The sequence below is a fragment of the Vigna umbellata genome, chromosome 4 (genome assembly GCF_029865625.1).
Source record: "Vigna umbellata cultivar VRB3 chromosome 4, Vumbellata_1.0, whole genome shotgun sequence".
In the NCBI taxonomy this organism is placed as follows: domain Eukaryota; kingdom Viridiplantae; phylum Streptophyta; class Magnoliopsida; order Fabales; family Fabaceae; genus Vigna; species Vigna umbellata.
In genome coordinates, this window is record NC_142168.1 from 35,347,778 (window position 1) to 35,419,866 (window position 72,089).

Below are 72,089 nucleotides of genomic sequence, written 5' to 3' on the forward strand. Positions count from 1 at the left end.
GAGCGTGAGTTTGGTCGGTTAACCGAGCGCTGTGGCGTCGAATTGCCGAATGGTTGAATTTTGGGGAATAGACTTTGGGTTGAATGACGTGGAGGCAGAACCGAATCACGCGTGGATTGCGCGATGGTTGCGGAAGACGTGGAGAATGGGTTTGACCAGAAACCCTAGTTTTATGCACCAGCTCTGTACGGCCGATGACGCGGGGGCTCAACCAAATGAATTGACCCTTGCAGCAGCAGCAATGGGTCTGCGATCAACCGAATCACGCGTGGATGGCGCGATTGTTGCGGAAGACGTGGAGAATGGGTCTGCGATCTCTGCTTGGCAATCTCTCGTGTGGGAGCCTTCCGCGCAAACGGCGAGTTTGCTGATGTGGCTGTGACCGAGTTCAATTTGGGGATTTAGGGTTTCCTGTTCTCGGTCTTGATTCTGATAATTCATACATCAATTAAATGCAGAAGGAAAACCCCAATTATTTTCTCGGCAGAACCTTTGGTGGTGGCAGGCAACGTAATGATGGTGGGGAGAGCTTGGCGGAGAGCGGCGACCCTGATCGGCGCGGTGGCTGAGTTCGCCCAAGAAGCGATTCATGGAGGAGACAACTATCCCTCTCGCGCGCAAGGAGACAGTGGCGAGTGTGCGTGACTGGGTGGGGTACCTCTGGTTAGCTGCTTTGGGAGAAAGACCTAGGTTTTTGGGTGTTGGATCTGATTGCGCGTTTTGGGTGGCTGAAGGGTGGCGCTAATGAAGGTGCTGGTGTTGCCGCTGGTGAAGGCGGCGTTTGTCTGAGTCGAGGCGGCGATGGAGGATGATTTCGCCGTGGTAGCGAGAGTCATGGTCGTAGAGAACGCCGAACCAATTGTCGCAGTAATTGGTGCTGGCCTGGGAATTGTATCCTGATAAAGACGACATCAGTGGTGGCGGAGGAAGGAGAGAAATTCGCTGGAGGCGTCACTCGATCTGGCAATGACAGTGGCTTGCTGATACAAGCCTATAGAACAGATATATTTTTGTGCTGGATTTGACCCGCAGAGGGGTGTGACTTTGCTGAGGTTCCCACTGGTGCGCTTTCGCGGAGGTGCTTACGGTGGTGTTAATGACTCACGGAGGAGATTTCTGGCGGTGATGCGGCGGCTTCATCTTGATGGAGTAGTCTTATCCTACGAAATGCTTGGTAGAGGCCGAGGCTCCTCTTGTGGTTTCCTTGGGATGGCCCTCGGCCCCACGGTGGGCGCCAAAATGTTTCGGTGTACATTTTCCTGCGTGTCTTTACTGTTCTTGGCTGTCTGGGTTGCTTGCTGATCTTCAGTTGTTCTTCATATTCGCCAAAGGAGGGGAGGTACCTGCAAAGATACTCCGACGCTCAAGTCAGATATGAATTATGGAGCTGAAGCTCTCAGGAGAATGATTATGATACTGCTCTGAAATATTATTCAGGATCTCTAGAGCATAAAGAGAACGTACCTGGACTTTGGTCCTGTCACTGTATTTATAAGCAAAATAAAAATAACCATCTTACCTAAAAATGTGGTTAGTGGCTTTAACTGTCTAAAATATCTAAGATATTTATGTTATTACATAAATATCCTTACTACATAACAGTATGTTAAAAAAACTAATTTTTTTTCCTAGAGTACATTAATAAAGAGGCGCATAAAAATTTTATTTTTCAGAATATGGTTCATCAAAACTTGTTGGATACTAATCTAACTTAATGGAAAGAAAAACAAGGTTTAATAAGATTGAATTTAAGTAGTATTTGAATAAAATTTTGTTACATACTAAATTAACTTGTTCAATAAATTAATAAATAAATAAAAACAAATTACATATTATTTGATCTTGCATGGTGTATATATATTCTTATTTTATTTAAAGTAGTAAATAAGTTAAGGATAATGATACTTTGACAACATTTTTTTGACAACATTTTAACACCATCTATGTGTTATTCTGTGATTGGTCCATGTTGGTGTTTATGATTATTATTATTGATTGTGGAGTAATTTTGAACCAATCAGAGAATGACACGTAGATGATGTTAAAATATTGTTAAAAAAATATTGTGAAAGTATCATTATCCATAAGTTAAATAAGTGTAGAAGTGACGGATCGTTGAAGGGATCTGGGTGTCCTGCCATGCCCCAAAATTTTGAATTTTTAAAAATTATATATAGCATATGGAACTTTGATTTCTTTGAATATTTCTAAATTATATGTAGTAGATGGAAATTTGATTTTTTACAAGAATATATATTAAAAATTGATGGAAATTAATTATGTATTTTTTATTTCTTTTATAAAGTATAATATTTAATGAGAATAAATAATCAAACATAAAACCAAATATATAACAAAGAATAAATTTTTTAATAAGATATTTTTATTTTCTCTCTTATTATTTTTTTTAGTTTTTCACATATTGTATTTATTTTTCACTCTTTACTTGTTTTCTTTGTTTAGAAAAAATAATAAAGTTAAACACAAATTTTTTAATTTTTTTTCTTCTTATTTCTTATCTATTATTTTTTATTTATGAAGAAAAAAAAATAATTCTCTCTTATCTCACTTTATTATGTGACTTGATTATTATATATATTTTTAATAATCACGTATCTTAATTTGTTATTATATTATGATAAATTATTTGTTTAGTTTTAAACTATTTTTTTTTTCAAACTTAGATATATTAATAAAGAATAAAAAAATAGATTTATTATTGAAAAGTGATAAAAAAGAAGCTACCCATGGAAACGAAAATAGAACAAATTTAATTTTTGATAAGAATATGAAAATCAAAGACATTCTAATTGATTTATCATTTAATTCATCTTATTCTAACTTTTTTTATTTGTGCCATTTCAATATAAATGTCATTTTTTTCGATAAAAATTATCAAAATAAGATCACAGAATAAAATAAAAGATGAATTTCTTTTTGACAATGTAATTATTTACATTAAAAAATAACTGAAATTTTAATTTTGATTTAATTATTAACAAGTTCAAGCATATGGAGAAAAAAAATCCTATGATTTATTTTATACTTACAATTATACTAAAATAATTATATTATATTAAAAACAATAATTAAATATATAAATTTTAAATATATTATTTTAAGTTCTAAAAATATAGCACAAAATGCATGAAAGAGTGATACAAGAGAGATGTAGTTAAAAATGTACGATATAAAAAAGATAGAAATACGAACCCTAAATTTGACTGCAAAAACATGGCGACCATTCCATTGAGAATTTGTTGGACAATGCACATGATGTTACATGCCCTACCTCCAACGTTTGGTGATGTTACACCCTTACTCTACAAGATTAAGTAACATGCCGTATCTAGTGATAGATACATGTGTTTCACTTGGATTCATTTACCACTTTCTTAACAATTACTAAAATAAATAAATTATTTTTTTTCTGAACCCTTTCGTTCTTCGAAATTATAATATATTAAAACTCAAGTCAAACATAATATAGATTCTAAAGTATATATGTAAGAGAAATGTTAGGAATATATGTTTATCTGGGTTTCGTTGAATACATATCTTTCATTATTTAATTTTTCTAAAATCATAAAATTTTGAGTCTCATTACTTATTTAACGATACTCTCTTCTGTTTTTTTTTTTTAGTTTTTAATTAATTTTAATCAATAAAAAATCCTGATACATTTTCTACATCTTCACTTTTTCTTCTATCCTGACTTTATGCCTTTTTATGGAAAAAGAAACAAGAAAAGGAAGACTTTCATGCCTTTTTCACAGCAACTTTCGTGTTTGTGGTAAAATAAAAATAAAGGGTTGATTTTTTTTTCATAGATGATAAAAGGTGTGATAGTTTCTTATTCATGGTTTGGAAATTAATTTTTATTTTTTATTTTGCAATTTCAATGAACTTTTTCTCTTTTATCTCTCTTTTTGTAATTCGAATTTATTAATTTTTTATTATCTGGTTATTTAAAATTAAATATCTGGTTGTCTGGTTATTAGTAACTGATTTTGTTTATAATAGTTATTTATTAAAATAATATCATTTTTTAAACTAACTTAAACAAATCCTTGAACCATTTAATCTCTCTCATTATATCTTATTTAATTTTAAGTAACTTTCACCAAATTACATAATTTTTAAAATCTTCTTTAAAATTTCACTTCATAAAATCCGTATTCTATTATTTTTTATTTTCACTACAACATTTTATACCTTATCAAATAATTTAATTATAATTAAGTATCTTCTCGTTTTCAAGACCCATATTCTTGTCCAGTAAATCAAATTTAAAATTCCTGCCATATTAAATAAACATACTCCAATAAAAATTTATGGATATTAAAGATTAAATATATATATTATAAATTTAGTTGAATAAATAAATTTGCTTATACCAGAGATGAAAAGTATTATTCTTTTTACTGGAAAAGTAGGCATTAATAATAAAAAGACAAATGTGTCAACTTACGTGTCTTTTACTTCAAGTTTCCAACTTCTACGTAATAATAGCATGGACAGAGTTAAAATACAATAAGCATTAAGCAATTATTTAATTAAAATCGACGTAATTGTATTATTGGTTATTATTGTTTTTAATAAATCTTATAAGAAATATAATTAAAAATAATATTATCTCTAAAATTTATTATAGTTATAATACAAGCACATAAAAAATGCTTAAGATTTATGATAAAAAAAGAATTAACAATTAACTCTTGTTTTTCATTAATTATGAAAAACTAGGAGTATCGAATTCTTGTCCCAACAAATCAGGTCATGTATAAAAATAAATAAATAAGAATATCATAAATTATAATGAATAATAAAAATTAAATGTCTGCCTAAATATAAGAAGATTTGGTATGTTTTTTAAATTTGTAATCTATGACACAAAATATCAAACTAAATAACTATGAACAATACTATTAGTATTTTTACTTTGATGAGTAATTGACAGTGTTTTTATTTAGGACTGTGTAACATTTTTTAAATAAATAGAACATATTAATATTTAATAAAAAAAATATGTATATTAAAAAAAATAAAAAATAAAAGATGACGTATTCACGAAACTACACAACTAAAAAGTGATTTTAAGATTTTTGTCTATCATACTCGTACATTAATTTTATATGAAACACATAATTATTAAAATATTAGTTTACAACTAATTCCAACAGTTTAAATGTATCAATCAATTCTAATCTAAGTATATTAGCGATATGGTAACATTTTCTATCGTCATTCCACAGTTTAAAAGTAAATTTATTATTTTTGAATAATCACTACTTTGTAAATAAATCAGAGCTAATATAAATTCCAGCTGTTTCACAATATGAAACATTATATGAAATTAATATTTTTTAAGAAAAAAGGATTATACTTTTATTTAACATTTTATTCTGATGCTGACACATCGACGGAGACAACGCAATCTGAAAAATATAGCTCGATTATCGAGAACCGCTGCGTTTTCTTCACCTGTATGATAATTGCTTGCAATGCATCTACTTTTTAAATAAAATAAATTATGGGGGTTGATTTTTAATTTCAAAGCTCTATAGGGTTAAAATAAATTTAAAAAAGTTAGTTTTTAAATGTTAATAAAATTATATGAAAAATCTTAAATATTAATTTTAATTATTTCTTATAATTCAGTTTCTAATATATGACAATATTAGAAATAATTTTTACACAGTGAAAAAAAAATACAGGATAATTTCATTTTCAAATTATGCTATTTTAAATATTAGTGATGTCCTAAAATACATTAATATTTTTTTTTCACATAAAAAATTATTAAAATAAAATAAAATAAAGGAATACAAAGTATAATGGATCACAAATTTATAATAAAATTTATATTTTACAAGAAATAAACAAAATATACTTACTATGAAAAAAATTTTTAAAAATACATGGAGATAAAAAATTAAATCACTTATATTGTTATATGTAAATAAAAGCTAAATTACATAGTTTATCAATACCGTGATTTCCTTCACGAAAAATATAAGAAACTCTTAATTGTATATGCATACAAAAATACAAGCATCGACGCCTCTTGCTCTAAGATTCTAAGAAACTACTTGTTGATCAAAAAAACCATGATAGACTAAAGAAGAATTACTTTCCAAGCAAAGCCTTTGAAAACCCTCCCTCCATAGATGTTCTAAAGCATAAATTACTCACATAAATAGAAGTGTGTACCCCTAAAACAATTGAAAAACTCCCCACATATTCACTCGAACTTCTTCTAAAAATACCAGCACATAAAGTCAAACCAGGAGAACCTCGTTTTAAGGCAATTAGCATATCAAGCTTACCATATTATACTCTATAAATGAAACTACCATAGTCTTCCTACTTTGAATATTGAAAATTTTCAACATAAAAAATCAGAGATAATATTACTCATATGCTTCGTAGATTTATTCTCAGTCATCACACTAAGTTCTTATTTTGAAAATTAGTAGAAGAAAATGAAATTGGATCCTGAAATCTACTATAATTTTTCATTCTCCAAATCATTCAAATAATTATAAGGAGATTTCAGAAATTGAAAAACCAAATCCAAAGAAAAAAAAAAACTACAAATCTTGAAAAACTTCTTTCAACCATTCCCACAATTGTATAAAAATAGAACAATGAACGAACAAATGAGAAAACATTTTAATATTATTACCACATAAAGAACACAGAAAATAAAAACACTTCTTTTCTTTTGAACCTCCAAATCAATAGGTAAACGATCATATAATAATTTCTAAATAACCAAAGTTTTAATTGGTGGCACCTCATCCAACCAAATCAAGTTCTCCCATTCCATACTTTCCATACCAAAAGAATAAAACGATTTTGCAATTTTGTGAGAAAGCACATATGTATCGTCTAGAGTCCAATTAGGCATATCCTCATCCTCATTAACCTTTAAAAAAGAAAAATCACATAAACTAGAAAAAAAAGGAAAGAAAGTTCTAGTGAGTACCTATCCAGACCAATCTAATAACAAAGTACAACCTTACTCTATCAAAATAAGGAATCCTAGCCAATTTAAATATACAAAATGTCAAAACACCAACTATCATTCCAAAGATTAATACAATCACTCTTACCTAGTGTTCGAAAAGTATTTTTCAGAACAACATCATATGCAACCTTAATATCATACCAAATTGATGACAATTTAAATAACATATATTTGTGACACTTAGGCTTAAGCGATTGAATACACATGAATTTAGTCTTAGTCATTTTTCCATAAGAAAACTCTCAATCTAAACCTAATATATAGGATTTATTCACCAACTAAGTATTAGTAACATGCAAACCACCATTCAACTTAAAACTACACAAGAAGGACCATTCAATAGTGACTAGTCCGTTTTTGTATATCTCTAGTCCAAATAAAATTTCGAATCCATTGTTCCACTTTAAGAAGAAGGTTAATAGGTCATTTCTAAACTTGGTAGTTATAAGACAATAAGTCAACAATTATCGAATTTATGAGCTGAATTCTTCCTATCATATTATGCAACTTCCTTTTTCAAGAAGTAAACGTATTACGAATCTTATCAACCAAAGGTTATAAAAAAAATCATGCATTGGGAGCCTCCAACAAAATTGGCACACCTAAATACATAAAAGGAATATATCCTTAATTACAAGAGAAACCTAAGAGAGAAACCTAAGAGAGAAACCTAAGAGAGAAACCTAAGAGAGAAACCTAATATGTTTAATAAAAGAAACAGAAACATTAATAATATAAAAGTGACTTTTAATAGGACTCAACCATTGACCATAGAAAATGTCATATTCATGCAAGAAATATTTCAAATGTTACAATGTTCTAGTATCTCCTCTACACAAAACTAATATATCACCAACATTGAGAGTATGGGAAGGAAATTGTACCCCTAAGGACCAACCATGGGAAACATAAGCTTCTTAAAAATAAGTTATAGAAGGCCCTTACTCAAAACCTTCTCAACAAAACAAAAAGGTAGAGGAGAGAGAGGATTCCCCTCTCTAATCCCTCTACCAAAAGCGAAGGCACCAACCAAACCACTATTAACCCAGATAAAAAGATAAGCACATTTCAAGATATGAAGAAAATTCATGCTAAAAAGCTTTTATGAAAACCTAAACAACACAACACTTGAAATAAGAAATGCCAACTAATGGTATCAAAAGTCTTGATAATATCAATATTGATGACTACATTACCACCCTTGACATTTTAGATAGAATATTAATAACTTCATAAATAATACAAATACAATATTTAACATTCCTCCCCTTAATGAAACCATTTTGAATATGGGAAGTAATCCTACCAGCAATCACCACAAGTCTATCAACTAAAATTTTTCGTAATGATTTTGAAACAAAAATTAGCAACTTCGATAGGATGAAAATCAGTTATAGGTTTTGTCGCGTTAACTTCGGGAATAAAAAAAAACAACATTCGAAGTCATATCAAGGAGAATCAAATCCTGCCAAAAGAATTGTTAGACAATTTTATAAACATCAACACCAACAATATCTTAAAAAGAATGATAAAAACATCTACTAGAGTCATCCAGACTATGAGAACTATCACCTTTAAGAGAAAAAATCACATATTTAACCTCATCAAAATCAGGGCATTTCATAAAAAGAATTATTTTCATCGTCACTAACTGAAAAAACAATATAAGGAGCAACAAAACATTACATATAATTAACAAAGACGGGTTTTTAAGATAAAAAAGACTTTTAATCTGCTTTAGTACTAATATATTTTTATTAAATTAATTATAAAATTATATACGAGAATAAAGTTCAATTAAATTATTAGGAGTGATTGTTAAATTTTATTGGTATTGATATTAAAAATGATATTTAACAATTTTTTTTAATCAATCATAATTTTATGTAGGAAAAAAATAATGATTAACTATCTTTATTTTTTTACTAACAAATTTTAATTTATATATTATTTTTTCAATAAAGTTTAATTGTATCTTTAGTCTCATTTCGTATGAAAATCTTAAATTAGTTTTTAATTTTTTTTATCTCATATTTTTGAAAATATGATACAATTTAGTTATTTATACTAATAATTCATAACTTTACTTTTTTATTTTTCTTTTATTATTTTTCAAATTATAAAATTTTTATGTGTCAAGTGAACGTTTCGTCAATATCAAATAACATAATAACATGTCAATATCAAATAATGTCATTAAAAATTATCAATTTAATCTTGATATTTATTATTTTGATTTAAGATTAAATAACTTTATCTCGTTACAAATCGAAATAAAATTTAACAACAATATGAAATTCTCAAAGCATAAGAAACATACTAATATAAATCCAAAGTAACAGTCTCATTTCAAGCCTGACTATTTTATGATATCTTCTTCTTTGGTTAGTTTACATCTCAAAATACCTTAAATATGTTTTTAATCTAATATCAATAAATTATAATTTTGATTGCTGTAAAAAAATTGTATTTAATTCACGTAAAATGGAAAATGATCACAATTCTTATATATTTTTATTTATAATACTAACTATTGTGTAGACAACTATTTCCAAAAACACACATTATTGTTAGGTTTAATGTCTCAATAGGTTCCTATTTTTGTTCAGAATTTGAAATAGGTCCCTTTATTTTTTGGCGTCTCAATTGGGTCCTTATTTTTGTTAATTTGATGCAAATAAATCCTTTCCGTCAATTTCATCAAACGGCGTTAATGAATGTGTGACGTGGCCTGAGGACAGTATTGATACGTGTAAGGCCACGTCACACATTCATTAACGCCGTTTGATGAAATTGACGGAAATGATTTATTTGCATCAAATTAACAAAAATAAGGACCCAATTGAGACGCAAAAAAATAAAAGGACCTATTTCAAATTCTGAACAAAAATAGAGACATGTTGAGACATTAAACCTTACTGTTATAATATAACGTTCAATTACATCATTTCAAAAATATTCTATAAATGTTATTAATTTATTTCAAAATGAATATCGCGAACTAAAAACAACAATTAAGAATTCTGAAGGAACGAAAATCAAAAGACAATATTTTATAAAAGGTAAAATTAAATTAACAAAATAACTAAAAAACAATAATGTCAAATTCCATAAGGGTAAAAAATATAAAAATAAAAGTTTTTATATAAAAAAATATTGAAGTTTTTTATTTAATAAAAAATTGAAGCGAAACTCGATGTGTATAGCTGTTATCCTCTTTATATAAACCAAAAATGGTGAGAAAGGAATTATAAAATAATGGGTCACACTGTCTTTCTTTTTCAGTGATCTTATTATGTATGAGCTGTCACCACACCAGCTACTTTCATTTCCGACACAACACACAAAAACAAACCAACCACATAAATAAATCATATAACCTTGTTTAGCTCAAAATAAATAACTAGAACAATAAATATTTATTAATATTACTGCTATTTAATAATCAAAATGCAACCATAATGGACTCTAGGTATTATGTAATTTATTATCATAAAATAAAATATATTATTTAGTAATTGAGAAATTAAATGATTTAATATTTTAGTTAACAATGATACTATTAATCTATAGGAAGTTTTCGATAAGATTGAATTGATTAGATTTAAACTAACAGAAAAAAAAATATAACTTAATTTGTTTAGAGTGTTGAGTTATGTTATTTAATAAATATGTTAATATTAGTATTTTGTTTTAACTATATAATTGATTGTCTCATGATGGTAATAAAATATTTATTTTTGTCCACTATTATATTGTTGTTAAATCCCTGTTTTATGCTAGCCATCATTCTAAATCAATTGATTTTTTTTACAGTCAATTATACCTCATAATAATCAATTATATTTATTAAAATAAGTTTGGTATAAAACATTTTTTTAATTTTCGAAAATAATCAATTAAACAATTACAAACATACGACTTCTAATAACTTACCAAAAAAAAACAAAAAAATAAAAATAAACTTTTGATCAGAAATCTCTTATAAAAGTTTTGAAGCATTTGGTGAAAAAATTACTCACTCAGACACTTTTTTTTTTTTTTAAAATATCAATCACTATATTTGATATATTTTCTTAATTTATTTTATAACTTTATACAATTTGGATGATTATATATTTTTGTGTGCAAAGTATGATTCTAACCAAGTATATACGATAGTGAAATCGTTTTACCAAGATTATAATAATCGAAATTGAATATAAATTCGAATAAAACATCTAGTATAAAAATATTGGGTTAAATATGTTTTTAGTCTCTAAACTATTGGCCGTTTCTGGTTTTCGTCCCTCTTTCAAAGTAAGGTACAATTTGGTCCTCATTCTTTTCGAAACGTTCGTTTTAGTCCTCGAAACTTTGGTTTTAGTCCTCATTTTGCTGTTAAATGAGGACCAAATTTTTAAACGGTGTTAGTTTTCGAGGACTAAAACGAACGTTTTCGAAAACAATGAGGACCAAATTGTACCTTACTTTGAAAGAGGGACGAAAACCAGAAACGACCAATAGTTTAGGGACTAAAAACATATTTAATCCAAAAATATTTGGGTTAATTAACTATTCTAACTTTTTCGTCTATTTTTAATTTTTTTATATCATTTTATTTTGATTGTGCTTGTATTTTCTTGTCATGCATCTCCTTTATCAAAGATTTCATCTTCTTCTTCTAAGGTAATGAACCATACAAATATTTCATTGAAATACTTCATTTTATAACATATTTAAATAGTTAAAACTTAAACATATTTTATTATTATAAGTTTCATCACATTGAATCATACAATAAAATCACGAGTCTAACTAAAGTGGTTTATTAGAATACGTGAGTAATGGTAAATTTTCTAACATAAACTAGTTTTTATGGATAAGAAATAAGAACCTCCACCTTTACTACTGAATATTATTGTTTAAAAAAAATTAAACATGCCTTTAATTTATAAAAAAAAAACTTGATTTTATTTTAAATTTTGATACATTTTATTTTTTAAAGTTAAAAAATAAAAGGATGTAATTCTTTTAATCTAACCACATAAATTCTTTTAGATAATTTTCACGTATTAACATTTAAATTAAAATATATTAAATGGTGTAAACTAAATGGTGTAAACAATTTAAATATCAGTTTGAAATACCATTTGATATAAATAAAAAAAATCAATACTATTATATTAAAAAAATTATATTAATTCATTTTTAAAATTTAAAAATAAAAATATTTTAAAGTTTAAAATTTTTAATTTAACATTATATTTAATATTCTAAATTTTTTTTAGGAAGATTAAACATGAGATTTTACAACATCAATCACTAATAATTTACTTATATATAATAAATTTATTAACTTTCCTAAATAAATGTACATATCTATCCAACTTCTATATTAAATTTTTGTCAAACTTAAATTTTCAACACAATTTTGTTTCCAAAATGACTTGGGTAAAGACTTAAACCAAATTGAATTGGGTGATGAAGAACTCTTATACTGTGTTCGCATGAACGAAAAATACTGTTCATGCTGAAATGTGAGTGATGAATTCGTTCAATTGTCATGTTCGTTTCAGCTGATAAAGATGGATGAGCGAAGACGGATTTGCGGGATTCATCCGATTTTGGTCACTCGCATGAACGAGGAGATTTGCGTGGATTCTTACGGAAATGTCATGTATGCCCTCCACTTATTAGTTAAATTCCAATCGTGTACATCATGAATAACTGATTCTGTCTGTGTATTTAAGTTGCAAACGCGTAACCGGTTACGCAATATATATTTTTCAGTTTTTTTTATAATTATTTTAATATTATAATTTAAAAAGATGTACATTTTAATAAAATTAGGTATATTATATTTTCTAATTTATTAAAAATAAGTTGATTATTTAATTTTTATAATTTTTAAACATTAATTTTATAAATCATTCATAATTTCTTTTTGGTTTAATACCCAATTTTGTCCCCAATTTGGTTGGTAAATCTCAATTTAGTCCATCGTTACAAAAGTGTTTGAAATGGGTTCTTACTTTTAAATTTTTGAGTCAAATTAGTCCCTTCCGTTAAATATAATCAAACGGAGTTAAGAGATTGATTATCTGGCAGAATGCAGTGATAACGAGTCATTTTTATATTAGTTTTATATTGTATGCGGTGACATGTTAAGTTGTTAAAGGTTGAGCTGGATATTGTTATTTTTAAATTGTCAAAAATTATATTTTCTGATACTCACCCTTCCAAATACGACATCGTTCGTCCCGCTTTCATCATACTGCAGCCACCACCCATTACCGTTTCGCCTCTTCCTCCGTTCGCCCCCGCTTACATGACGTTCACTGAATTTGTCTCGGGAAGATGGGGCAGCCAAATTTTGTCTTTGATTCACTTCCCAATTTGGGAACTCTCTTTCAGCTTCCCCTTCCAAATCCAAACCTAGAAAAATTCTGAACCTTCTCTTTCAACTTTCCCTTGCAACTTTCCCTTTCAACTTTCCCTTTCAACCCAACAACATTGACTCTCTGTTTTCTTGTATTTTGTGGCATAAAAGAAGAACCAAACCCTACCTTGTACCCGTGTTCTGTGTGTACCTGTGTGATAGTGATGGTAGCTAGCATCTTCTCTCTCTGCTCTAACCTCTTAATTTCAAAATGGTGAAAGCAAGTGAGAGCGGTGCAGTTCCTGAGCCGGTTATGGATGCAGCCAACGCCAATCTCTCCTACCTTCAACTACTCCGAACGCATTTTAACGACTTTTTGTCACTCTCCGACCCTCAAACCCTCTCCCAAATGCCCCCTCTTCAACGAGCTCACGCTCTCTTCATCCTCGCTAAAATCACCTCTACCCTTCTCGAATGTAATCCAAAAAAATGCATCTTTTTCATCATGAATGTTGCTATTTCGAGTTGATTCCACCTTGATTTTATCTTTCTTCTGTTTTCATTCTCTCTAGTGAATTTGAGATGTAGTGGGTGATTTCCCTTTCAACAAAGACAGAGACTTTCTCAAATCCACAAAATACAAGAAAACAGAGACTCAAATTTATTTCCCTTTCAACTTTCCCTTCCAACTTTCTTTAACTTCTAACACGTCACTGTGCATATAATATAAGAATAACACGTTATCATTGCATTCTGCCACATCATCATCCCATTAACTCCGTTTGGTTATATTTAACGGAAGGGACTAACTTGACTCAAAAATTTAAAAGTAAGAACCTATTTCAAACACTTTTGTAACAAGAGACTAAATTGAGATTTGCCAATCAAACTGGGGACAAAATTGGGTATTAAACTTTTTTTTTCTTTATAAACATTTTTACAATTAAATTAACATTTTATATTACTTTTATAACTAGGGGCATTTTGGTAATCTTTAATTTCTACCAATTAAACTAATTTTTAAAATCTATCACATCAATCAAATCCTACACTAATTCTCACCAACTTTACTTCCAAATCCACTCTCAATTACTCACAAATCCACTCAAAAAAATAACTAAAATATTACCCTCAAATCCACTCAAATCCATTCAAATCATCTCCCCCAAATCATTTCCCCCAAATCTACCCAAAAAACCACACAGCCTTAAGCTTTGGGTGGCCTAAGAAATTCAAAACAATTGCATTAGTTTGACTATAGTTGGTTTGTCAAACCAAGATTTCGTCAGAACTTATGTCATTAACTTTATAGGTTGTGGATTTCAGTCAAATTCTCAAAAACATCATCTGCATTGATTAGTGTTAACACACTCTCATAAGAACACTGCATTAAGATAATGCTACTTGCACAGACACAATGTTAGAGGCACGTGGGTCGAAGCTGTTTCAGTCAGTGTAACTTGCTGACAGCTATGTATTAATCATATAACCTAACCAAAATTTTTAACAATATTTCTCTGCTTTCTGCCTGTAAGATATCCTTTCTTTCATTGTATTTTCTTTGGAGGGTTTTCTGAGAAATTCATGACAGAAAAAAATTCAGATATTTTCATCACTCACACTACAAGATAACATAACATAGCATTCAATCTATAATCTTAAAATAATAAATACATGAATCTGTTCACTTGTACATTATACTTTTTTCAACTTTCACTTTTACACAGTGTTAAACCTTATTCAGAATTTGAGACAAATATTTAAAACATATTTTTTTATTAAAAAATGAATTTTAAGTGTAATTTAACCCATAAAATCAAGTAGAAAGTGAAATTTATACATATTTATATAATATAAATTTATATAATATAAATTAGTTTTATCTCAACATATTTAACAATAACAAATATTATTAGAATTAGTTCTAAGTATAATATTATATTAAGAAGTAAACTTTAAACTTAATTTAATCTCACAAATTATAACATAAAATTTTCACAGAACTCTTATAAATTAATTTTATCCTTATATTTTCGAACAAGAAAATCTATTCTAAATATACAAAATCTATTCTAAATATACACACTAATAAAATAATAATATATAATCTATTATAAAAAAATTTTAAAATAAATTATTAAAATGTACTTAGAACAAATATATATTTCAAAATTTTATTTACAACTCTCCTCAAACCAAAAACGTGTTTTTCTGCTACCGTGCCTAACTTTTTCTCTTGACCTCTATATAATACAACTAGAAGCAGTTCTTTCTTAACACTGTCCAACAAGCTCTACACTCTTCTTCCCACATTTCTGGTCTCTGCTCCAGAAATGGCTTCCAATTCCATTCTTCTTCTAGCCATTGTTCTCGTGGTTACCTCTAAGGTACACACACTCTTACTCTTTTCCATTCACTCATCATTTTCAAAGAAAGTGCACTTTTTTAAGTGTTTTTCTTCCATAAACTGTTTTTGCTTCAACATGAACAACTCACCTTCATGTTCCTGCGCAGGTTTTTTCTCATGAAGAAGATCTCAAGACAGTGGTATGCTCACTCACTCAAAATTTTCCTTTTAGTTTTGTTTGGTTTCTCTACATCCTTGTTTTTAAAAAGTTTTCTTTTTGAAATGGTTTTTGTCGTTATTGGTGTGATTTGTTTATTATCTTACATTAAGAGTGTCTAATCCAGCTACCTTATAATAAAGTTCAGATTTTGACCAATTTATTGATTTTGTTTTTCTTTTTAAAAGATTGAGTTGACAACATAATGTGATTTGTAGAGCTGTTTATACACATACCACCAAAAATGCACAATACCAAAACGCTTTATGCAAGAAAAGTATTTGTAAAGATCAATGACAAAGATGGAGAAATAGTTAAAAATGCAGCACACTATTTTTTCAATCTCTCATGACTTTCGCTTCTTTGTTAACAATGAAAATCTCTGCATTGACATAGATACAGAAGATATTTTAAACTAACCAAGAAAAGATACATTCTTTAGTAGCATAGATTACATGTGTGGTTGGAGGCTCCTTGAAGCTCTGAAAGAAGATATTTCAGTTTTTACCGTGTAAACTGAGAAGGAAATAAAGAGTTAGATCCAGCTTCAGCTGGTCTCAACAGCAATCAAAAACACTTCAACAATGTTTGATTTTCAGTCTGAGACATCCTAAACTCAGTTTAGCGAGTTACTATAGTTTTGAGACACCATAATCTTAACTGAAGTTTTGTAAAAGCAAGTCTTGATTTGTTTTTGAAAACTATGTTTCAAGCATAGTTTTGAGTCAAACTTAAGCACCAAACTTTTATTCAATTACACACTTAATCTGTGTCAACTTTTAAGGTGGATGCATCAGTGTGTACACATTAGCATGTATACATGAATTTTAATGTTTGAGAAATTTGAACATGGCATTTGGTATAGATGAACTATGTAAGTTTTAAAGTTTCTGCACCTTCACCTGCACCACCACTGCAGGTACCAACTCCTTCCCCTCCGGGGCCAGTGACCACACCAAGTCCAGCTACACCTCCTGTTAAGGTACCCCCTCCTCAGTCCCCAACAGTGAAGCCACCAGCTCCAACACCACCGCAAGTGAAGCCACCAGCTCCAACACCACCACAAGTGAAGCCACCAGCTCCAACACCACCACAAGTGAAACCACCAGCTCCAACACCCCCACTAGTGAAGCCACCAACACCAGCACCCCCAGTGGTTTACCCTCCTCCTCCATCACCAATAGTGAAGTCAATTAAGGGTATGTTTCTCAGAACTTTTTTACAGTGTCTATTGTATTGTAATTGAATGATATGATTTTTGTGACTTTTTTCAATGAGTTTTGGTCAGTGTACTTTCAACATGACATGGATTAAAATTGATTGATTATGTTTAGGAATAAACAAACAATCCACCTTATGTTTGTAATTATATATTAGTCAGAAGTACTTGTCAAATTTGGTTTTGTGGTCAATGAAAAACCTGATCTGAATGTGAGTCAATCTCACATCTCATGATGCATGTGAGAGAACCTCTGTTCATGTGACATTCTTTTTAAATGCTAACTGAGATACACTGATGTAACTACTGAAGGCTTTTTCTCTGCATTTTTTCTTTTCAGATTGCCTTCCACTGTGTGATGGTAGGTGCCAATTGCACTCAAGGAAGAAGCTGTGCATGAGGGCATGCTTGACCTGTTGTTACCGTTGCAAATGTGTTCCTCCTGGAACTTACGGCAACAGAGAAAAGTGTGGCAAATGCTACACTGATATGTTGACTCATGGCAACAAATACAAGTGCCCATAGAACCCTCTACCTATTTAGTAGCACCTAAGTTTTTTTCCTTTTCTTTCAAGTTATCAAGTTTGAATGCATGAGTATGTGGTTTGATCAAGTTGCTGGTGTACTTAATAACCGAGTGATGATCATCATAAATTATACAAGTGTTGATCATTGGTTCAACACTATTTTGTGTTGTCTATAGGATCCATGCGGTCCATGAAATATCATATGATTAATATGAGGAAGTATTTTGGTGTACCCATTTGAGAATTATAATAACCTCTTGCTATGATATCTTTAATGCAGATTTAAGAACTGCATAATTAATTTGAAGATGACCCTTTTCAAGATTTTGATTCCTTTTTGGGTACATCTTTTTGAGATGCTATGAGGTGGGTGAGACATCCTTTACTTGTCCTTTTGTTGGCATGGATTCAGCCATGGGGTCACCAATAATAAATCATTCCTATCTACCGTTCTCAGAATGCTTTGATTGAATCGCTTTGAAAAAAGCATATCATAAAAATGCCTTAGGTTAAAGCTCTAGATTTCAATTGCAGTAGCTTGAGCTATAAATGGTAACTTTCTTGGTTGTGGCATTGGAACAAACAGATTAGAAGCAAGTTACCTTGGAAGTAACGGTTGTTTATTTAAAGGAAAAGAAGTGTACAATTTTTCCCAAAAGTGAAGAGCGAGTCATGTCATGGCTGCTTATAAAATGTGGTATTTAATCGGTGAAATAAAAATGTTTATAGCAAAATATTAAATTTTAAGTATATTAGAAACTCAATAGAACAATTTTTAGAAAGTTGTTAAAATAAACGATCGATTTCAAATTTTAATTTGTCTGTTTTTCAAAAAGCTATACAATTATTGAGGATTTTTTTAAATAATTTTTTTCGTGAAGTTATAAAATATTTTTCATAACGTACCAAAAATAGAGAGAAGAAACACAGCGTTTTTAGATTGACCTTTTCTTCTTGAACCCGCATATTTTTCTTATGGACATAAAAGTACGAAAATTTTCCCTTTATCTTTAATTTTTTTTTATTCTAAAATCTAAGTTGGTTTTCACATAAAAAAAATATTTTGAATTATCCCATTCCAAGTTTGTTTTTGACTTTTAAATTCTGTAATTTGAAAGTTTAGTCTTTTAATCACTTCCATACAAGTAAGTGCACACGAAAACTATGGGGTGCAAAAAGAAATGACATTTTAGATTTTGGGCTTACTGATGTTTTCTAATAAAATGGGTCAAAATTTTCAAACCTAACTCAAAGAAGAGTGGGTGTTGCTCCGTCCACCACCACATCTTTCTCCCCCACCTCTCCAATTCTTTTTAATTCCAATTATATCTTTAGATTAAAATTTTTTACTTTTACTATTTTAATTTATTTTAAACCTAGTTCTCCTTGTCTTCTCCGTTTCATTTCTCCTCCTCCGTTTCTTTCTTCTTCATTTTCCTTACATTATTAAAATACATTAAAAATATATTCAAAAATAATAAATCAAAACATTTAAATTAAATTATTAAAATATTTCCAAAATAAAGAAGAAACTAATAAAACAAACCCTAAAATAAAAAATGTAACCTTTAAACGGAGGTTGACATCCGTTGAAGGATGTTGACATCCGTTGAAGGATGTCACCTCCGTTTAAAGGTTACGTTTTTTATTTTAGGGTTTTATTTGAAGATTTATTCGAATACGCACCTAGAGGAAGCAACACACGCAGTGCACCACGAGAGCGACACTGCACCACGAGAGGGAGACTGCTTGATAATTCTTTCCACCACCACCAACCTTTGCAACTTGTAGTATCTCACAGCGACGAAAGAAAGAGATGAAGAAATATAATGTTAAAATGAAAGAAAAGTATTTTACTCATGTACGGGGGACTAGAATAGGTTATTAGTGAAATAGGTTATGAATGAGTAAAATTAAAAAATAATAACCCTAAAAATAAAATTTTACTTAGGGGCAAAATAGTAAATGAGAGGTGGAGGGAGAAAGGTGTGGTGGTGGAGGGAGCAACACCCAAGAAGAGTTCATAAATTTTGACAAGGCCCAATTTTAATATAAAGCAGATGGGTCTCTACACTCGCCGATGGAGATTTGTGCCTACCTATCTTAATTTGGACTTTCTGGATATATTTTGGAAGAGTGATGCTGCCTCCACCACCTCATTTTCTCCCTACACTTTCTCAATTTTTTTTTTAAATTCTAAATTATCTTTTTTACTTTTTACTTTTACCAATTTTATTTTTTATTTTTTAAAACCCTAATTTCAATCCCCTCTCACTTTCACTTTCTCTTTCACTCTCAGCAGCAAGCCTCCATCTCCCACTGTCACTTTCACTTTCTCTCTTTCTCTTAATTTACACTTCGGTTAACACAAAATTTGACAAAAAGAGAAGAAGATAAACTGAACTAATTATTTTTTCTTTTATTCACTTTTTATTTTGTACTCAACAAACATACTTCTCTTTCATTGCACCATTGTAAGCACAAATATAATTTTAAGCATAGATTTTCAAGTTTGGTTATTTAAAGACAAGGAAATGGGGAAGAAACTTTTAGCAGATTATATTATGGAATCATGATACTTCAAAACTCACCAGAAGTTATAAATGTTTTAAATTTATACCATGCAGAATTTTCTTTTCCTGTCAAATTTTGTGTTAACGTGAGTGAAAATTAAGAGAAAGTGTCAATGGAGTGAAGACTTGCTGAAGGATAAATTTAGAATTTAAAAAGAATTGGGGAGGTAGAGGGAGAAGATAAGGTAGTAGAGGAAGCATCACTCATTTTGAAAACATGTTTTAAAAAAGCAAAAAAAAAGGTTAAAATTAATTTATGTATGAATTAATTTGTAAAACCTTTTTATATTATTTTTTAAAGATTACTTTTAATTCATATTTAGTTAATTTTAATTCATAAAAAAGTTAATTAAATTTTTTATATTTTTTCCTCTATATGTGATAGGTTTACATAAAGACCCTATATAACATGATATATGTTGGTATTAAAGTTTTCAAATAACATATTAATAAAAATATCTTAAATTTTAGGGGGTGATGAGAATAGTGTCTACCTACTTTTTTTTTCCTACGACACCTTCTACCATATATTTTGATATCTTAACTCATTAGAGATACATATAATAAAATAGATTTAGTATTTCCTTTATTGATTTTTTATTTTATTTTCTCTTCAACTATGATATCGTTGTTATTTTATATCATTTGAGGAATTCTCCTACAATTAGGGTTTTTCATATTGTTAAGGTTATTACTTTTTCCTTTTTTTTTAACATAGATTTTAAAATTGATCAATATTTGAATATCTGTAGTTCATGTTATTTGCATCCTAAACAAAATTTGCTACAACTTAGTTTTACCATCAACTAGTTTTGAATAATTCCTTATTTTGAGTTTGGAAGTGATGCAACCATATGGTGAGATATCATGGTATATGAGGATTTTAGGTCACAATATTCTCAATGGAATTTATTTAGGACTTTTTGTTTTTATCTTTAACAAGAATTAACATCAATCAAACAAGTTGACACTATAATAATGACTGTTTTCACTAAACTAAGAATTATATTAGATGAATTAGAAAATCACAAGCTTGACCCTCTATATATTGGTGATGATAAATGTTCTCTAATGCACTTGATTTGTGGTGCAAAGAAAAATACAAGATCAAGTAATTCATTTTCTTATATGTTTAACTTCAATAACTAAGTGTTTTCTTTTGTAGTACAATAAGAAAGACAAATTACTGGTTTCAATATTCTTGAAGATGTGATTCTGATTAAAGCTACCAATTCACATTCATGATATGGTATTTCTTCTAACTAGTTGTAAAGAATATCACACCATAAAACATTTTCTTTTTCTTTTGGCAAGAATGATTATTCTCCTAATTTTTTTATCTGATTGAGTGGGTATTTTTTTTGGAAGAAAATGTAAAAAAATTACAAAGTTTGTAAATACTATGATATTAGTGACAATTTACTATAAAAAAACAAGCTTACCTCTTTCTTATAGGCTTTATAAAGCTCAAGAAAAGGTTATTAATAATATGGTAGATGTAGGGAATGTTGTTAAAAAATTTCAACATCATTCATATTCACAAAGCAATAAAATGGACAACTTAATCTTATGATTGATAATCTTATTAACAATTTATAATTGAACAACTTAATCTTAATAATGTTTTCATAATGATCTTAAAGACAATATTTATATGCCATTACTTGTGGTACAAATCCATCCAAACTTGTTAAAGTTAGTAAACTCTAGAGATTCTTATATGGATTAAAGTAAAACAATGACACTTATATGTTTTAGAATATTCTTTTTTTTATAATTCTTTCACAACTTTAATTATCTATGTTAATGATAATATATATATATATATATATATATATATATATATATATATAAACTTGCTCAAAATAAGAATATTATATCATATTTTCAAAATTAATGACATTGATGCTTTAGTTTTTTGAAACTTGTTGGAAGATTATAAGCAATTTACACTATCTTCAACTTAAAACTTTAAGATAACGATGTTCAATTTTATCATTTTTATTTAATGTGAACTTAAATTCATACTTGAATTTTCAATTTAATGGGTATGTCGAAGGGAGAATTAAATGGGAGACACAACAACAATGAGACTTAAGCTCAACCTACATAAGGAATTGACATCATCTCTAATCCAAAATCTTAAAGACAATGCGTTTATGGACCTTCTATTTTATATGATGTTCAACTTTTTCATTTACTATACTTGTATGAATTGGTCACCAAGATTGACTATCGGCTATGATACCACTCTAATGGAAAAACAACAACAAAAGCAAAAATACTAGAGAATGCAATATATATAATTCTCCCTAACTTGTAAGAATCTATAAGGAGCAATTACCAATGAACAACAATAATAAATCACCAAAATTATAAACAAAGACATCAAGATTTTTACTGTGAACAACTCGACAAAACAAATGGTAAAAGCCACAAGTCATCCAAATCAAAGAAATAACTCTATTATGATTAACAAATAGTACAAAAAAGAGTTACACAACTACACAAAATAGTGCTAACACCCACTTAAATAACAAAGCAACAAAACTTGCAAATAGAGAACAAAGAAGATAAAAAAAAACTAAATAGATAGTTGTAGTGTGATCTAAATATCTCCTACACATATTTCGTATCAATGAACCAATAGATCAGAATGAAGAAAAGGATGTCTTAAACCTAATATCAAATTTGTAACCCGATTCAACAACGAACAAATCAATTTCGATTTTACAATCGCATATTAATGAAAAAACATAAATAATTTTTTCTCTCCTCTTTCTCAATATGTTGGTGTTCTAAATGAATTATGACTATTATTTTTTTCTATTTTTCTCTTAGAGCCTCTCTTCATCATATTAAGAAAATCAACTTCTAATTTTTTTTTCCATATAAGAAGAGAAGGTAATACTCAAGACTCAGACCTAACATTAGTTGTTCAACATTTTAAATCAATTTGTGTTTAAATTGATTTCTGCACATAAAATGTTCTAATTTGTTTTTTATTTAATTAACACTATTGAAGACTTTTAACGAATATGATTGGATTAACTAACCTTAAACCTTAAATTCTAAATATCTATTACTTGTTGTTGGATTTATTTTATTTTATCTTTAATTTTATAAAATCCAAGAAAAAAAAATAATAATGTCTCATATTCTTCAAAAGATGAATATTGAACTTTAGTTAACGCAACATGTAAACTTGAATGAGTCATCTACTTTGTGATTTTCATGTTAATTACAATCATATTGCTCTTTTATTATTTTTTTACAATATATAAACTCTGTTAATCCGATTTTTTCATGAATATACTAAGCGTATCAAAATTGATTATCACATTATATGTGAAAAAGTGCATTTTGCAACTAGCTAAAATTCTTTTCATTTATTTTACTGATAATTTTGCTGATGCTTAGACTCTACTTTATAGTACTTTTCATTTTTTGTATTACACACAGACACACATTATTAATTAAAATTTATAATTAAATATGTTTTTTATTCTTATCAAATTTCTGATTTTTAGTTTTTATTCCTAATGTATATATATCAAATTCTTTTCATCCTATTATTTTGTTTTTTTGCTTCTTAAATTTGTTTAGGCAATATTTTAAACAGTAAAACCAGTGATTTAAATAACTCGTCGGAATCTAAAATAAAAATTTAATAAACAACTGTTCTTTTTATTAGAGAAAAAAAACAAAAAAAGAATAAAAACATATTTAAAACTACAATTTATTAAAAGTTATAAATTGAAGAGAGATTCATTAAATAAGAAATGAAACTGATAAAACTTTATAATCTATAATTAAGTTTAATCTGATAATTAATAAATAATATTTTAAAGACTGTATTAAAAGTAATCATTACCAAATCTTAAAGCATTGCATAATTACAGTCTCAATCAAAAACATATAATTTCTCCTTTCTCTTTATAGTGTGTTGAATTGTATTTTCAAACTATCTAAACTGATAGTAACAAGTATTCAACTATTGAATTCAACTTCACTATAAAAAAAATGGGATTTCATTTTAATATCAAATTTGTTAAGAAAAGGTTAAAATCGAATGTGAACACACGACATATCCGAGAACATCTTTCTCAGACATAATTGTTGTATAAGGTAATGTTACGCGCTTCGTTGACCTGCTAAATTCTAGTTTTTTGCAAGCCAATGGATCTTCCACACAGTTTCCACTCTTCCCTTGTTTTAAATTTCACAATTTTCATTCATCTTTAACTCAATTCTTCTCTTCTTTACACCTCTCATACCTCCTTTCAACTCTCTCACTCACACAACCACCATGAGTCTTACTCAATCGTATGTTTAACACTTTCTACACTCAATTTGTTTGTTGGGTTTTGTTTTTGTGTTTCAAAAGTCATAAACTTGAAACACTTGAATTGATCCTATGTAACCAACATGTTTGTTTGTTTGTTTGTTTGTGTCTGATTAACTTTGTGTTGTGAACTTCTTGTGATTGCAGATTTAGCAGTGGAATTGTGCAAGCACCCTTTGTCACAAGCTCTCATCTTCTCCTAAAAACATGGGGTGTTATCTCGTCACGTGATGAAGATGTGGTTCCCCACGTGGGGAGGGGATTGGTCTGGAAAGTTTGGAAGGAATCGGAATTGACGATTGTGGTGTTTGAGGTCAAGAATGATTTTGATCCTCAGCAGAAATTGGTTTCTTCTTCTTTTCTCAAGGAGAAGAATAACTTCCACCGCTTTGAGTTTCTATGTACCAAGAAAATTCCAGAGTTATCTGTCAATGGGTCTGCAGTTTCGCTATTCATTGACAATCTTGAGAAGCTTGATGAGTTGAAGTCCGAGGTACATCTCCTCCTTTCCCTTTCATTATATTTCTGGTTTCTATTTGAAAAACTGCAATCTGAAACAGAATAGATTGATTAAGATATTAGATTTTTTGTGTTGCCTGCGTGAAAAAAATTGTGCTACAAGTCTAGAGAGGCATTTTGGTAGAGATCACGAGTAAACTCCTTCACCTGAGACAATTCTGTATGAGTCAGGTAGGATCACTGTAAATAGAGATGAATTTAGTTTTACTTAATCATGTACTAGTACAATGAACTTTTGAAGTAAGTACTACAAAATTTGACAATTGATGGTTGTAAGATAGTTCAAGTGGTGTCTGGAGTTTAAGGGGTTTTTCTTCTTGCTTTTTGGTTTTAAAAACTGGTTTCCCAATTAACAACTTTTCATCCAAAATGTATGAAGTTTTGAAATTTTGTTTCTGGGACAAGTGTGTTAAAAACCAAAAAGCTGAAGGTGAACTGTATTCTATTCTTCTGATCTGTGGTCCAAGCTCAAGAGCGAGTCATTAGGAGTGGTGCTGTACGTAGTGAGGCATGGACTTTTGTGTGAATTTCTGTTCTCATTACTTTTTTTGAAAACTAAAAATAATTTTTGAAAGTTGACATCAAACACACTTTGTTTCTTTAATTTCCTTAGAATTTATTGTTCTTCCTATGTGAGCCCTTGTAACTATGGTAATACTGATGCAGATTAATAGCTCCCATCCATTGATTGTTACTGGACATGGTGTTGGAGGAGCTATAGCTTCTCTCTTTACTGTGTTGCTTTTAGAAAGCATTGGCTCAGGAAAGAAACGCCCTCTCTGCATCACCTTTGGTTCTCCCCTTATTGGTGACAAAAAGTTGCAGGAAGCCATATCACGAAGTTCTACATGGAGTTCTTGCTTTCTACATGTTGTCTCTTGCAATGACTCACTTCCAAAGAAGTTGAATTCCCAACCAGTTGATTACATGCCTTTTGGGACATTTCTTTTTTGTTCTGATACAGGTGCTACTTGTTTTGGGAACCCGGAGTCTGTTTTGGAGCTTCTTGTGAGCTCAATCAATGATCAAAGTCAAGGTTTTGAGGTCGCAGATTATGGAAAACTTGTGAAAAATCTCAATCGTAAAGCAATTTGCAAGGACTTTAGCCTAAAGGGAATGAACTTCACACATTGTACTTCACTGAATGCAAGTATCCGTTTGCAGTTGTGTGCAGCACTAGGATTGACATCAGATATGCAGGTAGCTGAATATCTTTTAAGTTGTAAGCCGCTTGCATTTAAAGTAAGAACAGAACTTATAAGCAATACAATAAGAGCCGTTTTCTTATCAAATTGAGACTTTCAACTTGAAATATATGAAGATGACATTTAATGAAATATTTCATTACGGACTTGAATTGATTAGAGAACAATGTCTATGATTCTGCATATGTATGCTCAATTTAGTCTTGTGTGTAACTAAACCAGAATTTGGTGAGTAAATTTTTCATAATATCTTATCTAAATTTGATTTTACAGCAGCTACAACACCAGAACATTGATATAAATGCTTTGGTAACAAAGTTGGAAAAACTGGAGAATAAATTCATGTTCCAGAAGATGAAATTTGATCCATCCAAGAAATTGAATAACATGAAGATGGACATGGCAAAACTTGAATGGTACAAGAAGCATTGTAAAAGTCAAGGTAGTGGGTACTATGACTGCTTCAAAAAGGGCGTCTCAACTATTGACCAAGATGCTGTTCAGTGGCAGAAAAACCTCAGAAACTACTGGATTGACATGGTTGAAGAGGCAGAGATGAAACCTCAAACAGAAGCAGCAGCTTTTCGTACTCGCTGGCTTTTTGCTGGAACTAACTACAGGAGAATGGTTGAGCCTCTAGACATTGCTAAATACTATGAAAATGGTCTTCGTAAGGACTATGAGGCTAAAGGAAGGTCTAGACATTATGTAGTGTTGGAGAAGTGGCTGGAAGAAGATAAGAAAGAAAAAAGTGATTCAAAGGGAAAAACTAAAAAGAATGTGGAATTGATTTTAACCTTTGATTCTTGCTTTTGGGCAAAGCTTGAAGAGGCTCTCCTTTTGTGTGGACCGTTGGATAATTTGAAAGAGAATGTAGAGGCAAAAGGGAAGTTGCTTGAATTTGAGAACTATGTATATGAATCACTCAAAAAGTATGAAGTGTCACCAGAGATTTTCTTGAAGGGGAGCAGTTACATGACTTGGTGGAATAAGTATAAACTGTTTGCAGATAATCATAGACTAGAAAGCTTCATGAGCAATCGTCAGCATTTTGATCAGTATACTGAGGGAGATTATTTTTTCCCCTGAAGTACAGTGAATGCAATCTGTGGTTGGGGTTACAATAAATTATGATTTGATCATTCTACATTTCCTTTGTTGATTTAGGTAGGGATCTTGGTTTTGCCATCCCTTGTGCTGTCTTATGGGAAACTCTTGCAATTGTCTTTCCCTTGTAAGCTTTCACTCTCATTGTTCTGGAAAATTTGAATGCAATGGAAGCATTGTAACACCCTAACCTACTTTGGAGTTACAATATTACTAATCACTATCATAAAGAGATAATTGATGAGTCTCGGCTTTGTAGAGTTTTCTTAGGCTAATTTTGTCTCATTGAGATTTAGTTTGCTTTTATTTCCTGGTTTTAGTTCAGATTTTTATTTTCTTGAATAAATTGCTAATGTTCTGAAAATGTGTTAATAGAGTGGAATTAAGTAGATTTGAAAGTGTTTAGTCTTTCTGAAAAATAAAAATTCAGTTTTGAAAGTGAAGAGTGAACATTTCAGCTTGGAATTTCAGTGTAGTGTGAATTTTAAGGTTCTTGTGGAGTGAACTGTAGGAGTGCTATTTGGAGAGCTCGTTTTCAGTGCTGTGATGAAGCATGCATTGCAAAGTTCATTCCAGTTGAGGAAATTATTACTCCGCACATTAGCTTGTAGCAATCATTACTTCAAGTATGAATGCACTGCTGAACCAGAATGCAACTTGCTACTAGCAGTTTTGAAGGTTGAAAAGCTGAATCAGTGAGCAAAGTAACTGGCACCTGCCAGTGAAGATGAGTAGAGTAACCTGCATTTGCCTTTGAGTAACCTGTATAATACCTGCTTCAGAATTCATAGATACACGGTTCCAATTACATAGTTTTATTTTTAGTTTTCAGTTTTAGATAGCTGTAGAATTCTCTCTGCACAGTTCAAGTTCTTGATGTTTTACTTTCCAGATTTCAGAGTTCTTGTAGTTACTGTTTCAGATTTTGCTTCGATACAAGTTATATTGTGTTTCAATACTACTTCTTTCATTGTTTCTGCACTATTCAATTCAAGTTTCTATCATCAATTTACTGTCTTCTATCCAATTTTCTACAAAGCTTTTCATCTCTATTGTTAATTCTGAAATCGGATATTTTTCAAATCAATATATTTTTGGATTCTATTCATTCATTAGAATCCCTAAAGTTCTGTAGTTCTTCGAATAGTTTTATTCGTAGTTCTACCTACATCAGTTCTGCACTATTCGTAGTTCTCTAGGCCTAGTTGTCGGTACGCCGTGGACGCGCCGGAGCTGTTACGTTTTGCAGCTTTGCAAAGAGAAAAAGAAAAACAGAGTTGCGGTGTAGGAAGAATAAAGAAGGAAAGAGAAAGAGTAAAAAAAAGTACACTACTTTCAAAAGGTTTCTTATTTAATAATTTAATTATATTAATGATTCAATATTTTATTAAATTCTGTTTTTTCTTAAGTTTTACATATTTTTTATTTGAACATGAGATTTAATTCCAATATTTTTTAATTTAAATTTAAATCTATATATGATTTATTAGATAATTATATACTTGTTATTATGTTGTGTTTATTTTTAATTGAGACCACTTTTATATTTTCATTTATTTTACTCTTAAACTATGGAACACAAAATTACAAATTTTATACTTCGGATCTCTCTTTTTTAAATGATAAATTAAAGTTTTGTTAGATGTTAAAATTATAAAATATCAATTAAACTTTTACTTAATAAAAAAAATTAAATTATTTTTTACAATAATCATATTAAAATTAAAAATATAATATAATATCAAATAATTAATAATTTAATATTATTTTAAAAGTATATAATATATTATACTATAATTAATTTTAATTCTGACATGTTTTATTTTTTATATTTAAATAATTTAATTTCTATTATATTAATTTATTTGACAATATTTTATTTTTACATTTAATTAATTTTTTATGTTTATGGACCAATCTTTGTTTGACACGAAGTTAAAATGTTATAAAAAAGAAGAGTAAAAATATCATTATTCTTATTTAAATCAACTCAACTGATGAATCAAAATTGGATTTCTAATGCAAGTCATAATCAGTTAAAAAAATCCAAAATTTCACAAATAGGATTTCTCATAAAATAGCGAAAGATCATATTAGAACAAGTCAATTAATTAAACATAAACTAAAATGTTTTGATAGCAATTGCGGAAGCATAAACCATAACCCTCCACCAAATAAAATACTGTTTATATATATAACCCAAACTTTCCTTCCACTTTCTATGTCTTTACGTAGCAAGTTTCCTCAATTTATCAGAAAAAAATGCAAATGCTGAGTGTTGACTTGATTTACTATTGACTTCATCTTCATATCATTGATCTATTAAAATCATAAAATTCTCAAGAATTCACTGCATTACAAGTTTCTTCCTTCCTTTTGCTATTTTATATCAAAACAATTCTTCTCTTCTTTACACCTCTCATACCTCCTTTCAACTTTCTCACTCACACAACCACCATGAGCCTTACTCAATCGTATGTCACAGCTTAACACTTCCTACACTCAATTTGTTTGTTGGGTTTTGTTTTTATGTTTCAAAAGTCATAAACTTGAAACACTTGAATTGATCCTATGTAACCAACATGTTTGTTTGTTTGTGTCTGATTAACTTTCTGTTGTGAACTTCTTGTGATTGCAGATTTAGCAGTGGAATTGTACAAGCACCCTTTGTCACAAGCTCTCGTCTTCTCCGAAAAACATGGGGTGTTATCTCGTCACGTGATGAAGATGTGGTTCCCCACGTGAGGAAGGGATTGGTCTGGAAAGTTTGTGAGGAGTCGGATTTGACGGTTTTGGTGTTTGACGTGAAGAATGATTTTGATCTTCAACAGAATTTGGTTTCTTCTACCTATCTCAAGGAGAACAATAATTTCCACCGCTTTGAGTTTCTATGTACGAAGAAAATTCCAGAGTTCTCTGTTAACTGGTATGCTGTTTCGTTATTCATTGACAATCTTGAGAAGCTTGATGAGTTGAAGTCCAAGGTACATCTCCTCCTTCCCCTTTCATTATTCTGTGGTTTCTATTTGAAAAATTTACTTTTTTTGAAAACTAAGTAAATTTTAGTAAATTTTGAAAGTTGAAGTCAAACACACTTCGTTTCTTTAATTTCCTGGGAATTTATTGTTCTTCCTATGTGAGCCCTTATAACAATGGTTATATTAATGCAGATTAATAGCTCCCATCCACTGATTGTTACTGGACATGGTGTTGGAGGAGCAATAGCTTCTCTCTTTACAGTGTTGCTTTTAGAAAGCATTGGTTCAGGAAAGAAACGTCTTCTCTGCATCACCTTTGGTTCTCCCCTTATTGGTGACAAAAAGTTGCAGGAAGCCATAGCACAAAGTTCTACGTGGAGTTCTTGCTTTTTACATGTTGTCTCTTGCAAAAACTCACTTACTAAGAAGTTGATTCCCCACCCAACTGATTACATGCCTTTTGGTACATTTCTCTTCTGTTCTGATACAGGTGCTACTTGTTTTGGGAACCCCGAGTCTGTTTTGGAGCTTCTTGTGAGCTTAATCAATGATCAAAGTCAAGGTTTTGAGGTCGTAGATTATGGAAAACTTGTTGAAAATCTATATCGTAAAGCAATTTGCAAGGACTTGATCCCACAGGGGCTGTACTTGACAGATTCTACTTCACTGAATGCAAGTATCCGTTTGCAGTTGTGTGCAGCACTAGGATTGACATCTGATATGCAGGTAGCTGAATGTTTTAAGTTCTAAGCATTTAAATAAGTAATGCTATAAGTGTCGTTTTCTCATCGATTCAAGAGTTTCAACTTGATAATATGTGATGACATTTGATGAAATACTTCATCACACATGTTACCGACATGAAATTCCAAATTTGATTACAGAACACAATATCTGTGATTCTGCATATGTATGCTCTCTAAATCTTATCAGTCTTGTGTGTAACTAGACTAGAATTTAATGAGTATATATCTTCATCGTATCATCTGAATTTGATTTTACAGCAGCTACAACATCAAAACACTGATATAAACGCTTTGGCAACAAAGTTGGAAGAACTGGAGAAATTCATGTCCCAGAAGAAGGTGAAATTTGATCCATCCAAGACATTGAATATGAAGAAGATAGACATGGCAAATCTTGAATGGTACAAGAAGTATTGTAAAAGTCAAGGAATTGGGTACTATGACTGCTTCAAAAAGGACACCAAAAAGGACACCTCAAAAGTGGACACCTCATCAACAGTTTCCCAAGATGTTATTCTGCCGCAGAAAAGCCTCAGAAACTACTGGAGTGAGATGGTTGAAGAAGCAGAGAGGAAACCTCAGACAGAAGCTGCAGCCTTTCGTACTCGCTGGCTTTTTGCTGGAACTAACTACAGGAGAATGGTTGAGCCCCTATACATTGCTGAATACTATGCAAATGGTCTTCGTAACTATGAGGCTAAAGGAAGGTCTAGACATTATGTAGTGTTGGAGAAGTGGCTGGAAGAAGATAAGAAAGAAAAAGGTGATTCAAAGGGAAAAACTAAAAAGAATGTGGAATTGATTTTAACCTTTGATTCTTGCTTTTGGGCAAAGCTTGAAGAGGCTCTCCTTTTGTGTGGACAGTTGGATGATTTGAAAGAGAATGTAGAGGCAAAAGGGAAGTTGCTTGACTTTGAGAACTATGTTTATGAATCACTCAAAAAGTATGAAGTGTCACCAGAGATTTTCTTGAAGGAAAGCAGTTACATGACTTGGTGGAACAAGTATAAAGAGTCTGCAGATAATCATAGACTAGCAAGCTTCATGAGCAATCGTCAGCATTTTGATCAGTATACTGAGGGAGCCTATTCCTTCCCCTGAAGTGCAGTAAATGCAAGTGTGGTTGTACAATAAATTATGATTTAATCATTCCACATTTCCTTTGTTGATTTGGTAGGGATCCTGGTTTTGCCATCCCTTGTGCTGTGTTTGTTCTATTGGAAACTCGTATACTCCACTGTCATTGTTCTTGAAAATTTGAGTGTAATGGAAGCATGTGAAAGATGGACTTTTCAGCAGATGAGATCATTAGGTTAATTTTGAGGCTTGTCAATGTGATCATTATCCTAGATATAAACTTTACAGCAAGAGTTTAATAAAATTTAGGGTAATGGATGTGTAAAACTGTTTATGACAGCAACAAATTTATTACACATGACAGATAATTTGTGATTGAATACTGATGCAAAAGCATAGTTTGTGATTATATAATTTGTGTTTGAATAATTATATAAAAGGATTGTTTATGATTGGATCATAACATAAAAAAAATGTCCTTAGACAGCATTTTGATTAAATTCCAATTTAAAAGTGACATTTCTAATATTTTAGATAGCATTGTAAAATTAGTTTAACAATTCATAACCACTTTTGCCATCCTCCTCTATGGTGTAAAAAAAAGTATTAATTAAAATTAGTTACATTTCCTTGTAGAAGTGCAGATATAACACACTTTTTTTTTTTAATAATAACTACTTAAAAATAATCACATATAAATTATTATTTTTCATTGGTTTAGTGAAAGATAAAATCTAACCATAACCAAGATTTGTAGGAATAAATATTTATCTTTTTTTTTTCTAAATTCGTTTTAGTTGTATACAGTTTCACAAATTGTAATTTGTTTTCATAAAATTTTATTACAGATTTTACATTTCAATTTTCCAATATTAGATAATCTTGATTCAATGTTAACTTATGGGTAAACTTAAATGTTTTGTTATAATTATTGTGTTAAGAGATTGCAAAGACAAAAAGTGATTATTTGTAATAACTATGATATGAGTTCATTAATTATGTCTTGGTAGTAATTAGAAGTTGTGTTTAAGTCTAGAAGTTGAAAGATCAAGTTTAAGGGTCTATAAATAATTGTTGCATTCTTAAAGGCTTGTTATCACAAGTAATAACATTAGGGAATATATATATATATATATATATATATATATATATATATATATATATATATATATATATATATATATATAAAAGAAAAACTTGTCAACAAATTGACGTTAGTGTTAGAGAGCTTGAGTGTTTAAGCAAGCGTAAAATTTAGAGAGTTTGAATAAGATGATAACTTTGCAAACAGTATGTTTGTGTCTAAGTTAACAAAAGTTGTCAATTATGACAACTAGTCTATAGATGAAGACTCTTCTTGATTCCCAAAAAGTATGGAAAGTAGTTGAAAATGGCCATCAAGAACCAACAAGCATAAAAGGATAGTTGAATGCCTAACTTGTTGTGTTAGAGCATCGCGAGTGAAGGATAAATTAGTTTTGTACGTGCTATACCGAATTGTGGATAAGTAAGGCTTTAAGAAGATAGCAAATACTACATCTTCAAAAGAAGCGTGAGACATATTAGAAAAGACATATAAAGGGATAATCGTGTAAAGTAGATCAAACTTCAAACTCTTATACGCGAACTTGAAAGCATGAGAATGAAAGAGGCTGAAGGAGTAGTCGAATACATATCTCAAGTAGAGATCGTGGTGAATATGCTTGGAATGAATGGATAAACATTGTTCGCTAACCGAGTATTGGAGAAAATCCTGAGGTTGTTAACTCATGACTTTAAAAATTTAAAAATATGATGTACGTTATTGAGGAGTTTAAGGACTTGTCAATCTCTCAGTTAAAGAGTTTTTTGGGTCACTTGAGGCATATAAACAATAGAAAAAGAAGAAGAAGGAGAAGTCGGTGGTAGAGATAGAGGAGGATATGAAAAAGGAAACGAGCAATCCAACCAACAAAATTAGTGTGACCAAGGACGAGGTCAAATGAAAGAAGGTCAATCAAGCAACTAAGACATTGATAGGAAGATTACATTCAGATATGTATACTTCATGGGAAACATAACATTCACCTAACTTTTGAAAAAAGCCACCCATAGTAACACTATCAACATGCAAAGTCACGTTGTAGCATCTTGGGATGTATGTTATGTAATTTGACTTAGAAATCTTTTAACCAAGTTGAAGATGAAGAGAAAATGACTATGATTCGAATTGACAACAAGTTGACCATATAATTACCCAATTAATTAGAAGAGAAATAAATATATTGATGTTCAGTTTCATTTCATTTGAAAGCAAGTGAAAGAAGATAATGTGGACTTAGAGTACAAGTCGTTGTCAAAAACATTGTTAAAAATAGTAAAAAAATGATTAAAAAAAACAAAATATATTTAAGTTTACAAAAGAATTTTGTTAAATAAACGTAAATACTACATTAGGAAATTATAAAGATGAAAGGTAATTTTTTATAATAATTATGACATAAGTTCATTAATTATATCTTGCTAATATTTCTAAAAGTTAAAAGAATATTTGAGAAACACTTTTTTCTTTTCAACATTAACATATCATTTAATTCCTATATATCTGATGCTAATTTTATTCATTCACATAATATACTAATAATAAGATTTAATAATAAGCTTTAATACATATTTTTCTAACCGACATTGTAATTTTCAATCAATAATTAAATAGTATGTTAACGGTGAATTAAAATTATTTAACTTTAAAAGAAATAGAAGAACGAAATTGAGATTAAAAATTCATAGGAAAAGTTTACACTGTCACTCGTATCAGATTTAAGTTTATTTTATATCATTCTTATTTTTCTTTTCTTCTTTCTCTTCTTTTTCATTACATTCTTTTTACATGTATCATTTTTTTCCTTTCACCCATGTAGTCAATCATTTTACTTTTCATATATGCACTCAATATATAGAACCATAAATATATTTTTTCCTTTTCAAATTCTGAATATAAAAACATTATTCAAATAAATAAAAAGCTGATTTGAGATTTTCAACGTGTGAATTGTTTGTTTGTAACGCGTTTATGTACTTTTTGTCTTGCCTTGTTAGAAACGTTCAAGAACTTGCTCAGAGCTTTCTAAATTACTAAAAAGGAGAAAGAAATGTAAAGAAAAGGTGACGAGAATTGCATAAAACAAAACATAAATGTCTCGTACATGTGTTTCCTTGGACCTAGCAATTCTATGTCTACCAAGTTTCCCAGTATACGAGAAAACAATTCATAAAGCAAAGTAACATGAAGTGGTGATTCTCAGTGTAACTTATGTTGGATTTTGTGTGCTTGCAATTGCAGATTTTGCAACTTTTCTAACAAGTTCTTATGTTGCTAAAAGATTATTGGGTTTTGTTATGTAGTAAAGATATTTATGTAATAACATAAATATCTTAGATATTTTAGACAGTTAAGATATTTATCAAAGCCACTCACCACATTTTTAGGTAAGGTGGTTATTTTTATTTTGCTTATAAATACAGTGACAGGACAAAAGTCCAGGTACGTTCTCTTTATGCTCTAGAGATCCTGAATAATATTTCAGAGCAGTATCGTAATCATTCTCTTGAGAGCTTCAGTTCCATAACTCACATCTGACTTGAGCGTCGGAGTATCTTTGTAGGTACCTCCCCTCCTTTGGCGAGTATGAAGAATAACAATGATTGGAGAAAAGCACGCGTCCCAGACAACCAGCAAGCAACCCAGACAGTCAAGAGCAACAAAGACACACAGGAAAATGTACACCGAAACAGGTTTTATGTTCTCATGTTATGAAGCATGGTTTCAAATGTGCCATAGGGAAATGTCATGCATGTTAATGCACGTTAAATATAAATAAAGTCCCACGTAAAATAAATCAGAGATAGAAATTTTTATAAGATAAGAATAATATCAAAAACAAATTTATAAAGATTTAATTGAAAACGAACAATATCTTCATATCTTAATGTGAAAATATATGTATATGTAAAACCTTATATAGAACCAGATTCTTATTTGGTGATTGTAACCTCATTTTTATCCTTCCTTTTTGTATTTATAAATAGAATATTGATACTTTAACAACATTTTTTTACAATATTTTAATATTATTTACGTATTATTTTATGATTGGTCCAAAATTACTCTACAATTAATAATAATAATCATAAACACTAATATGGACCAATCACAGAATAACACGGTAATAATGTTAAAACATTGTCAAAAAAATGTTGTCAAAGTATCATTATGCTTATAAATAAACATGTTCAGCCTCACAAAAACATAATATGTATTTTGAACAATGCATCAAACACACCTTAAGCATATATAATTCATAAGGGGTAACTTGTTTTTTTTTTTAATGTTGTGTTTTTTTTCCCATCGTTCCTTATCAACAGAGATGAAAAATCATTTTGTCTGTCTCGTGAAAATTTAAATGTTTTCGTTGAATTTGTTGAAATTGATTAACATGATATCGTGCTATGGTATTATATCAATAGATGAATTAAAAATACAACAATTATTATCGTTTTGGAACAGTATGAAATATGTTTATTAAAGCAAATATTTACATATATAATAATCAAAACAAATCTCATCAATTTAAGTACATTATAATATTATTATTACGTAAGGTATCATATTATTATTATTTATTTAAGAGAAATTATTATTTTATTAATATTAATATCATGTTATTAGTCTTAATTTATTAATATTAATATCATATTATTAGTCTTAAGATGGATTTTATAAATATATTTGATATTTTTTAGGGAATATTTACTCTTATATTCATACATATTTTTTTCATTAAAAAAATTCAAATTTTTTACTGATTAATGTCCAATGGTCTTTTACATATAAATCTCTGTAATGTTTCAATCTTCAAAAATTTACGTTTAATATCTCGATAAAAAAATTTATTAATTAAAAATTCTTATCATTTTTGCTGCAAAACTCTCAAAAACCATGAGAATATCAAGATAGTTTGAACATTAACCTTTCTTTTTATTTAGGTGCTCCAAAAATTAACAAAGAATAAAAAAAATTCTAAAGCTCACAAAATTGTATAATTGGTTCAACTTGTCTCTTTCATGGCTATCAACAAACTACCTCCAACAATTGTTTCAAAATTTAAACTAAACCTGTTTTGACTTTGTAAGTGATAGCTTCGAAAGTGAAATCAACGAATGATTTCGATGTTTTATTAACTCATATCCATCACCACTCCCTTAATCTAAATGGATTTAAATATTACTTAAATTTTCATGTTTTATTAGATGTTTTCATTTTTTTTTAACTCAAAACATTAATTACATAGGCAGATCTTATAAAATAGAATTAAAGAGAGTAATATTCCTTTTAGTTTTATTTTATTTTATTCCTAAATAATAGTTATTTATAACTTTTTTCTCTACAGTATCCTTACATTTAATAAAAAGTTACCAATATATTACCACTTGAAAATTTAAAAGAAATATAATTAAAAAACTAACTTCTTTAGTAAAACTATACTAAATATTGAAAGAAGCTAATTAATAATATTTTAATTAATTAAGTATGTGTTTGGATTTCCCATAAGAAATTAATAACCTAATCACTCAATTACGCTTTAAAAACAGCAATATCCACCACTATATCTAAGAACGCGCTAATGTAAATAACACTTACTAAACATCAATAATAAATTTCTCACTTACTTTTTAATTTAACTTTTTCTAAAAAAAAAGTATCTATTATTATTATCATCATTATTATTACTTGAATTTCAATTGCCAACTAAAAAACAGTAGCCGTTGATGTCGCCAATCTATTTCTAGCAAGATGCCAGCCCACAGTGTCCCACCGCACACATCCCGTGACCATACTCCCACTCTCACACTCTCGCGTGTTTCTCACTCTTCGTCACTTCCAACAAAACCCCTTCAACTCATCACTTTACTTCACTCTCTCTGTGTGTTGTTTTGGTTTCTCAGTTTCTACAATGTCTTCGTTTTCTCTTACGTTTCTCACATTATTATCGTTCTTTTGTTTCTGCGTTAACGCGCGTCTAACGTTGGACTTCTACAAGGACACGTGTCCGCAGTTCGCGCAGATCATCCGCGACACGGTGACGGCCAAGCAGATCGCGAGTCCCACGACGGCGCCCGCCACAATCCGCCTCTTCCTCCACGACTGCCTCATCCCAAATGGCTGCGACGCCTCCATCCTCCTCTCCTCCACGGCGTTCAACAAGGCGGAGCGCGACGCCGACATCAACCTCTCCCTCCCCGGCGACGCCTTCGACCTCGTCGTCCGCGCCAAGACCGCCCTCGAACTCGCCTGCCCCAATACCGTCTCCTGCGCCGACATCCTCTCCGCCGCCACCCGCGACCTCCTGACCATGCTCGGCGGCCCCTTCTACCCCGTTTTCCTCGGGCGTCGTGACGGCCGCTTCTCCTCCGCCGCCTCCGTCCCCAACCACCTCCCCACTCCATCCATGCCCATGTCCCAAATCACGGAAATCTTCACCCGGCGCGGGTTCTCCGTGGAGGAGTTCGTCGCTCTGAGTGGGGCTCACACCGTGGGATTCTCCCACTGCTCCGAATTCGTCACCAACCTCTCGAACTCCTCTTCTTCCTACAACCCTCGTTTTTCTGAAGCTTTATCCAAAGCTTGCGCCGATTACAGAACCAACCCTACCCTTTCCGTCTTCAATGACATCATGACTCCCAACAAGTTCGACAATGTGTACTTCCAGAACCTTCCTAAGGGTTTGGGCGTGCTGAAATCCGATCACGGCTTGTACAGTGACCCTGTTACGAGACCATTTGTGGAGGGCTTCGCCAAGGATCAAGCTAGGTTCTTTAGGGTTTTTGCCTCGGCGATGCAGAAGCTGAGTCTGCTCAATGTGCAGACGGGGAGAAAGGGGGAGATCCGACGCAGGTGTGATCAGATTAATTGATTCTTTCTTCTTTCTGGAAGCTGTTGATGATTTGATGAGATAAGATCTTTTGATTTAAGATGAGAACGCTAATGAAACCTCTGTTGTGCATGAATTTGATGTTTTTGAGGTTGATTATACATACATAGATTTGGGTTGTGTGAGGTGGGGAAATGGGGGAATGGAGCAATTGTTGTTCATCTTGGATAGATGAATCTGAGTTATGGTTTTTGAATGTAATATTATAAGATTTAATTAATAAAGTTTCTTATTTTGATCTGTTTTATCAGACATGATGTAGATTTGAGATTGGTGTGGAGTGATTTAATATGGATTCTAGGTTAAATAAATTTTTAATCTTCATCTCAAAGAGGAATGATTTTTGTAATTGAGTTAGATGAACATGGAATAGAATCATAATCATTGTTCAACCAAATTGTGGGGTAAATAATGTTGCCTCTGCGACTGTCTGGTGAGTAATTTAATCTTTTTGCGTTAAGGGTTTAAGAGATGAAACAGTTAGCAATAATTTTTTTATTAATAATAATATCGAACATATAATCAATTTATAACCACTCATGTTATATGTTTGGCTATAAATAATATATTTAAAAAATTATTAAGGTGTTGTTAATAAAAGATGAATTTACAACTATTCATATTCGTGTTATCTTATTGGCTATGAATAATATAATTATAAATTATTCTTCTATCAAACATTCTTTTAAGTGATGAAAGATGGAGTGTGAAATGGTAATAGTTATCACGATATATTTTATCTTATGGAAATCTTATTTTATACCAAAATCATGTATATGATCTATTTTTAATATGAAGTAATCATAAAGACTTCAATTTAAAACTTTTTTTCTTTATATAATTGAAGTAGTACGAGATTTGACGATTTCTATTTTCTTTTAATTAAAGTCGTCATCATTGAGACTTCAATTCAAAACATTTTTGTTCTTACATAATTGAAATTGTATGAGATTTGATGTTTTTTATTTTTTTATTTATTTTAAATTAAAGTCGTTATACATATGAAGTTGGAGTTCGATTATAAGTAGATAGGAGTGTGGTTATAGAGGTTTCAGACATACTATGAGATGGAGTTGAAAATGTTAAAAAGATTAAACAAAAAAAAAGTTTCTTAGATAGTTAGATTTTAGACATTGTATAAAAGCTTGTAATCTCTACTTTTACAATTGAATAAAAACAATTTACTGAAGTTTATACTGTCATATTTCTGTGTGCATTTCTCCTGCTCCATAAGTGTGTGTTGATCTCCCGGTGAACAGTGTGTGTGTCTGGTGATCGGAGGTGGAACCCTAGCAGAGCCTCTGCCCTCAATCTCTCTTTAAGATTCTCGAACTCTCTCATCTGACTGATCTTCTCTCTCTGGGTCACATGTTTTTTCTCTTTTCACATTAGAAATATCCTAGAAGGGGGTTTTACGGTTCTGCCCCTGTCTTTACTTTCTATTATGGTATCAAGAGCTTAGGCTGTTGTTCTGGTGGGTGTATGAAGTAGGTGTTGTGTTGATAGCTAGAGGTGTGTGTACCTAGAAGTAAAAAAGAAGGGTTCTTTGACTACGTGTAGATCAAAGATTCAGGAAGATAGTTGCAAGAAAGGATGGTCGGAGTTGGAGGAGTTCATGGAACACTACCTATGTTTGATGGCAAGTAATTTGCTGACTGGCGGATCAAGATGTGGGTTGTGTTTGGTTTTCAAGATGTGTTGGAAGTCATTGAAGAGGGAGTGTCTGTGTTGAGTGAAAATGCAACCCAAGAAAAGAAGAAAGAACACAAATTACTAGAGAAACTGGATAGTAAAGCCAGATTCTTAATGTATCAGTGTGTAAGTCAAAAGATTTTCAACAAAATTTCTAGTGCAGCTACTGCAAAGGAGATTTGGGGCATCTTGGTGAAAACCTACGATGATGGAGATAGAAATGCAAAGGTGAAACTACAAGCTCTAAGGAGGCAGTTTGAAACTCTGATAATGGAGGAGGGTGAGACCGTGGCTGAGTATTTTGATAAAATGCAGGAGTTAGTAAACAAAATGAGGGCTTGTGGTGACAAGATGACAGATGAATATATTGTGGACAAAATTCTGAGGACCCTAACCCCCATATTTGACTATGTGGTGGCTGCCATTGAAGAAAATCGAAGAAAGGAGGATATTGACAGTGAAGAGTTGCTGCATTCATTGGAAGCTCATGAGTTACGCCTCAATGAAAGCATACAGTATCAGGAACAGGCCCTGCAGACCAGAACTCAGTGGAAAGGGAAAAAGGGTTTCAAGAAGGGAGAAAAAGGAGGCAAGAAAGGAAAATATTTTCTGGACCAGCAAGGAGAAGAGTCCACTGAATCTAGAAAAGAAAAGAAATCAAAGAATGCTGATGGAGAATGGAAGTTTGATAAGAGAAAGGTGAAATGTTATAATTGCCAGAAACTGGGTCATTATGCAAAGGAGTGCTGGAAAGGTGAAGGGGCTAAAAATAAACCAAATAAGAGGGCTAATCTGGCCCAGGAGGAAGAGTCTGATTCTAAAGCAGTGATTCTAATGGCACATGTTGATGAAAAACAATCAGAAAACACTGTTTGGTACCTTGATTCTAGATGTTCCACTCACATGACAGGGAGAAAGGATTGGTTTGTGAGAATGCAGGGAGTGGAGAATGGAAAAACCAGGTTTGCTTATAATAGCAGTTTGGAGGCAGAGGGTTTAGGCAGAGTGGTTTTAAGAGGTGTAGATGGCAGAGAAGTCATCATAGAAGAGGTACTGTATGTACCTGGGTTGAAGACTAATTTGCTTAGTCTTGGACAACTTTTACAGAAAAAATACAAGATGAAAATGGAGGACAATTGCCTCAGCATCTTCAATCAGAATGGGAAGGTTGTTGTGCAGGCACAACTGTCACAAAATAGAACATTCAAGGTTGTGATGGAGGTAATAAATCATCACTATTTTACTGCAACTAAGAGTGAAGAAGAATGGTTGTGGCATCTCAGGTATGGGCATTTGAATTTCCAGGATCTATCAATGCTAAGTCAGAAGAAAATGGTGATTGGCTTACCAAAGGTAGATATTCCAGGGACTGTTTGCAAAGAATGTGTTCAATGCAAGCAGACTCGTGGCAGCTTTCAGAGGTATTTACCCCAGAAATCTGCAGAGAAGCTGGGAGTGGTATATTCAGATGTGTGTGGTCCTATGCAGGTAGAAACACCTGGAGGCCGCAGGTATTTTCTATTGTTCATAGATGATTGGACCAGAAAGGGTTGGGTCTACCTATTGAAGAGGAAAAGAGAGGTACTGCAACAATTCCAGAAGTTTAAAAATATGGTTGAAAAACAGTGAGAAGAAGGTGAAAGTTTTGAGAACAGATGGAGGAGGAGAGTATATCTCCATTGATTTCAGAGAATACTGTGAAAGGGAGGGAATTATTCATGAAGTTACTCCTCCCTACACCCCTCAACATAATGGGGCAGCAGAGAGGAAAAACAGAATTGTTCTAAACATGGTCAGGTGTATGTTGAAGAGCAAGAGTCTACCAAATTTCCTATGGGGTGAAGCTGTGGTGACAGCTGTTTATGTGTTAATTTATCTCCAACAAAGAGACTAAATGGTGTCACACCAGAGGAAGCTTGGACTGGAGTAAAGCCAGATGTTAAGCATATGAAGATTTTTGGTTCTCTATGTTACAAACATGTTCCAGAACAGCTGAGAAAGAAGTTGGATGACAGGGGAGTTCCATTGATCCTAATAGGTTACCATGTTACAGGTGGGTACAAATTGTATGACCCTGTAATAGGTGCAGCTTTAATCAGCAGAGATGTGAAGATTGATGAAGCTGGAGAGTGGCAATGGGAGTCAGGAGAGAAAGGAGGACCAGCCATTGAGTTGGAAACTGAACCTGCAGCAGATTCAGAGACATGCAAGAGGGAGGAGAATGTTAGGAGATCTTCTAGAGTCACCCAGATACCAACATATTTGAGAGACTATGAACTGGCTTATGATACAACTATCTCATCTGAAGGAAATTTTGTTCATTTTGCTTAGATAGCTGAAGCTGAACCAGTTGATTTTGAGCAGGCAGTGAAGGATGAGAGGTGGTACAAGGCTATGAAGGAAAAAATTGGTTCAATTGAGAAGAACCAGACCTGGGAATTGACAGAATTGCCTCCTAACAAGAAACCCATAGCACTGAAATGGATTTACAAGTCTAAAATAAATCCACAAGGTGTAGTGATTAGATACAAGGCCAGATTGGTGGCCAAAGGGTTTTTGCAGCAGGCTGGAATTGATTATGGAGAGGTGTTTGCACTTGTGGCCAGAATGGAGACAGTGAGGCTGGTTGTCTCAGTTGTTGTGCAGAACAACTGGGTTTTACATCAATTAGATGTAAAGTCTGCTTTTCTAAATGGAGATCTAGAAGAGGAAGTTTATGTTGTCCAACCTCAAGGTTTTGAAGTCAAGAGACGTCCTGACAAGGTGCACAGGTTGAAAAAGGCTCTCTATGGACTCAAACAGGCTCCAAGGGCCTGGAATAAAAGGATAGATGGTTTTATGAGGAGCATTGGGTTTGAGAAGTGTAGTTCTGAGCATGGAGTATATGTTCAGTGTTATCAGCAGAATGGGAGAGAAGAAAAGTTGATAGTATGCCTATATGTGGATGATCTACTAGTTACAGGAAGTAGTGTTGAGAGAATTGCTGAGTTCAAAGTCCAGATGCTACAGGAGTTTGAAATGAGTGATCTGGGTCAGCTTAGTTACTTTCTTGGGATTGAATTCACCAAGACTGATGAGGGAATGTTGGTACATCAGTCCAAATATGCATTGGACATGTTAAACAAATTTAACATGCTTCATTGCAATTCTTCTAATACTCCAGTAGAAGTTGGTATAAAACTTGAGAAAGATCCTGAGGAGGAAGCTGTTGATCCTACTGAGTATAGAAGAATGGTGGGAAGCTTAAGGTACTTGTGTAATACAAGACCTGATATCAGCTATAGTGTGGGTTTAGTCAGCAGATTCATGCAGAATCCCAGAACCTCTCATTTGAATGCTATCAAAAGAATCTTGAGGTATCTAAAAGGTACCATCAAGTATGGAACTTTGTTGCCTAGAGGTGGATCAAGGGGAGAAGTGCGAGTCATGGCTTACTCAGACTCAGATTGTGTGGAGACAAGGGTGATAGGAAGAGTACAGCTGGATACGTATTTTTTCTGGAGCTCCAATTTCTTGGAGCTCTACGAAGGAACCAGTTGTAGCTTTGTCTTCATGTGAGGCAGAGTACATTGTTGCATGTGAAGCCACCTCTCAAGCAGCTTGGCTTGACTCATTTATGAAGGAACTAAGGATAGGAGTAGAAGGGAAGGTCAGACTGCTTGTTGACAACAAGTCAGCCATCGATCTGACTAAGCATCCTACATCACCTGGTAGGAGCAAACACATCGAGACACGTTTTCACTTCATCAGGGAGCAGGTTAGCAAAGGTAAGCTCGAAGTGGTATACTGCAAGTCCAAAGATCAGATTGCAGATATACTCACTAAAGCATTAAAAGGAGAACAATTTCTATCACTTAGAAAGCAGATCGGAGTAGGAAAGTTGGAGTTTGGAGCAGATCCAAAAGGAGAGGTCACAAAAACCTAAGGTTTTCGTCTCAGGGGGAAGATCAGCTCAGTTTTCACTGTTCTAATCAGTGGAAAAGTTCTTCAAAGCAAAAGAAGGAGTTTTACCGATTATTAATCGGTGAAAATGACGGAGGTTTGCCGGAGATGGTGTTTTTCACCGATCATTCAGTGAAAAGAGGGTTTTTTTCTTCAAATCGTATTCTTTTACTGTTTTTGTTTAGGAGGAGTGTTAAAAAGATTAAACAAAAAACAGTTTCTACAGAGTTAGATTTCAGACTTTGTATAAAAACTTGTAATCTCTACTTTTACAATTGAATAAAAACAATTTACTGAAGTTTATACTGTCATACCTCTGTGTGCATTTCTCCTGCTCCATAAGTGTGTGTTGATCTCCCGGTGAACGGGGTGTGTGTGTCTGGTGATCGGAGGTGGAACCCTAGCAGAGCCTCTGCCCTCAGTCTCTCTCTAAGATTCTCGAACTCTCTCATCTGACTAATCTTCTCTCTCTGGGTCACTTGTTTTTTCTCTTTTCACATCAGAAATATCCTAGAAGGGGGTTTTACGGTTCTGCCCCTGTCTTTACTTTCTATTAGAAAAGAAGTTAGGTTGAGATGAAAAAATGGTATATGTGAAAGAAATATGATGTATAGATAAAGATGAAGCAGTTATGTTGTGAATGTTGCCTATATATATGAACAATGGAGGTGATTGAAACATGCCAAATTGAGTATCATTTTACGGTTGAAATTGTTGATAATACCCAAAAGATCTAATATGATTATATCGTGGAGGAGGTTGTGGATCTTGAGGTCCCCAGTGTGTCATAATGTTAAAAATGTAATTGTTAATTTAATTTGATAGTAAGATATTAGCATTTAAAAACCTACATCGTCGTTTAATGATGCTTGTTGTGGCATTATGTAACGGATAATATGTTCTATGTATTATTGTATATATTGTGTAGTATCACACAAATTGTCATTTTTGTGGAATTCTTTTCCTTCAAAATTTCTTTCCTTTAAGATGGTTGTATAGATTATTTCACATTCCTATACATTGTTGATGATTCCTTTTGTTATTCTTCACATATTTATAGAATGAAAGTTATCAAAGTTTAATAGCTTAGGTGGAATAGATTGTCCAAATCCAAATTTGCATATTATATGATTCATATGATGAAACTTTACTATAACAAAACATATCAAAAGAATAATTGCACGACTCATTGAGGAGATATCAATAGTTATCAAGGGAGCATGAACTTTGTTTGAAAGAGAACATGTTTGTTACCGTTGTTCGTTACCAATTATTATTCTTGTTAAAACAATATTTGAAAGAACTAATTCTTGATTCAATGAAAGGAGAGTAAGGACACCATACATGTTTCGGGCAGGACATAAATATTCCGAATATGTCACAATATTACTCAAGAAAAATGAACAAAGATCGGTCATGTGTCTTGTCCATTAATATGATCGATAATGTTATGTGTTTGATATTCAGAAGATAACGAATCCACAACTGCGTTGACGACTAATGTCATACACTTTTAAGTTAAATGAGTGGTGGTATGAATGTCGGGAGTTTTAAGCTTTGAGATTGTCTTGTCTCCATATCATTGTTGTTTATTTCTATTGTCACTTAGAACTTGGAACATTTGTTGACCTTGTTTATAATCTTCAAAACATTTAGGTTTAATCCTTTCGAACATCCCTATTTCTGTAGGATTATCTCAAGTAGGTCCTTGTATTGTAAATGTTCTCGATTAGGTCCCTTATTATGAAAAATTGAATCAATTTAGGTCTTACCGTTAGTTCCATACTAACACCGTTAAAGGGGGTGACACGTGTCAGTTCGTGGTTTTTTTGAATTTTTGAATTATATTTTTATTATTTTTATTTTATTTTTATTTTTTATTTTATTTTTTGTTTTTTTAAAAATAAAATTTAAAAATGCCACGTGTCAAACTGATAATGTGCCACGTGGCAATGGCAGTGTGACATGGCACTGACAGTGTCACATGTCATTATCAGGCCACGTCTCATTGCATTAGTCTCAATTTGGTCCCTGTATTTTTATTATGTTGCAATTTAATCCCTGTATTTTTATTTTGTCTCAATTTAGTCTTAATTTTAAAAATTGAACAATTTTTTTCCTCCTCAAATTCAAACAAAATTTAAATTGTATATACTAGTCCCAACTTTATCCTAGATTTTAAAATAGATTGTAGACAATAAAGAAGGTCAACTACTACTCATATCCATGAAATAGATCAAGCAATTAAAAATAAGCCAAAAAATAGTTATTCTTACTATTATAATGATGTTCATCTAAGAAAATTAATATTATATTTATTTAAATAAAATATCGTTAATTAAGTTACGTATGAGGTTTTTTTTCTTCTATGGAAATGCTGAAATTGGTCTCATACACGAGTAAATATGTTGTCTCGTGTTCTTGATTAACATTTTATTGTAAAAAGTCATTCGAAAAATTCATCCATTTGGATACAAGTTTTTCATATAATTATAAAGAAAACTTATATTTGTGTATTAAATGTTAAATATATAATAAAGAACTTACGCAGATGAATAGTATTTTTCTTACTTACATGAAAATTCAATCAAAGATCTATAGGTCAATATATAAGCACTTTGAGAGTATTCACTCGTTTTCTTTCCCTGTTAATTAATTTTCTAATTAAGTTTTTTTTATCTTTAACAAATTCAAGTTTCAAGAATCTGTGTTGATCTTGGTGAACATAGTAATAGATTTGTCATGGAAATACGCAATTTTTTAGTTGGATATCATAATTTTGTGAGGGATGCGTAATTAAGGTATGGTGTTTGCTTAAATAATGGAAGAATTTGGCTTTGGATTTTGAAAAGCACGTTTTGTCTGCACTGTGGCATCTTTTTTGTCCCTTATTGAAAGAAGCTGTTTTTGCCCATGCATGTGCATGTGCATGTGCATGTGCATTTTGCATACACACAAACGCGCGTTTTATGACACAGCTGGTGAAGTTGTTGCAAAATTTTTAATGCATCAGAAGCGCCGCGTACGCTATCTGATATAATAGTTTACGCGGTGGTTTTCTTTAAAATCTAATAATACACTTTTAAGTGGTATAATTACTTATACAGATAAGCAATTTTTATCTTTAGTTTTTGTATTTAATATTATTCCTTTTAGTTTTGTACGTGTCTCATTGTTTCTTTAGTCTGAGTTTAGATTTAGATGAGAGACTGAAAATTATTTAGAAACGATAGGTTAGAAATTAAAGGTGATTAATTTTCCTTGTGTAAGAATTAAAATGAATAAATTTTAAATATGCAGATAAAACAGAAAAAGTTAATCGAAAGAGATTAAATAAATAATTAAACTCTTTGAAAATGGCCTTTTCTATTCAAATGATCTCCATCATTTAGATTATTAAACACTAGATATTAATTTACTATTTTTAAATCCTGTGAAATTATTTTGTATACTAACTTTTCATACTTTTTAATATACGAATATAATTTCCTTCTTTTTACTAATATTTTGTTATATAATGATGAGAAAAATAAATAAATTATACTTCTTTATTCATTAAATGTTTGTAAAAAAATGAAATTTCATTATACAATCTTTGATAATTTTTCAAATAACAAACATTTTAAAATTCCAAAACTTCTACTTTTAAATTTAACAAACTTCACACTTAGTTGAAAAATGAAGAAGAATAGAATTGGCACCCCAACAACATCACCCGTGACAAATCTAGTCACAACGTCATGTTGTCAATAACTTTGGTTGGGTATACCATGGCGACGACTATAGCAAGTGAGGATGGTGGTGGTGTGCAGGAACAGAGAAAACCCTAATGGAAGAAAATGGAAGAGAAGAAGAACAAAGGAACACCAATGATGTCGGCGAACAATTTTGATTAGGCGGATGTGACATTGGCTCTATGGTTGAGGAAGGAAGAAGCCATAAATGTTTAGTTTTGGTGTCATTAATATAATGAGGAAGAAGAAAAAATGGGTTATATGTGTTCTGTTTCCTAAGAAACCCTTTTTTTGACATATGATATTTTTTTAATATTTTAATTAACCCAATTTTTCACACTAGAAAACATTTATGTGCCACGTATGCATTACTTGCCAAATCACTATGCCTAATTATGCACTCGTTATAGATTTTATGACTTCAACTAAAAGGGACTTAATTGAAGTGTTTTAACAATTTTTGGAATACAATTGACATAAAAAATTAAGTGGGAATCACCTTGAAATTTTTCCACCAAAATGAAAAAGATTTGAGTAATATTTTGTGACGTCCCAAAATATATATATCAAGCATATATAATAAAGACGTCATCACTTATTAATATAGGAAAGCAGTCGAGAGTAATTTAAGGATTACAATCATCCTTAGAATAGCATGGAATTGAAAACTTAGAGTATTAGGGTTTTCTCCCTAGAAATTACATAGAATTTAAAGCTTTAAACGTACAAAAGTTCATCAAAGCTAACTAATAAAAGCTAGTGAATCTAAGCTGCAGCATTGCCTTCCCCATCAAGTACTGGTTCCAACGTATCCTCCTTGCCATCTGCTCCCGTATAACGAATTATACGATCATCGCACATACCCAAACACAAACAAACACAAACAAGTAGGGTAAGCTAACATGCAACCAATCATTTATGAAACATGCATGCAAACCTCATATAATAATTATGTCATACATACTCATACCATCATACAACAATCACATCATACATACTCATCCATTACTTTGATACACATGGTAAAATGACATCACAAGACTTGTTACTTTATAACCCGACTCGTCCGGACTAGAATGATTACCGAGCTATGGCGGGTCTTGCACTCGTGGTGGCTTTATGAAACTTGGCACTACCGCCTTATGGAACTTGGCACTACCGCCTTATGGAACTTGGCACTACCGCCTTATGGAACTTGGCACTACCGCCTTATGGAACTTGGCACTACCGCCTTATGGAACTTGGGCACTACCGCCCGGCCACAGTCACGAGGTTAATCCGTTATTACTCACCTTGGATCATATGGAAGCACCCAAGACTAGGACCTCCTGCTACTCCTCACCACATGGTTCAATCCTCTCTACATGAGAAGAAAGACCATTGGAGTTTCAGGATGACCCCCAAAACTGAGCTACCATGCAATCATTCTATACACCCCCAAATCACCACCATGTATCCTCTCCTTGAGGATCATGGAATTACGTTCATGAATCATACTATTACCTTGAAACTTAACCCAAGACATGAATAACCATATACCATCATATTATCACAGTGAATCTAACATATCTCATACATTCACATACTTTCCACATAAATAACATCATTATAGTTCACAATCATGTTCAGATGCATAAATTCAAATGTAATAAAATCCAATCATTTCAGAAATCATACAAACTGAATATATTCCAACAAGATATATTACACAATAATTTAACAATACATAATCTGTTCAATAGGATTTAAGTTAAAAACTTGTCGAGTAGACTTCCAGGAAAGAGAGGTGCGTCACAATGGACAACTTAAGTACCAAGTCTTTCCTTAGCCAAAGTGTTCCTCAACTAGTTTTTAACAAATTTCTTATTTACAGATTCAAAATAACAGCATACAATATTTACACCGAATTTCAACATAGATAAACATACAGTAAGCATTAACAGTATTTACACAGAATTTCAAGATATGAATAGTAATAAAACAATACTAAATCATAATATAAAAGCATAGAAATACTAAATCATAATATAAAAACATAGAAAAGTTAGCTCCCCTACCTCTATTCCAGACTTCTCTTGCTCTGAATTTATTTCTCCGAAACCCTTCAGAACCTCTACTCAAAATTTCTCCCTAACTCTTTTTTTTTTTTCTATTTCTCAAGCTCTCACTTGATTTCTCTTCTCTTGGTGCAGAATAACCTTCCCTCCCATGGCTATTTATAGTAAAAAAAAATTTACTATTCATTAATATTTTAATATTATTTATTATTTTAATATTATTTAAAAATAATATTTCAATCATTTTCTCACCAAATCTGATCCTAATTTCTACCTACTACTTTCTTCCATGCTAAGGAATCCAAATGCTGAAAATTTATTTTTACTATTCAATTTTTACTATTTACTATTTACTTTTTACTATTTACTATTTACTTTTTACTATTCAATTTAAAAAAATTTACTAAATAAGTTACCAAAAATTTGAACCTCTCCTTCTAAAATTACTAAAATTTTATATCCAAAATTTACATTTTTCTATCCATTAAAATTATTATTACTAATAACATACTAAAATTTACTACTATAAATATATATATATATATATATATATATATATATATATATATATATATATATATATATTTCATGGGTCTTACATATTTCATTTTAATTTCACGATATATTATTAACTAAATAATAATCAATATAGTAAATTGTAATTTTTTTTGTTTAGTTATCATTTATAATTGATATAATATCCATTACTTTTTTTAACAATACTCATGTCCCAGTGCGATAAGCTTCACAAATTCCTATGAAGTTATTATTCCTCAAAAGGATCGCTATGATGGAAATATGAGTAGTAAATAAGGAGTTTAAAGTTAATAACTCATATAATTGATCAAGACATAACCAGAGACATAAATTAAATACAGAAATTTGATGAACATTAAAATAAAGGAAAATTCAAGGAGTGGAGAAGATAGACACAAAGGAAAACCTTAGGAGGAAGAGGACAAAACACTATAAATGCTTTGGATAATCGAACTCTAGTCTCTTTGGCTAGAACAGGTTTCAAATAATTCTATATCTAGTTAAACTTATTATTTTCTTTAACTTGTTAAAAAAATATGAATGAATGAATTATGAAATAAAATTCATATTTTGATCCAAATGACATTATTATAGTTAATCATTACATCCGAAATATATTTGTTTTGAAGCTTGAAATTTTGTATATTTTATCTTTCACTCTTTAAGATTTGATTTCTTTAAATAAAAAATTTTAATAAAAAAAATAGATAACATTATTAGGGTTAATTACTATTCAAAATATTACCAATTTTAAAACTTGAAACTTTGCCAAAAACATGAAAAAAAAATACTTAAACTCTTATTGACATTAACTACTAAGCGACTTAATAATACTGAGTGTACAGAAAGAGTTTATAAATCACTTTTTTTTTGTTAAATGAGTTTGGTGTATCCAAGCATGTAAAAAGGAAAATAAACTCACTAAAAACTATCATTCAAAATGGAAGTGTAATGTTTTAATAGTGAAATTGAAGAAATAAAAGTAACTATTTAACTTGGTTGTTTTCAGTGAAGGTTTTGTTTGGATACATTGACTGTTGGACAGTTGAAGCAGTAAAATGAAACATGAACCCTGATTGAGGAAGAAAACCTAAACCGACACAGGCTTTTGCGTTGTGTAAAGTCAAACGAGGAATTTGGAACCAGGCTGTCCAATCCCATAATAATGCGGTCGATGTGGGACCTCGACTTTTACGATCGTTCTTTCTTTTCCATACTCAACTGAATATGTTAATGCTTTCTTATTTTATGTTTCTCTTTCAATTTTATTATATATTTTTTATGGTTTATAATTTTTTAATCCTATTAATTTGTTCTATTCTACCCATATATTTCTGTTTTTTTCTATAAAATAGGTAAATAAATAAAATCCTATATGTGCAATCAGAATATTTATTTATCAACAAATGATTCAATTCTTAAACATTATAGAATGGTGGAGGAAGTTAAACATCCTTGTCCATTGATTACGGCCGAAAAGACAGCTTTATTGCGGAATCCTAAAATTGTTTGATTTTGGTACACGCGGTTTGAGTTGGCTCCACAACAATTAGGCTTACACTCATAAAAATATAGCTTTTTTTTTATCATAAACAAAAACTTACAAAAATAAATCACTTTTCACCAACTAGTTTTTCTACCTAAACAAAACCAAAATCAGAAGGTTTAATTTTTTTTTTTAAATTTATTGTGCCAATAATTTTGGTTTTTATGGTTTTAATTATTTAATAAAGTTTTTAAAAATTGATTTTGATCACAAAGTTTTTATTTAACAAATTGATTTTGATCACATTTAAAAATTAATTATTTTTTTTTAATCACAAAAAAGATTCCTTTTTCATTTGGGTCTCAACATTTTTTTATTAAAAATATGTTTTTCAAAAATCATATTTTTCATTATACATTTGGGTATCTCAATAAATTTTATTTAGATACACAACGAGGATACATATATATAATGTGTCTTGACAAGATTTTACCAATATATATTGCAAAAACGTATTTTATTGTACATTAAGACAAGATCTATGGAGCCATTATACAAAATATATAGTGTTTTTGTAAAAACAAAAAAGGGTTTGAACTTAGTAAAAAAATGATGTGGATTTAGAGAAACCCACTAGTTGGTCCAATAATCCCTTATTGGAATTGGACTTCAATATCTTGTTCTTCTTCCTTCTCTAATTTCTTAAACCAATCTCTTCAACCTCATTTTCTACAAAATCACATTTTTCTTCCTCTACTTACATACTTTCTTCTTTCATACCAATAATATATATAAAAAATATATATCACATATACTTAGAATTATACATGTTAGGAAGTTTATATTTTATAATTCAAAACCTAACTATGAATTATACAATTTAAAACTAAATTACACAATCTGAAATATACTTCTAAATTATCTTATTTAAGATAATATTACATATAGTTATATCTTACGTAGTTAAAAATATATTGTTGTAAATAACGTAATTCAGAAGTATTTTAAAATGGTTTCAAATTGATTTAAACACATTAATATTTTTTTAATATAGAGTTAGGAGAATAAATTATAGAGGAGTAAAAAGAGAAACCCCTTAATTACTCTATGGATCCAATGTTCTTGCCCTAAAAAGGTAAAATATGAACACATTAACATTAATTACGTAAAATAAATGTATTGATAATAGCTTTTTGAGAGTTTATTTAGTAGAAATGGTTTTAAATGTATAGCCATGATTTTATTTATTTTTTATTTTGTTAAAGGTAGTTCAACTTTAAAATCAAGTGATACAATAGTTTTCCATTTAGTTTGGCAAGCTTTTGAGACAATAACCAAATACTTTTGAAACTTTGGAAGTATAACCTAATACCAACAAATCAAAAAAGAGACATAAACACACAGATATATATGCCAAAAAAGCAAAAGACAAAAGAATTAGACAGAAAATAAATAATTAAAGCAGAAGTGTTAATTAAAAGATGACTTCTATAGTTTATTGTATGTTTTTGCTGAATGGGACCGGGAAAAGTTCCTGTTACCTCCGTCCGGAAACACTCCTCCTTCTCCGATCGGTCCTGCTCTTCTCGCACCTCTTCCTCACACCAATGGGTTGACCTGCAGCAAACACAGCAAACACTCTGACGCTCAAGTTAGAATGGGCTCTTGCAAGTCTATAATTATCAAAGAACAGAGAGTTTACCTTCTCCTTTGACTACTATTTATATGATTTCAGAGAATATTACCCATTAATTTACCTCTTTATGGCTTTCAATGCACACTTTAAATACTCGACAATGACCGTTACCTCATTAACTACACATTCATGAGCATTCAACTGCTGTCTCCAGTCTACAGTTTTATACATCTGCTCGATCGGACACGTACTAAGGAGTTCCGATCGGACTTATCAGGCTGGAACACCCGATCGGTTATGTTTAGCCTTTCCGATCGGTTGCCCGCCCTCGGTAGTAACATTGTAGAAAAAATATATGTGAAATAAAGTCGTATTTTAAAAATCATATATCTATCTATTGTAATAAATTTAGAATTCATCCATTTATTTATTTTTTAAAAATATCCACTTTAGTTTTCTTAAAAACTAAGTTGGTTAAATCTATCATTTTCCTTAAAAAATAAAGTTGGGAAAATCTAAATTTTGAAGCCCACACTAAAATAAATTAGGTCTTTTCCATGTTAACTGTTCTTATTTTTGACAAAAATTGAATTTGGTGGAAGTGGGTGATCTGATTTTTGGTATAAGCCAAATTATTCATTATCCTAAGTTAACAAATAGTATCATATAAAAAAGAAAAGTTACCTTTTAAGTTTGGCTCTCAAGACATTGTTTTTCATAGTTAGTTGCATTTCATTTGATACACTTATAACAATTTGTGGGTAATATTCAACATTGTTCTGAAAACAGACGGCTACTTTTTCAAACCAGATTGTACAACAACAGTAAAAATTAAAAATAAATTAATAATTTACTTTTACATTTAAACTTTTGATATATATATATATATATATATATATATATATATATATATATATTATTTAAATTAAGTTTTCGTTTTTTTATAAAATTGAAAATGAATTATATTAAGTTTTTTTATAAAATTGAAAACTTCATTGACTACAAAATGAATGATAAACTTAAATACTGAGAATACATTAATAAAGAAAAAGAATTAGAGTGAAAAAGAAATAAGTGTAACAAGATCTAGAGCCAACAAATAAAAGTAGCAAGTAAAGGCAATACAAGGAATGGGTATGATTGTGGGACATGAACCAATCACTTGGAAAATACTATTGCTGGTAGTTATTTGACAGTGCAATGAAAGAATTTCACAAAAAAAAGTTATTACATGAGACATCTAAAATTTTTACATTTGATATTATTTTTATTTTTTTATTTTTATAATTATTTTAATTTTATATTATATATCAAATAAATGTAAAAGTATATAATCGTATTATTCGTTTTCATACAAATCCTGCGCGTAGCCTCCACAACTACTCTAATATAGTGAGACAGCACAAGTTGAAGTTTGAGTGAAAAAGAAAAGAAAAAGAAAAGCGGAAAACCTATAAAGGAAACAGAACCAGCTACTACACTCTGTAGAAGAAGGAATAAAGCATATACACCACTTTCTGCTTCAAAAATCATCAACTTTATTACTCTAATAATCAACACTTACAACCACCCTTCAAAGTTTCATCACTCCAAACCTATCCAAAACCCCAAAAACAAAAATATGCTTTAATTTATTTCATTTATCATTCTAGTTTCTTGCATAAAAAATTCATCTTTTCATCATATCATGAGATGATTATTTTCTAATCGATAGATAACCGAATTATTTTTTATTTTTCTCCTTTTTACTTTTTTTATAAATTTGATCTCTTATTATTTTAATCATATTGATTTACATGTTAACTTAACTTTTAATATTTAATGAAAATATTTGCCACGATAGCATAATACCATGACAGATTTTTATTAAATATTATATGTTAAGTTATAGGAAAGACCATAATTAATCGGTAATCAAATGCATAAAAATAAAAGGGCAAATTTGTAATATTGTGAAAATTTCAGAGATGAAAATACAATTAAGCCAAAATATTACATTGGTAATGCATATAAATTAAGTTAAAAAAAATGTCCCCATTTACCAGTTCTCCCGTCCAACTTCAAAAATCATAAAACCATGGATTGTTTTTAAAAACAATAATCCAAAACAACCTAGTCTTAAAAAGACCAATAATTACAGAAAATTAAAATTAAAAAAAAAGACAAAATATTCCACTGTACTCAAAACTCGGCCGAGTTAGCACTCGACTCGTCCAACCCGCCCCCGAGTCGGCCCCGAGTCCGACAACCCAGCCCCGAGTCAAGCAACTCTTCCCAGTCCACATCTTCCTCCTCCACCTCCTTGGCCCTCATCATCTCCAAAATCTTTCTCACCTTATGCCTAGCCCTCTCACTCCCCACTTTCTCCACCTTCTGCAACACCTCCACCAGCCCCGCCGCCTTTGCAACCGCCTTAAATCTCAAACCCCCGTGACTCAAGGCGTACATTACCGTTACACAACTCTCCCGAGTCGACCCGGCAGCCGAGTCGGGTACATTCAACAACCCGACCAAACACTCCACAACACCCGCATCCAACATCGCGGCCCGTCCGTCCGACCCGGAACCCAAGTTTCCCAAAATCAATAAAACCCGGCCCGTCATGTGACCCAATTTAACCATACTTAAAAGAACCGGAACCGAACCGAGTTTAACCATCTTGGACCGGTTACTCTGAACCAAAGACAAATGGTAAAGCGCCAAGGCCGAGTCGTGCCGAGTCCGCTCGCTCTCGACTCGGAGCATCTGAAGCAGCGGACCCAAACCACCCAGAACACCAATGGCGGTTTTGTTATCGTCTTCGAGAGATAAACTGAACAACGCGCCAGCACAGTGTTCCTGCGCCTCAGGGGATCCAAATTTCAGAACCTCGATCAACGGTGGCACCATCCCCGACCGCACGATCTTCACTTTGTTACTCTTCTCCAGAGAAAGGTTCACCAATGAAGCCAAAGCGTTCACCTGGACGTTCACGTGTTTCGACAGCACGAGGGAGCGTAACGCAGAGAGTATCCGCGGAGTGCAGAGTTGAACCCGGGTTTCTTCTCTCACTCGGGTGAGTTTTCTCAGAGAGAGAAGCGCTTCCTCGACTATGTTCTGTAGTGGGCTTTTGAGCTTCCCCGTGATTTCTTCTTCTTCTGGGGTTGCGGCGGGTTCGATTTCTGACGAGGAAGGGGAAGAATAGTAGCAACAACTGGGGCGCGTGGCGAGTTGAAACGGCGGCGTTGAGGCCGACGATGTGGCTATGGATTCCTCGGAGCTCGTGTACAGATGCGTCGGTCTTATGGGCACCTCGGTTTCCGCGTGGCGGCGGAGGTTGTTCGAGGGTGGGTTTTCGTCCAGGGAATCCAGGATCGGATCTCTGTCGGAGAGCTTTTCTTCTACGGTACCGACGTTCGGGGAGATCGAGGTTTGTACGAGGTTTGAGTTGGGGGTGTCTGGGGAAATCGAGGTGTGTTGTACTAGTTTCGTGTCAGGGGAGATTGAGGTTTGCTGCACGAGGTTGTTGTGGGGGAGAGGAGGGGGTGTGTGGGTGGTGTGGCACCACTTGAGGATGGCGGATTTAAGGGCGAGGTTGGGGATGAGGGTGGAGAAATCGGGGGTAGTGCCGTCGGGGAGTTGTGGTGTAAAGTTGAGATTTTTACAGGCTTCGACGGAGGAGCGTTCGAAGGAGTGGCCGGAGGAGACGATGACGGGGTCGAACATGAGGGAACGGGAAACGGGGCAGAGGAACTCATCTGGGGGGGTTTGGATTTTGGGTTTGGTTTTAGTGTGAAAGAAGATTTTCTTCCATTTGAGCCTGGGAGTTGCAGTGGTGTTTATCGGTTCTGAATCTTTTGATGTTTTCTTTGGTGACGATGGCCATTTCTTGTGGATGGTGAGCTTCAGCGATTGTTGAATCTCCATAGATGGTTGAGGCTGTGCCCTCTCTCACACCGTTGAATGTGAGAGAGTTAATCGGAGGTTGTCATTGGAGTTCCAAGGATATAAGAACATTGATGATGTTACTGAGGTTAGTGTTTTTTGGGCTTGCAGACGTTGAAGAATAGAGGGTTTTGTGAGTGAAATGATGATTTGGTGTTGGGAGAGAGAGATTGGATTCCTTTGCTTTTGGAAAATCTGCCCAATTGGAAAGGGGTTAAAGGGAAAGTTAAGAACTTGTATGAGCAGTGATGATGATATGAAGAAACATCTTCAACATCAATGCAATGAGCACTGCATTAGCCTGTCATTATAATCAATGATGTTTAAGTATACTCTGTTTTCATATAAATATGTTTAAGAATAATTATAAATAGACTTGTGAATATTCAAATTTATAATAATAACTAAATTGATGTATATTCATAAATTTATATAACATTTTGTTTGCAATGTTGAAATAAATTACTAAATATAACAAAACTTCATTCTAATTAAAAATTATATGTTTTTGAAATTTTATATATTATATTAAAATGAAGAGTAGCAGTATCGTTTAATAAATTTTACATTCATTTGACGATTGATGTGTTCATTTTATTATTATTTTAATTAGGATAATTATGTCATTTTGTATATAAGTTTATTTTTGTTTTCCTGTTTAGAATCTCACACTTTCAATTTGTTCTTGTTCTAATAATTTTGATTTCGATCATAGTTTTTGGTCGGATGTCAGTAATATAATGAACTCAACAAAACAACGTAAACAGGACAGTTAAATAATGGAGTATGTTAGAGATAAGTAAAGAAAGCTCGAATAGTATAAAAAAGACAGAGAAATACGTATATACGCATTACTTTTTAAAGTAAAATATAAGTATGTTATGAAATATTGTCTCGTCCAAAGTAAATACAATATAAAATTAATGTTAAAATTTATAAATAGAAATACATACAAATATATAAACAGAAATATATTAGAATATAAAGTCAAATAAATTATTGTTTTTAATGATAAATATTAAGGTTAAAAACTAATATTTATCAATGAATAAATTTTAAATTAGATTTCCTTAACTAAATATTATATTAAGTGAAATATTTTAGGGTTAAATATGTTTTTAGTCTGTCTCTCAAAGTAAGGTACATTTTAATCCTCCTCCTTCAAGAAATTTTAATTTTCCGTCTTCCAAAACTAACCGCGTTAAAAAGAAGCTGAGCTGGCTAATGGTGAAGTGTCACGTCATTTCTTTCCTGACACTGAGTTAATTTGTCCCCCACCGTCCGGTTACCATCATTATTCAGTCACCATCACCGTTCGGTTACCATTACCATTCAGTCGTCATAATCGTTCGGCCATTACCAATACTGTTCGGTTACCGTTACCATTCAGTCGGTTACCGTTACCATTCAGTCGTCATAACCGTTCGGCCATTACCAATACTGTTCGGTCACCATCACCATTCAGTCATCATAACCGTTCGACCATTAACAATTTTGTTCGGTCATTACGGTAAGGGACAGATTGACTCTGTCACACAAAAAAAATGACATGACACTCCACCGTTACCCAGCTCAGCTTTTTTTTTAACGCCGTTGGTTTTTTAGGACGAAAAATTATGGTTTCCGGAAGGAGGAGAACTAAAATGTACGTTACTTTGAAAGAGAGACTAAAAACAAATTTGCTTGATAGATCAGGACTAAAAACATATTTAACCCTTAATTTTTCTATACAAGCATATAACTTACACTACATTCCTATATTAAGATATCCATTAGATGTAAATAATTTTTTTAAATAATTTAAAATAAGAATAATAAAGAAACCTTAAAAGGACGTTACGTCACAAGTAAATGCATGTATATTTGGTCCCACAATGTAAATCTGTTTATACATTTAATAAATTATTATTTATTTGGTTTAATCATTCAGTAGATCCCATTTTTGGATGGAAATCTCAAATTGATCATCTTCTTTTTTAGCGTTTTAATTGGATTCTTATTTTGTAAAAGTTACAACAATTAGACCCTACCATTAAATTGGATCCAACAACGTTAATGTATGGTTGACATGGCACACTGATCTTCATTTTTAAATGACGTGTTCATGTTATTTATGAATAGGAAAGTTTTATGTGGAATTTTATTTTTTAAAATTAAAAAAATTGGAAAAAATTAATTACACAGACTTGGAAATCAAGAGAAATTGGAAATTTGATTTTAAAGTTCATTAGGAATCAATTAGAAAAATTAGAAATTTCGTTTTAGGATTCAATCACAATAGAAATTTGGGAATCAAATTTGGGAATCAATAAAAAAAATTGGGGGATTTGACAGGTTTTGGACGCGCGAAGGTTTTGCAACAATCGCAAGGTAGAAGAGGAGACAACTGAGGTATAGTAATAAACTTTGAAAGAGTTTTCTATAAGCTGAAATCATTTCAGTATCCCAAAATAAAATAAAGAATATCTCCATCAAGTATCCTTATGATACAGAGAAATGTAACACTATGAAAGTGCATATGGTGGCCATTGGAAAAAAAAGTCTTTCTTATATCTTCTTTTAAGAAAATAATTTCAGAGTCACTTGTTATGATTTTGCTGTGTGAGTTAATTCCTTTAACCTTGTATTATGATTTTAGATATAACTCATGTATCATCTTTCTCTGAAGAAGAAAAAGATGATCTTATTTAAACTAACATTAGAAGTTGAGTCCGAAGCAAAAACATTAATGAGAACAATTTCTAAAATTAATTCTCAATTTGTATGAATCCTAAAATCAAACTTCCTTTTTTCCAATTCCTAATTCGAACAAGTATGCAGTTTAATGTTTAATTCATTTTTACTATTTTTTTATTTAAGAAAATCAAAAAGACTCAAAATCACATATATCAAATAAAAAACTTTATATCATTTAAAAATGAAGATCAACACGTCACGTCAACTATACATTGATACGCTCAGTTTAATAACATGGTCTAATTGTCATAATTTTCACAAAATAACAAATTCTACCCAAAAATAGGATATGCGGAATGATTAAACTTATTTATTTCATTTGATTAATGAGTGCAGTTTAGTTGGTACAATAGTGTCTGTGAATTTTGTACAGGAATAGAAAAACAATTAAAGTAGGTTTGAAAGTGATCCTGCATTTGATGTCAATGTTCAGAGATTGTAACACATGCATCCAAGCCAATAGAACAAAAACTCTTTTCAAGTTTCAAAGTGTTATTTGGTGGAAACAACTTTGCCCTTTTACACAGATTCCAACAGTCAAAGACTCCATTTTATAATCACAATTTCCATAACTTATTACTAGTTTGCTTTCAGTTACAAATGTTAATAAAGTTTCACATTACAAACTTATTTACTGAATTCTACATGTTTCAATTCTTATATAAAAACAAATTAAAACGCAGTAATAATGTATTTATTCTTCCATTATTTATCAACTTAGCAGCTATAAATTTATCCAAAGTTAAAAAAGTTAGGTGTGTTCTCAATTCATGTAAGAAATATTATATTCTGAAATTGACATAAACAAGGTCTATAAAAATGGTCAAATATATAAGATAGAAAAGATAATATATTTAGACACTTTAGTTAGACAACCTTAAGCCCTAATTGAAAGGTCCTATGAAAAAGCTCTAATTTTGACAAAATGTAGGTTATAACTATTTTGTACTATATATAATTTTCAGTTTGTTTACAGGATGCATCATAAAAAATTTCAAATCAAGAAAAAAATAAATTACGCATGATATCAAAATTTGATCCAATCATAATAATCAATACCAAATAATATTTTCTTCTGATTTTTCCCTCTTGAAAGTCTAGAAGAATATTGAATATAAAAACAATTCAGGTATATCAAAAAGGTTGATCAACACTTAATATATACATTAGATACCGAATAAAAAAAATAGATTTATGAAATATATACTGTGATACTAAAATAAATAAAAAAATGCAATATATATATATATATATATATATATATATATATATATATATAATTAATTAATTTGTTCCAATATTAAGTATGTCAAATAATATCATTAACATCGATTATTATATATTTATGGTATTGTTCATTTTAAATACTAAAATTTTGTTACGATTTTAATTTTAAAAAACGATTAAGAAAATGGAAGAAAAAAAATTTAAATTACATTTGACATAAATTTCTAAATTATGTGAGGTTATTAGACATATGTTGAATAATAAATTGGATAATGATACTTTGACAACAATTTTTTGACAATATTTTAACACTATCGATCTGTCATTCTGTGATTGATCCATATTGGTGTTTATGATGATTATTATTGATTATGAAGTAATTTTGGATCAATCACAGAATGACATGGTGTTAAAATGTTGTTAAAAAAATGTTGTGTATTATTATTTATAATAAATTATGAAAAAAAAAATAGGCATAGAGGAAGCTATAGGTGAGGAAAGTGTAAGCTATTCCTTTGAGGCAATCAACACAAAAAGGTAAAACAAAATGTTGTTTTGTCTGGAGGAGACCCCACATGTAACCTTTTCAATTTTTGACTATTTTTTTATGCATAATTTTGTGGACGTCAAATGGTATCTTAGCATGCAATGCTTTCGTTTGCATGGAGAATGTTGTTTTAATGTTTTTCCAACCAAAGCCACCATTTGTCATTATAATTATTGCAATCTTAATAGCTAAGTCTACGTCGCACTAAGAACCCTTTATCAAACCTATTTGTATATATATATATATCTTCCTTTATTTGCTAAAAGTGATCGATTCCTTTTGCATTTTCCTACCCCACTTCTTTACTCTCCCAAAATAATATTTTTTTCAATATTAAATTATTGTGCTCTTCACTATAATAATCATGTGAGAAAAATATTCAAATATTTAAACTCAACATTGTAGTTTTTTAGCAAGGAATCATCAAATTTTGATCTTAATTTTGGTTCCTTGCTTGTCCATTTAGTCCTTAGACATTGAGCTTTTATGTGTTTTATAACTCATGCAAGGTGAGAACATTCAAGTGACCACTTCTTTATATTTATACAATTTGTTTCTTAATTTTTTTTTGAAAAAAATAAATATATTAACAATAAACACTATGCTATTTAGCTTTTATTAAAGAAATGTAAACCTGTTAAATCTAAACAAGTGTTAGAATACTTAAATGTAATTATAATTGACACTTATTAATGAAATTTTTTAATTTTTAAATAATAAAATATAACTATGATCTTTCTTTCTTGGTTTAATCCTTTACTACATCCCTATTTATGTACGAATTTCTCAATTGGATCCTCGTTTTTTAGAGTGTATCAAAATGGTCCCTAATTTTGAAAATTGATATCAATTGAGTCCTTTCCGTTAAGTTGGCTGGACGGCGTTAAAAAAATTGATGAGTGGATGCTGAGATGACAAACGAGCGCTCGTCCACCAGCGAACGAACGCTCGTCCAGCAGCGAACGAACGCTCGCCCACCAGAGAACGAACGCTCGTCGACCTCTTACTGCTGGACAACCGTTCGTTCCACACTGGACGACCGTTCGTTCGGTGGTCGACGAGCGTTCGTTCGCTGATGGACGAGCGTTCGTTCGCTGGTGGACGAGCGCTCATTCGTCATCTCAGCATCCCACTCATCAATTTTTTTAACGCCGTCCAGCCAACTTAACGGAAAGGACTCAATTGATATCAATTTTCAAAATTAGGGACCATTTTGATACACTTTAAAAAACGAAGACCCAATTGAGAAATTCGTACATAAATAGGGATGTAGTAAAGGATTAAACCTTCTTTCTTTTACCAACGTGATGGAAAAAATGAAAAAATAAACTTTTATAGCAAAATAAATAGATAATGAGAAGAAAGTGAATAAATTTATTTATAACAATAATTGAATTAAACACTTACATTATTGAACCATTGTGATATTTGTTATTGTAATTCTTTTTTTACCGGAAAAAATTAATTAAATTATGAATAAAAAATCAATATTTACATTTATTATTTTAATCTACATAAATCATCATTATGTACATTAATTATTCATAACTGATGTAAACAACGATTATTTTTATGTTATATTTATTAAAATTGTCTGCGATATTTTTGTCATTATATCTCTTATTATGTCAATGTCACCTACTTTAGTTTAGATTTATCCAGCACAAAAATATCTTGCTAATAATCAACGTAAAATTTTTTTACATATGTTTTCTACCATTCATGTATCTACATCAATTTTTTTTATATAACCTAATTTAAAAAAAAAAGTTCATGTAAAGGACTTGGAAATAACTTATCTAAAACATGATACAAAATAGACAGGAATCAAGATTTTTACATCCTAGAACCTAGTAGACCACAATAACATGAACCTTTGGTTTCATTTCATTGTTACAATTATGGTTCGAATGTTCCTTAAGCGAATTCATTAGTGTTTTCCCAATTCTTAAACATAGCTTCTGTCTTACTTAACATTTACAGCCTATAAGACATTATCACAATACTTTAATTATTGGGTGGATCCACACCACGTGATAAACCTAATAATTCATGTTCCAACAAAAGTAAGTGTTGTATGAGTCCCAGGAGGGAGAAAATAACGTGTTCATCTTTTATCACTATTGTTTTTTATTCACATGTGTCTCAACTTTTAACATACTAGCTTATGGTGGGTTTCTCACGTTAATGTATGGTATTTTTATCTTTTTATAATTTTCAAATATAAATGCACAATAAATAAATAAATAAAACTCATTTTGTCACATTTGTTTTATGTTATTTGTTTCACGCCATTTCATTATTACGAGAAAAAGAAATATTCATAATTATATTTGGATTTCTTTTTAATTTCAAAGGGGTTAAGATAAAACAAATTCTCAATGATATTATGAGATTATCTAGCACTGTACTTCACTCAATTTTGTTTTAGCTTAAAATCATTTCAAAGTTATAAAATCTAAAATAAGAAAATTTGAAAAATAAAAATAGTTAATTTATATATGTAAGCATCACAATAATAGGGTTTTTACATGGGAGGCACCTAGAGATTTGGTATCAATGAGTTGTGAGCAAGCCTAAATAAGAGATTAGGACACCACTTCCAATCCAAAACCTTAAGACAGAGTTTGAGTCCTTCTACTTATATACTAGTCATCTTTCTCATTTTTATTCATTGTGAGACTTACTTCTCACCTTGAACTTTTAACAATGTCATCTTCAAGTGTGAGACTTTCCATATTGGAACACCTCCCTCTCTAACATGAGTACCTAGTGGTGATCATTCTTTTGTATTGTCATTCTATAACGGGACACACTTTACTGAAACAATTTGATACAAGGAACCCTTAGACTTTAGGATTCTTTACCTACTTTATACCATACTCGCTCAATTCGTCACTAACATGAACCATAAACTTCGATACCATTATAAGTTTTTTTATGAGGGGAGACATTGGGAGGTTTGATACCAATGAGTTGTGAGTAAGCCTCTATGGGAGACCAAACCACCACTTCCAACTCAAAACCCTAAGAGAATGAGTTTATGGGTCCTTTTACTTATATACTAGTCATCTTTCTCATACTTCTAATTCACCTTTAAATCTTAACAAATATTGAGTATCAGAATAATAACACAAGTACTCATAACTAAAATATAAGGAACAAAATAGATAATAGACAAAGAACGTAATTTGATTAAAGAAAGAAAAATTATATACCCTTCTCTTTAGCCCTAAGGAGAAAACAATGACAACCTCTCTCTTGAAAATAAAAAAAAACAAATAAAAGGAGAAACTAACATTCTCTCTCTTAAAGGAGAAAGTAATCATCTCTCTTAGTTTTTTTCTCAAGCATAAAGCAAATGGAATGAAAAGGAATAGACTTTGGGATGTGTTCTTAAGGAAATAATCATCTCTTTTTATAAAATGAAAAGTAAGCTCCAAGATAAGTTCTTACAAATATGGGACTTCTCTTCTCACATTTTCTCACTTGAAGATTTTGATTAAATTAATCAAATCTTCACGTCATGCTTTATTATTTGTCATCATGTTGCAACACTCTAATACTCTCCACCTGGATTTGCTATGAACCTAATAACCACTCCCATTACTTATCAATGTCTAGTCTTGTACAAATCATAGCATACATAAGACTACCCACTGTTGATGCATACGGTACTTGAGACATCTCCATTCTCTCCGCTTCACTACTACAAATCATACATAAGGATAACTTACAATTGATGGAAAGTGGGGAGAATTTGGCTTAAAATCTTGCATATTGAAGTGCGATAATATTTTCAATAAGTAATTTGTCTATGAAAGCCAAATCTTCCTATCTTTTCTATCTTGGTGAATTTTCATCTATAAAACCTTATTTGTTGGTCCCAAGTCCTTATTATCAAGCTCCCTATATAACTATGTCTTCAATTATTGGATTTGAGCTTTATTGGAGCCCACCTCTAACATCTTATCCATATACAACAATAAAATGATAAAATCATCTTCACCAAACCTATTGCAAGGAAAACAATGGTTTGAACTTAGTCTATTGTAACCAAGGTTAACGATGAAGGAATCAAATCTCTTGTATGAACATTTGAGCGTTCGCTTTAAACCATACAAAGATTTGTTCAACCTGCAAACCAAATTTTATTTTTCTTTAAAGCCTTATGGTTTGCATCCTTCTTAACAATAACCTTGTGGGTAGTGGGAACCCACAAACGATACCCTTTGGAATTATCAGTACAGACCAAACACTTAATTCTTTTCCCAGTTTCAAGCTCTACTCTAGCTTTGGATTCCTTGAATATTGATAAGACATTTGTCTTCCTCTTGGTGAGGTATACCCATAATCTCCTAAAGTAATTATCAATGAACAAAAAAATTTTCCTCTCCTAGGGATGATACTGGAAATTCCCACACATTAGAATGAATCAAGTCTAATATTAATATGTGTTACTTTTGGTAGCCACCCTAGCAAAATTTAATCTATATTGCTTTCTTATCACACAGTACTTGCAAAAAGGTAAATCAATCTCCTTGAGCCCGAATAAGAGATAAAGTTTCGCAAGGATTTGCAGACCTCGCACTGACATATGCCCAAGTCTACGATGTCCCGTCATCATTGTTTCTTCTTAACTTGTCGATGCAATTGTTGCATTAACTTCTTGCAACATATCTCCTGTAAGATCATAAAAAATTGACATGATCTTCTCTGCTTTCATAAATACCATATTCTTTCTTGACATGCCCCATCTTGTTACAGTGGTAGCATTTGAGATGCTTCTTACTTTGAGACTTTGATCTATCATAAGTTTGACTCCCACTAGATCCATATTGTGTTGATCTACCTCTCATCATCACCAAAGCCTCTACGTACTTTAAACTTTTCACCATATCCAAACAAAATCTTGAATAAAGTAAGTTCAATTTATGCTCAGTTAAAAAAAACTTAATTAAAAAATTTTTAGTTATACTTTATTTTTAGGCAAGAAAAGGGAAATTAATACTCTAATGCAATAAGAAATAAAAAAAAAACCTATAAGCTTGGACAATTTTCTTTAAATTTTAACTAGTTGGTAATATATAATGAGGATAATTAGGGCACAAACACATCTCTTTAATCATCTATGGAGTTTTTTATTCATTTTTTCTTTTTTTTTTGTTATTTTGTGTTTTCCTATTTATGGATATATGTTATGACTGTTTTCTTTACATTTTAACTAGTTAGTAATATGTAATGAGGACAATTAGAGCACAAAAACATCTCTTTAATCATCTATGGAGTTCTATATTCATTCTTCTTTTCTTTTTATTATTTTGTATTTTCCTGTTTATGGATATACTTGTTCTTGTTGACACAACTAGACATTTGACTCTATTCTTGAAAAACAAGTGCATTGAGTAATATTTAAGACCTTGCACCTGTAATCATTCATACATTTCAATGTAGTTATTGGTTATTGGAAATGTGTTTTTTAGTTTTTATGTTATACAATGTATCTTGTGTATGTGTGATTGATTAAGCTTGTTTGATGTTAATTATGATTTTCAAGTTAGGTAAACTTTTTTTATTGAATTTTGACATTTTGTTGTTGATTAAATTTTGAATATATTTGTAGTATATATGAAATCATAGTTAAGAAGTGAAATTTAGTTTCCATTTGAGATTTAACACAAATGATTAAACTTTTAATCATTTGTATTAAATCTTGAATTGTTCGATCGGAAAGTTTGGAAAAATTATTTTTCATAATTTGCAATAACATGTATGTTGGAGTTTATGGATAAATTTGATAAAATTTCGGTTGAGATTATTTATATTGTTCTCCGGATGCATATTTGATTGTGGTCATCCGTGACCACTTTCATTTAGTATATTTCGGAGATCAATGCGAAATGTTGCCGAAATTTTATCAAATTTATCATGTTAGGCTTTTTTGTATGTATGTTAGCAATTATAAAAAGTAAATTTTTTGAATGGGTATGGGCCTAATCCCGTGAGAGTTAAAAATTTGAGGCTGATGAAATTTCTTACGAACATACTATGGATCGAAACTAGATGAATGAACGTCACATCAGTCAAGAGTATAAAAAATGGGTTTTTGAGTTTTTGCAATATGTTAAAAAAAAAATACCTACACTATGAACGAGACATATTTTTGTGTTTGTTGTCTCAATCAAATACTTTAAGACTTAAGCAATATGTGTGACCATCTATTCTTGTTCGGTATAATGAGAACTTATATAGTTTAGACTTGACATGAAGAAGTATTAGACAAGCCTACAACGTCACGAGGAACAAATTATGTGGAAGAATATTTGAGTGATCATTTAGAGAACATGACAATATTGGTGAACAAATTTTGAAAGAGGTAATTTGTATTATTCTCTTAGGAATGGTACAGAGCAAGAGTTGTATCCAGAATGCTTCAACTTTACATGTTTGTCTACAATTTTGAAATTGTTTAGTTTATCATAATTATTTAAAACAAACATATAAAATAAATAATTTTATAATTTTATTATAAAAATTAATTTTAAGGGTTAAATAATAAAATGATTTATACAAGCAAGGATAAAATTGACAAAAAAAAAATGTATACCCAAAAATCAAACCGTTATAAGAGAATTACAAAAATCACTCCTTTATTTTATCATAATTATTTTAAAAAATAAAATATTAAATAAATATTTTTATAATTTTATTATAGAAAACTAATTAAATTTAAAAAAATTAATTATAAAACGTAAAAGATAAAATATTAAAATAATTTATGAGTAAAAATAAAATTGATAACGAAATATATGTACACAACAGTTATAAAAAACTAATCTATTTATTAACAGATATATATACATAAAACTAAAATATGTTTCGTAAGATATTTTTATCTACTCTAGTTTTAGAAGTATAATGATAGAATGGTGGTTTATAAGTATGTTTCTGTAATTTTATTGATTTAATTATTTGAAAATTAATTATTCACAGTTCATATTACTTATTATAGTAAAAATTATAAATAGTATGAAAACTAATAAAATATAACCATTTTATGTATATATACTTTTTCTTTATAATTTTAACTACATTTAATAATTATTTATTTTAATAGTTAGCTTTTAATCAGAATCATAGCCTGTGTTTCCCCAGCTATTATGTATATATAGTATACAAATTAAAATACTCATCTATATAATGTAGAAATTGGAAAGAAAACCAAATAAAGATGTTACAAAAAGAGTAAAAAGGAAAAAAAAAAACTATATGACGCGTATGGGCCGCCAGGTTGGAAGTCCAGAATGTTCTTTTGTATCGCAACGGCTGACTTAAGCTCCAAGCTATTCCCAAAACTATAAATACTTCTCTTCTTTTCTTCTTCCCTAATTCAATCTCTTCAATTCAATTTTATCGGTTTTTCCTTTTTCCGCAAACTCAAAACCCTAACAATGGCATCAGGCGGAACCGAGGCCTTTCCAGATTTGGGTAAACACTGCCAACACAGCGATTGCCACCAACTCGATTTTCTTCCTTTCACATGCCAAGGTTGCCAAAAGGTAATTCAACTTTCTCTTCTTCTACCATCAAAGGTTAATTGCAATACTTTATTCAATATGTTTAATTTCATCATACAAATTCCAATTTTGCTTATGTGATTTTCAGAAATTAATAGTTCTATGTTCTAAATATGGGTTTTCAGTTCTCAAAGTGTTTTTGATCATGCTGGTTATTCTTGCACTTATCTTATTTTTCCAAAATAGTAAATTTTTTATTATTAGACCAAAACATAGTCAATAATCAAAATGGAAAATGATACTTGAACAACCATTTTTGACAACATTTAGACACGCACACACGTATTTAAATTTGAGTGGTCCAGTTGGAAAAATTAAATGAAAATGGACCACTCAAATTTAGACACGTGTGCGCGTGTCTAAATGTTGTCAAAAATGGTTGATCAAGTGTCATTTTCCAATCAAAATAGAGGTATAATACAAACAATTCATAAAACAATATATTCATAACTGTTTGTCTCTATCTCTTTCCATAACAATCACATGTAATAAATTGTGTTAAGAAAATGGATCAAACAAGAAAAATTGTTGTACACGAAATTTCTCTTAATCTGAAATGTTTGTAAAGCCTCAGGCCAACAACACTAACATGGCTGCAATTTGACAGGTGTTTTGTTTGGAGCACAGATCCTTCAAGTCTCACGCGTGCAAGAATTCCGACCACAACAGCAGAAAAGTGGTTGTCTGCGAAACGTGTTCCATGTCCATTGAGACCACCGGCTATGTGGGACAGGAAGAGGAGGCAATCTTGGAGAAGCACCTAAAGTCTGGGAACTGTGATCCCACCAAGAAGAAGAAACCCGTTTGCCCTGTCAAGCGCTGCAAGGAGGTTTTGACTTTCTCCAACACCAGTACCTGTAAAACTTGCCACATTAAGGTGTGCCTCAAGCACCGTTTCCCTGCTGATCATGCTTGCAGCCTAGGAGTTTCAGCTTCTTCCTCATCCTCTGTTGCTGATAGTGGATGGAAGAATCGGTTTTTGGCTGCTTTAGGTTTAAGGGCTGGACAGAACTGTGCCAAAACTGGTTCATCTCGTTCTACCTCTCCTCCTAGCACTCCTTCTGTCAAGGCCTATTGAATGCTATTTGCTTTGAATGATTTCAGAGTGGTTTGATGGAATGTTGTAGTATGTTCCATTCTGTTGCAATTTGAATGTTCAAATTTACAGCATAAACTACGATATTTATTTAGATGTCGTGTGGTAGCACACACTATTGTTCCCATTTGAACTAGGGTCATAAATACCTTTTCAATGTACATCCTTGCTTATAAAAACAAATACTGAAAGGTTCAATTGCCATTCATACAATTCACGATGCTTCTCAATCTTCTTTAATATATAATAGTTTTATTTACATAACTGTCTCTTTGCACCAGAGTCATTGGTTGGTTGCGGTGGTTTTCCAGATGGGAAAGATATGATATGAATGCAAATACAAAATTACATCTGATTTTTGACAAAATACAAATATATTACCTACATATCATTACGTCTTTCGTTTTTAATTGCCTTTTCAAATGTGGGCGTTAAATTGTCTGCACTGCAAGAAGACGAATTCCATAGGATAAAATAGTACATTCTCATCAAAATATGTATGTGCTAAATGAATGAATTACTTTATGAAGAAATTGAATTGAAGAACCAAAGCTGTTATCGTGAGAGTGAGAAATACCTTGCAGTGGCATTCCTTCCTATCAAACAAATTCACGAATTGAAATTCAATATTCAAGACGGAGCAAACTTAGGGCCGGTGTTTTTCTCATCAATG

At 31.1% G+C, this 72,089-nt stretch overlaps 6 protein-coding genes across 8 annotated transcripts; 5 read left to right on the plus strand and 1 right to left on the minus strand.

Moving 5' to 3' along the window:
• The first annotated feature begins 15,629 nt into the window (after window positions 1-15,629).
• Window positions 15,630-17,936, plus strand: LOC124841057 (Gibberellin-regulated family protein). Its single transcript, XM_047317233.2, has 4 exons — window positions 15,630-15,781; window positions 15,909-15,941; window positions 16,878-17,157; window positions 17,518-17,936. The coding sequence occupies exons 1-4, from the start codon at window positions 15,728-15,730 to the stop codon at window positions 17,700-17,702; spliced, it is 552 nt and encodes a 183-aa protein (XP_047173189.1). The 5' UTR covers window positions 15,630-15,727; the 3' UTR covers window positions 17,703-17,936.
• A 6,498-nt stretch (window positions 17,937-24,434) lies between these two features.
• On the plus strand, window positions 24,435-27,697 carry LOC124841061 (senescence-associated carboxylesterase 101-like). Of its 2 annotated transcripts, none has more exons than XM_047317240.2 (4): window positions 24,435-24,603; window positions 24,770-25,115; window positions 25,808-26,341; window positions 26,623-27,697. In XM_047317240.2, the coding sequence occupies exons 1-4, from the start codon at window positions 24,587-24,589 to the stop codon at window positions 27,433-27,435; spliced, it is 1,710 nt and encodes a 569-aa protein (XP_047173196.1). In that variant the 5' UTR covers window positions 24,435-24,586; the 3' UTR covers window positions 27,436-27,697. The 2 variants fall into 2 exon arrangements, with proteins under 2 accessions (XP_047173196.1, XP_047173194.1); XM_047317238.2 differs by having other exon boundaries at window positions 24,436-24,603; window positions 26,620-27,697.
• Window positions 27,698-29,683: 1,986 nt separating this feature from the next.
• On the plus strand, window positions 29,684-32,475 carry LOC124841065 (senescence-associated carboxylesterase 101-like). 2 transcript variants are annotated; one of them, XM_047317245.2, is made up of 4 exons: window positions 29,684-29,927; window positions 30,092-30,437; window positions 30,624-31,157; window positions 31,439-32,475. In XM_047317245.2, the coding sequence occupies exons 1-4, from the start codon at window positions 29,911-29,913 to the stop codon at window positions 32,276-32,278; spliced, it is 1,737 nt and encodes a 578-aa protein (XP_047173201.1). In that variant the 5' UTR covers window positions 29,684-29,910; the 3' UTR covers window positions 32,279-32,475. The 2 variants fall into 2 exon arrangements, with proteins under 2 accessions (XP_047173201.1, XP_047173200.1); XM_047317244.2 differs by having other exon boundaries at window positions 29,686-29,927; window positions 31,436-32,475.
• A 5,642-nt stretch (window positions 32,476-38,117) lies between these two features.
• On the plus strand, window positions 38,118-39,477 carry LOC124841064 (peroxidase 31-like). The gene has a single exon (XM_047317243.2). It carries the CDS (start codon window positions 38,248-38,250, stop codon window positions 39,205-39,207), a length of 960 nt encoding a protein of 319 aa, XP_047173199.1. The 5' UTR covers window positions 38,118-38,247; the 3' UTR covers window positions 39,208-39,477.
• A 16,755-nt stretch (window positions 39,478-56,232) lies between these two features.
• Window positions 56,233-58,555, minus strand: LOC124841055 (RING/U-box superfamily protein with ARM repeat domain-containing protein). The gene has a single exon (XM_088111561.1). The coding sequence runs from the start codon at window positions 58,213-58,215 to the stop codon at window positions 56,491-56,493; it is 1,725 nt and encodes a 574-aa protein (XP_087967687.1). The 5' UTR covers window positions 58,216-58,555; the 3' UTR covers window positions 56,233-56,490.
• Window positions 58,556-70,112: 11,557 nt separating this feature from the next.
• On the plus strand, window positions 70,113-71,680 carry LOC124841069 (zinc finger AN1 domain-containing stress-associated protein 12-like). The gene is made up of 2 exons (XM_047317249.2): window positions 70,113-70,302; window positions 70,928-71,680. The coding sequence occupies exons 1-2, from the start codon at window positions 70,195-70,197 to the stop codon at window positions 71,396-71,398; spliced, it is 579 nt and encodes a 192-aa protein (XP_047173205.2). The 5' UTR covers window positions 70,113-70,194; the 3' UTR covers window positions 71,399-71,680.
• Window positions 71,681-72,089: the final 409 nt, after the last annotated feature.

Bases quoted from the DNA above. Each gene is read 5' to 3' on its own strand.
- LOC124841057 (XM_047317233.2), top strand. From the start codon at position 15,728: ATGGCTTCCAATTCCATTCTTCTTCTAGCCATTGTTCTCGTGGTTACC. The intron at 15,782-15,908 runs GTACACACACTC...GTTCCTGCGCAG, and splicing joins TTCTCGTGGTTACCTCTAAG to GTTTTTTCTCATGAAGAAGA. The intron at 15,942-16,877 runs GTATGCTCACTC...CCACCACTGCAG, and splicing joins AAGAAGATCTCAAGACAGTG to GTACCAACTCCTTCCCCTCC.
- LOC124841061 (XM_047317238.2), top strand. The intron at 25,116-25,807 runs GTACATCTCCTC...ATACTGATGCAG, and splicing joins TTGATGAGTTGAAGTCCGAG to ATTAATAGCTCCCATCCATT. The intron at 26,342-26,619 runs GTAGCTGAATAT...TTGATTTTACAG, and splicing joins GATTGACATCAGATATGCAG to CAGCTACAACACCAGAACAT.
- LOC124841065 (XM_047317244.2), top strand. The intron at 30,438-30,623 runs GTACATCTCCTC...ATATTAATGCAG, and splicing joins TTGATGAGTTGAAGTCCAAG to ATTAATAGCTCCCATCCACT. The intron at 31,158-31,435 runs GTAGCTGAATGT...TTGATTTTACAG, and splicing joins GATTGACATCTGATATGCAG to CAGCTACAACATCAAAACAC.
- LOC124841064 (XM_047317243.2), top strand. From the start codon at position 38,248: ATGTCTTCGTTTTCTCTTACGTTTCTCACATTATTATCGTTCTTTTGT.
- LOC124841055 (XM_088111561.1), bottom strand. From the start codon at position 58,215: ATGGAGATTCAACAATCGCTGAAGCTCACCATCCACAAGAAATGGCCA.
- LOC124841069 (XM_047317249.2), top strand. From the start codon at position 70,195: ATGGCATCAGGCGGAACCGAGGCCTTTCCAGATTTGGGTAAACACTGC. The intron at 70,303-70,927 runs GTAATTCAACTT...GCAATTTGACAG, and splicing joins CATGCCAAGGTTGCCAAAAG to GTGTTTTGTTTGGAGCACAG.